Source organism: Moschus berezovskii, chromosome 5 (genome assembly GCF_049115385.1).
Source record: "Moschus berezovskii isolate FMDL1 chromosome 5, NW_MosBer_1.0, whole genome shotgun sequence".
In the NCBI taxonomy this organism is placed as follows: domain Eukaryota; kingdom Metazoa; phylum Chordata; class Mammalia; order Artiodactyla; family Moschidae; genus Moschus; species Moschus berezovskii.
The window spans coordinates 4,086,823-4,158,434 of record NC_142464.1 but is presented as its reverse complement, the minus strand read 5'-3'; the positions used below and the strand labels follow the sequence as shown (position 1 = coordinate 4,158,434).

At 48.5% G+C, this 71,612-nt stretch overlaps 1 protein-coding gene across 1 annotated transcript; it reads left to right on the top strand.

The window, feature by feature from the left end:
- Positions 1–16,110: 16,110 nt before the first annotated feature.
- On the top strand, positions 16,111–62,847 carry LOC148777776 (uncharacterized). The gene is made up of 5 exons (XM_088836650.1): positions 16,111–16,347; positions 29,553–29,657; positions 54,267–54,433; positions 61,939–61,979; positions 62,216–62,847. The coding sequence occupies exons 1-5, from the start codon at positions 16,111–16,113 to the stop codon at positions 62,845–62,847; spliced, it is 1,182 nt and encodes a 393-aa protein (XP_088692776.1).
- The last annotated feature ends 8,765 nt before the right edge of the window (positions 62,848–71,612 follow it).

Below are 71,612 nucleotides of genomic sequence, written 5' to 3'. Positions count from 1 at the left end.
CGGCGGAAAGCTAGGGGTTCCCTGCGAGTTGCGATGGGGAACTCAGGAACTCATTCGCGGTGTCCCAGGGAAGTTAGTGCTCATTTATTGTTGGAAGGGGAAACTCAGTATTCCTCTCGAGGCACGTGGGAGGAAAAGGGCCGCATCTAGTGTTGTGTATGTAAATTGTGTTCTCCGGTTCAATGTGGACGGCTATGTCTGTGAAGTCTTTGGGTCGCATAAAGGGTATCAACTACCCGTTCGAATTTCAAGCGGGAATGTGGGATTTCTCTTGAGACTCTGCAGTGGAAATATTCCTCATCTCTCCTTGAAGGCAGATTTTTATGGTTATTCTCTAGTTGTGGCAAGAAGCTTGGGCTCCCTCTCGATTTGCGACGGGGACCTCTGGAACTCAATGGTGTTGCTTCAGGGAAGTCAGGTCTCCTTTCGTGTTGAAGGGGAACCTCGGGATTCCCGTCAAGGTGCGGCAGAGAAATAGGGCCGCATCTAGGGTTGTGTACCTAAACTGTGTGCTCCTCTTCAGTGGGGACAGCTCTGTCGGGGAAGTTTTGATTTGCATAAAGGGTGTCAAGTACTTGTTCGAATTTCAAGCGGGAATGTAGGATTTCTCTTGAGACCCTGCAGCGGAAAAATTTCTCATCTCGCATTGAGGGGAAAATCTGATGGTTTTTCTCTAGTTGCAGCGGTAAGTTTGGGGTTCTTCTCCAGTTGTGACGGGGACCATATGAAATCGCTCGTGTTGCCCCAGGGAAGTCAGGTCTCCTTTCGTGTTGAAAGGGGAACCTCGGGATTTCTCTCGAGGTGCAGCAGAGGAATAGGGCCGCATCTAGCGTTGAGTCTGTCAACTCTGTGTTCTTTTCAGTGGCGACAGGAATCTCGGGGCTGCTATGAAGGTTCTACTGGGGAGTCAGGCTTCATCTCGATTTGAAGCATGGAATTCTGCTTTCCTTTCTAGTTGTAAAAGGGGAATCATTCTTCGTGTCTTGATCACGAGGTTCATTAGGGCTTTTTCTCTTGGCTGAGCATGGGTGTCAGCTTTCTCATCATGTTGTGAGGGGATAGTCGGTGTTCCATTGGAGCTTTGCTAGATCATCAGGACTTACCTCGATTGGAGGTGGAACTCAGAGTCCTCAGCAGCTTCCGCGGGAAGGCACTTGAGTTTCAATAGGAGACAGAGGCCTCCTCTTGTGGTGGGAGAAGAAGAAAGGGTATATCTAGAGTTGAAGCAGGGTTTGAATGCTCATATCGTGAGGACGTGGGGAATACAGAACTCTTCTAGAGCTGTGCACGAAAACTGGGTTTTTCTCTCAATTGAAGATGGATATTCTGGGAGCCCCTTCAATTGTAAATAGGGATTCAAGTCTCCTGTGGTATCTTGAGAGAGAACTCGGGATTGCTCTCCAGGCACTGTAGGAAAAAAGGGCTTCAAGTGACGTTGCCTGGGGCTTCTCGTGGTATATGGAGATTGAAAAGGGAAGTATGGCTTTCATTTCGAGTTATGCCAGGGAACTCAGGGAGACACTCATATTGCCTCAGGGAAGAAAAGTTGTGAGGGGAAGTTCGTGATTGATCTCGAGTCAATGCAGAGGAATCGGGCTTCAATTCACATTGAAAGTGGCTAATCCCAAAGTGTTTCTCGAATTTGGGCAGGAATCTTTCGGATCCCTCGAGTTGCAAAAGGGGCCTCACGGATCCTCTAAAGTTGCCTCTGTGAAGTCCAGAAACCTTTTGTAGTGTGGAGAGCCTTTGGGATGCCTTTCGAGACAGTGCAGGGGAATAGGGTCTCATCTGGAGTTGAGGCGCTAACCTCAGTGTGCCTCTCCAGTTCTTACATGGATCACAGTGTTCCTACGAAGTTTCAAAAGGGGAGTCATGCCAAGTCTCTTGTTGAGGCATGGAACTCCACTAACTTTTCGAGTTGTAAAAGGGGTGGTCGGCCTCCTGTTGAGTTGATTTTCTGTCCTGGGACTTTTTCTCTATGATGCACCTGGGAAATCAGGCCTCCCTGACTGGTGTTACTTGATCCTGGGAGTTCACTTTGAATTGGGACGGTGGAATCAGTCCTTATATTGAGCGGATGGTTAAATTGGTGTCTTTTTGAATTGTGGCATGACTCCCCGGGGTCCTCTCGAGTTTTAAGAGGACATAGGCCTCCTCTTCAGATTTGACAGAAACATCGGGATTAATTTCCATACAAAGCAGGGCAATCGATCCTCACCTTGAGATGACGAGTGGAAAACGGGTCTCTTCTTGAGCTGTGGCAGGAACCTAGCTGCTCCTCTTGAGTTTAGCCGGGTATCTCGGGGAAACTCTTCAGTTGCCTGTAGTGTGCAGAGTATCCTTTCGAGTTTGAAGAGGGATTGTGGGACTTCTCTTAAGACGCTGCAGCAGAAAAGGGCCTCCTGTCGCGTGGAGTGGAGAATTTCATGGTTTATCTGGAGTTGCGGCTTGAAGCTTGCAGGTATTCTCGCATTGTGACGGGAACCACTTGGACTTGCTAGTTTTGCCTCAGGGAAGTCAGGTCTCCTTTCCTGTTGAAAGTGGAACTTTGCGATTCCGTTGGAGTCACTGCAGGGCATGAGGGCCACATTTAGACTTGAGTGGGTAAACTCAGTATTCCTTTCAAGTGACCACATGGATCTTGGTGTTGCTCTGATGATTGCACTGGGGAATCAAGCCTAGTCTTTGTTGAGGAGGGAGCTCTACTTTACCCCCGAGTTGTAAAAGGACTATCAGGTCTGCTTTCTGTTTTAGCGGGAAATTTGCGCTTTTTCGAGAGTCTCAGCAGGGAATTCATGCCTCCGATCATGTTGCGAGTTGATACTCCGTGTTCCACTGGAGCTGCTGCAAACACAACACGACTCATCTCTAGTTGAGTGTGAACTCGGAGTCCTTTGAACATGCTGCAGTATCTACAGTGTTGCCCTCAAGTGTAAATAGATGTGACAGGACTCGTCCTGTGGTACGAGGTGAAATTTGGATTCCTCTTCAGTTGAACGTGGAATGCTCATTATCTTCAGCTGAGGTGTGATCACTGGCCTTTTCTTAAATTGTGGTGGGGAAAATCGGTTTTCTTCTCTCATTGGAACTGGTAGCTCTGGGAGACCCTTAAGTGTCATCAAGGAACTCAAGCCTGATCGAATTTGGAGAAGGAACTTGGGACTTTTGTCTACGTGCTGTAGGAAAAAAAAAGGGGGGGCATCATCTTGCTTTGAAAGAGGAATTTCGAGGTTATTCTCGAGTTACGGCGGGTAATGTGGATTTCCTCTCGAGTGACGATGGATATATCAGGGAGCCTCCTGTGTTGTTTCTGGGAAGTCAGAACGCCTTCCCATTTGCAAGGGGAACCTCGGGATTCCTTTGGAGTCACTGCAGAGAAGTAGGTCTGCATCTAGATTTGAGTCCGTTTAACTCAGAATTCCTCTCCAGTAGCGAAAGGGTTGCTCTCAAAACTGTCTTGGGGAGTCAGGCCTCGTCTCGTGTTCAGACATGGTACTCCACTTTCTTCTCGAGTTGTAAAAGGAGTGTTAGGCCACAATTGAGTTAAATTTTACCTGGAGATTTTTTTGAAAATCCTCAGGAGACAGGTCTCCACTCGTCTTGTGAGTTGATATTTGAGGATATATTTGAATCTGTGCAGTGGAATCAGACAATATCTCGAGTGGGTGGGGACATTGGTACCTTTTCCAATTGTGTTTTGAAACCCGGAATTCTCCCGCGTTTAAAGGTGTTACCGGTCTCCTCGTACTGTGCGACGGGAACGTCCGGATTCCATTCCAGACAAAGCGGGCAATCGACTTTCATCTGGAAAAGAGGACTGGAAAACGGGACACTTTGTCAGTTGTGGCAGGAAATTCGGTGTTCCTCTCGGTTCAGTTCAGTTCAGTCGCTCAGTCCTCTCCCACTCTTTGCGACCCCATGATTCACAGCACGCCATTCCTCTCTGTCCATCACCCTTTCCCACAGTTCATTCAATCTCATGTCCATCCAGTCGGTGATGCTATCCAGCCATCTCATTCTCCGTCGTCTAGGTCTCCTCCCACCCCCAATCTCTCCCAGCATCAGACTCTTTTCCAATGAGTCAACTCGTCGCATGAGGTGGCCAAAGTATTGGAGTTTCGGCTTTAGCATCAGTCCTTCCAATGAACACCCTGGATTGATTTCCTTTAGAATGGACTGGATGGATCTCCCTGCAGTCCAAGGGACTCTCAAGAGTCTTCTCCAGCACCACAGTTCAAAAGCATCAATTCTTCGGCGATCAGCTTTCTTCACAGTCCAACTCTCACATCCATACATGACCACGGGAAAAATCATAACCTTGACTAGACGGAACTTGGTTGCCAAAGTAATGTCTCTGCTTTTTAATATGCTATCTAGGTTGGTTATAAATTTCCTTCCGAGGAGTAAGCGTCTTTTAATTTCCTGGATGCAATCAGCATCTGCAGTTTTTTTGGAGCCCCCCAAAAATGAAAGTCTGACGGTTTCCAAGGATTCCTCATCTATTTCCCATGAAGTGATGGGACCAGATGCCATGATATTCGTTCTCTGAATGTTGAGCTTCAAGCCAAATTTTCACTCTCCTCTTTCACTTTCATCAAGAGGCCTTTGAATTCCTCTTTACTTTCTGCCATAAGGGTGGCGTCATCTGCATATCTGAGGTTATTGATATTTCTCCCAGCATTCTTGATTCCAGCTTGTGATTCTTCCAGTCCAGCGTTCCTCATGAGGTCCTCTGCATATAAACTAAATAAGCAGGGTGACAATATACAACCTTGACGTACTCCTTTTCCTATTTGGAACCAGTCTGTTGTTCCATGTCCAGTTCTAACTGTTGCTTCCTGACCTGCATAAAGGTTCCTCAAGAGGCAGGTCAGGTGGTCTGGTATTCCCATCTCTTTCAGAATGTTCCACAGTTTATTGTGATCCACACAGTCAAAGGCTTTGGCATAGTCAATGAAGCAGAAATAGATGTTTTTCTGGAACTCTCTCGCTTTTTCCATGATCCAGCGGATGTTGGCAATTTGATCTCTGGTGCCTCTGCCTTTTCTAAAACCTGCTTGAACATCTGGGAGTTCACGTTTCACATATTGCTGAAGGCTGGCTTGGAGAATTTTGAGCATGACTTTACTAGCGTGTGAGATGAGTGCGATTGTGAGGTAGTTTGAGCATTCTTTGGCATTGCCTTTGGGATTGGAATGAAGACTGACCTTTCGCAGTCCTGTGGCCACTGCTGAGTTTTCCAAATTTGCTGGCATATTGTGTGAAGCACTTTCACAGCATCATCTTTCAGGATTTGAAATAGCTCAATTGGAATTCCATCACCTCCACTAGCTTTGTTCATAGTGATGCTCTCTAAGGCCCACTTGACTTCACATTTCAACATGTCTGGTTCCAGGTGAGTGATCAAGCCATCGTGTTTATTTTTGTCCTGAAGATCATTTTTGTACAGTTCCTCTGTATATTCTTTTCACTTCTTCTTAATATCTTCTGCTTCTGTTAGGTCCATACCATTTATGTCCTTTATCGAGCCCATCTTTGCATTAAATGTTCCCTTGATATGTCTAATTTTCTGGAATGGTTATGTCAGTGTCACTTTTGAGTCGCCTAAAGGATGTTAGGTAACCTGTCGAGTTTTAAGCGGGAATGTGGGATTTCTCCTGAGAGTCGGCAACGGAAAAGTTGAACATCTCGCCTTGAGGGAAGAATCTTGTGATTTTTCTCGAGTTGTGGCGGGAAGCTTTGGGTTCCTCTTGAGCTGCGATGGGGAATTCAGGAACTCGCTCGTGTCGTTCCAGGGAAGTCAGGTCTCATTTTGTGTTGGAAGGGGAACCTCGGGATTTCTCTCGAGGTGTGGCAGAGGAATAGGGCCGCATCTAGCGTTGTGTACATAAACTGTGTGCTCCTCTTCAGTGGGGACGACTATGTCGGGGAAGTTTTGAGTTGTATAAAGGGTGTCAAGTACCCATTCAAATTTCAAGCGGGAATTTGGGATTTCTCTTGGGACTCTGCAGTGGAAATGTTCCTCATCACGTATTGCATGGAGAATCAGGTTGTTTTTCTCGAGTTGCGGCGGGAAGCTTGGTATTCTTCTCAAATTTTACGGGGACCTTATGAACTCGCTCTTGTTGCCCCACGGAAGTCAGAATTCCTCTCGTGTTGAAAGAGGAACCTCGGGATTTCCCTCGAGGCACAGTAGAGCAATAGGGCCCCATCTTGCGTTGAGTCGGTCAACTGTGTTTTCCTCTCCAGTGGCGACAGGGATCTCGGGGTTGCTATGAAGGTTCTACTGGGGAGTCAGGTTTCGTCTCGATTTGAGGCATGGAATTCTGCTTTCCTTTCGAGTTGTAAAATGGGAACCAGTACTCTTGTCGTGATCAGGCTGTTCATTAGGGCTTTTTTTCATAGGCTCAGCATGGGTGTCAGGATTCCCATCACATTGTGAGGGGATCGTCGGTTTTCCACTGGATCTTTGCTAGATCATCAGGACCTACTTTGATTGGAGGTGGAACACAGAGTCCTTTATCCTTGCATCAGGACCCTCGGGAGTGCCCTCGAGTTTCAATAGCAGACAGAGGCCTTATCTTATGGTGGGAGAGGAAGAAAGGATTCCTCTAAATTTGAAACAGAGTTTTAACGATCATATCATGAGGAGGTGGGGAATACAGAGCTCTTCTTGAACAGTGGATGGAATCTCAGGGTTTCACTCGACTGAAGATGGGTATTCTGTGAGCCACTTGAATTGTAAATAGGGATTCAAGCCTCCTATGTTATCTTGATAGTCAACTCGGGATTGCTCTCCAGACGCTGCAGGAAAAAAAGGGCCTCATGTGAAGTTGCCTGGGGCTTCTCGTGGTTTCTGGCGAGTTGTGAAGGGAAGTTTGGATTTCCTTTCGAGTTACGCCAGGAACTCAGGGAGACACTCGTGTTTCCTCAAGGAAGTCAATTTGCAAGGGGAAGGTCGTGATTGTTCTCGAGTCAATGCAGAGGAATCGGGCTTCAATTCACATTGAAAGGGGTAATGCCAGAGTGTTTCTAGGTTGGGGGCAGGAAACAGTCGGATCCCTAAAGTTGCAAAAGAGGCCTCACGGAGCATCTTAAGTTGTCTCTGAGAAGTCCGGAATTCTTTTGAGCTGTGAGAAGCCTTTGGGATGTCTTTCGATTCAGTGCAGGGGAATAGGGTCTGATCTGGAGTTGAGGCGCTAACCTCAGGGTGTCTCTCCAGTTCTGACATGGGTCTCAGTCTTCCTATGAAGTTTCAACAGGGGAGTCATGCCACGTCTCTTGTTGAGGCTTGAAACTCCGCTATCTTTTCGAGTTGTCCAAGGGGTGGGAGGCCTCCTATTGAGTTCAATTTCTGTCCTGGGGCTTTTGCTCCATGATGCACCTGCGAAGTCAGGCCTCCCTTATTGGTGTTACTTGATCCCAGGAGTTCTCTTAGAATCAGCACAGTGGAATCAGTCCTTATTCTAGCGAATGGGATAATCCCTGTCTTTTTGAATTGCGACACGACTCCCCAGGGTCCTCTCGAGTTTCAAGGGGACATAGGCCTCCTCTTCACATTCAACAGGAACATCGGGATTAATTTCCAGACAAAGAAGGGGAATCGAACCTCACCTCGACATGACAAGTGGAAAACTGGTCTCTTCTTGAGTTTTGGCAGGAACCTCGCTGCTCCTCTCGAGGTTGGTCGGGTATCTCGGGGAACTCTTTGAGTTGCATATAGGGTGCTGAGTATTCTTTCGAGTTTGAAGAGGGAACGTGGGATTTCTCTTAAGATGTTAAGCAATTAGACTATCCCTGCTGCTAGTGCTGCTGTATCCATTCAATTCTGGAAATGCAGGCTAAAAAAAACCCGCATCTTTCCGAGAAGTTCTCCAAATGGGTTTAGGAACAACACGTTTGCAAACCAGAGTTGATGACATGCATGTCCATGGAAACTTGACACCTCTCAACAAATGCACGACAAATGATTCCTAGACATACATTCCATGCAAAACGGATCACAAATCCAGAAGGAAATGGAGCAGACATTAGACATGAGCTCTGAGTCTTCACACAAAATACAGAATGGCACTACACAAAGAGTAAACAGGGAACAGTGAACTTTGTCAAATCCAAGATTTGGACTCTGGGAAAGACCTTCTGAAAAATGCAAATGAGACATCCCACGTTGGGAGACAACTGTTTGCATACACAGAACTTAGGTAGGATTTGGCTCTTAATACACAAAATACATGATCACAAACGAGCCTGAAGGAGGGGTCTGAAGGGACACCAGGCGAAGGAAGGGACACGGAGAGTACACCGAATGATGCCCAGCACTGAGGGCTTGAGAAATACGATCTAGCTGCACTTCCCGAGATGCGTGTTACCCTGGACTAGGCCTGTCCTACCTGGAGGCTCAGAGAGATGGACAGTGAGGAAGGGGAAGAGAAATCCTTGGCATTTCTATCACTCACAGCAAACACTTAGAAGGAGAAGGCAAGTATCAACCCCACCGACGGTGACATTCCCTGAAAGGCAATAGCTAGGAGTCCATCTAACCCGAGGGGGAAGCCCGTGTTCTCAGAGAACTGCAAGAGATGGATGAAAGAAGGTGAAGCCCACCAATCCAGTGGAAAATAAGCTGTGCTCACGGATCAAAAGAATTCCTCCTGGTAAGATGATGTCGGTTCCCCCTCCCCCCGACCCCCACCGAGGGGCAATCCAGAATTTCCACGCTATTCCTCTCAAAATACCAACAGCTGTTCTCAGGGTAATATAACCAAAGAATTCCAAAATGTCTATGGAAATATTAAGAGTCAAAGGAGTCAATGCAATCTGCTGCAAAGTCGTGAAATGGACATCACAGGCTGCCTGATAGCCAGTTAGACGATCACACTAGGATCATCAGCACAACATGGTACTGGGAAGAAATGAAACACGCAGAACCAGATCCATGGAATGGAATTGAGGGTCCAGAAATAAACCCAAGCTTCTATGGTCAATTCCTCGATGCCAAAGGAGAGTACACAATACGAATGGGAACAAGAGCCTCTGCAAAGAAAGACAATGGGAATTGGAGATGGTTCCATCTGAAAAATCACATTGGCTTTTGGTCTCATAACACCTCAGATTCAGTGAAACACATCAACGCAAAACTGAAGAGATGAAAGTCCTGGAAATAAACAAGGGATATTGGCTCCTTAATGTCACGGACTTCTCAACATGTGTGGGGGGTGAGGCAAAATTGGGTGTCTTCAAGTCAAGGAAACCGGAAACCAAAGGACACCAATGGGCTTGCATCCATTTGAACAGCTATGCAACAGTAAAGCTAAGCATTCACAAATCAAAATGGTAACAAACCGAACACAAAAGAATATTTGCAAGCAAAATATCGGCGAAGGGGTTCCTTCATAAAAGAGAGTGAGAAATCCCACCACTAAGTCTCCCAGAATTGACCACAGATGAATCCCTTCCCCTCACACAAACTCCAGTCCCAAATCATTACCTCACTCGAAAGGAAAAACTATAGCCTCACCCTAGGTCAATATTATACATGTGTACATGCATTCACAGTTTGTGAGCATCCACAGGAGAGACACAGAGAAGAAGAGACAGACTGAATTTGGACAGGTCATAGAAGAGATGGAACGAGGGACAGAGACTGAACAATGGAGAGAGGAAATGATTCAGTTTCACAGAATTTGCATGAATCTCTCTTGAGGATGGAAACAATGACAGTGCCTATTCCCCCTCGATGATTAGACTCAAAGACAAGGATGTGGGGAGCCACTGTTGGAACAGCCTCCCCCACCCCTCGAGGCTGAGTGGGACACTTGAGTAGGACGAGGAAGGTTGATATCAGAAGGGGCGATGTCTGAATATGACCTCCCGATCCTCCCAATGCGGGGGTCAAGAAATAGGCAGTAAGGGGACTGCCTTCGTCCAGGTCCCAGAGCCCATCCAGGCCTGATTCTGCCCCATTCTGTGCTAGGTCAGCCCTGTGTGGAATCCTTCCTTTGGGAAGTCTGTGTCCAAGCTCCTTTTGATGGAGGCCCAAAGTTTGAACAGGCACTGGAGCTCTTCGTAAGCTGACAGACCTAGGCAGGAGATGGGAGAGGGACCCCCACTCTGCACACGGAGAGACTTTGGAAACCCTGCGGGGCACATGTCTTGCCCAGGGCCACATCACTCCTGAGCAGAAGGAGTCTGGGTTGAAAGCAGCTCTGTCCTCAGAGCTCAGGCTCTGGCTGCACCAAGTTCTCCCCAAGGCTGTTGGATGGGGTGTGTAGGTGTCACTTTGCCTGCATGTGGACTAAGGGCGTTGGGGAATAGCCAGAAACCAGAGGTTCCCTTTGGGAGCTTGTGGAAGGGACCTCAGCCACGAACCCAGGAAATGATGTCACTTCCTGGCAACAGAACCCAACAGAACCCGCAACCCATGTATCCAGGCCTCCCCAGCGGAAAGGAGCCCCAAGCCAGATCACTTGCTGTCAAGATGTTCTGCTGCTTGCCCCTGCTAAGAGGCCGGTGCCTCAGGAGAGCTCACAGGCAGAGTGTGTGGGAATGGGGTCAATGCTGGCTCAGGCACCCCCTCCTCGAGAGGCCTCTGGCCCTTTGCCCGAAGGAACAGAAAGGTACCAGGGGAGCCCCAGACCGGGTCCAGTCACATCTCCCGTCCCACGCGGGGAAGACTGAGGCCTTTCGCTGTGTGTGGATTGGGGTTTCTCCGGGTGTGTCGAACTCAAGCAAGCCCAGTCACATGAGGTTCAGGAGTCCATGGGCTGCTTGTGGCCACACCCCAGGGGAGAGCAGGCTGGGTGGCATGAGGAGAGTCCGGGCAGTGCCAGCTGCCATGCTGGCCGTACACCCTCATGAGGTTCTCCGTCCTTCCGGGTGGGTATCTGAGCAGACACTTTTGTCTCTGGTCTTTCTTGGAGCAGAAGGGCAGGCAGGCAGAAGCAGCAGCCATCCTGGCCAGGCACAGCTCAGAAATATCGAAGCAGGGCTGGCTGATGGTCACTATTATTGCAGATCGTCCCAAATGAGGTGCCCCTGAGGGGCACACCTTATCCACCTCCCAGAGGGAGGGCTCAGCACACCAGCCCCCTGCCCTGGAGGCTAAGTACAGGCTCCAGGTGAGAGTGGCCTCGGAGGGCTCAGCCCAAATGGCGTTGAAGAGGAATAGGGCAAGTCCTGCTGCTCAGACACCACCCAGCACACAACCCGGGGCCCAGTCTCAGGCTGCCACGAACTCAGCACAGCTGGCTCTGACCCAGAGCTCCGAGAAGCCCTGACTCGGAGGCAGCTGGAGGACCTGGAGCCCAGCAGGGCAGAGCAGAGAGGTGAGGCGGCTGGGGCTGCTCCATGTGAGTGTGGGGAGGCGGTGCTGAGCCACAGAGAGAGGAGTCTCCCAGAGCTGGGGCTGGGCCTGGACCAAAAGCTGGCCTCACACCACCCATCTTGGAGACTGCAGAGAAGACTCCGATGGTGGGCCTTCTTAGCGAATCTCTAGGAAGCTTTCTGGCCCACTTAGGCACATGGCAAGGCTGGCCTGTGGCAAACTCTTCTTCTCCCCCAGCTCTAGCTCTGGCCGTCAAACTCAGCCAGCCTCCAAGTCCAAGACCTGTCACTAAGGAGGAGGTGAGAGGTCCAAGTGCAGGACCCAGGGATCCAGTGAAGGGAGACCGAGACCTGAGACGTCCCCTCCCAATGACACGGGGCCAGCCGGGTACTGGCCAGCACCTTCAGCACATCGGATTTCTGTGCCAGGATGACCCCCAGCCCCAGGCCCCGATGTCCCACCCGGCCTTCCAGAAACACCACCTCCACGTGCACTTGCTCCTACTCAGGCTTTGGCAGCAGAACCCCAGTCAAGGCCTGAGTGACCACATGTGCAGAGGCAGCCTGCCCTGGCTCCTGCAAAGGACGCAGACGCCCAGCACCATGACTGTCCCACCCCACAGGGAGAACAGGCCCCTGCTCTGGACAGAGACCCAGAGCCCTTCGGCAACCAAACCAACCAGGGGCACGGTTGGCGCTGGAGCCTCCACCCCTGTATGTTCTCCATGGATGCTGTCCACTCCCTCCCCACCCAGGGGAGACTGAATTTCCTTAACCTGAGCTGGTTTTCATCAGAGTCCTAGGCATTTTTCTCCTCCTCTTTATTTTCTTTTATAGCTTTCTGTATATTTTGCTCCTAAGTGTGTGTCAATAAAGCTTCCTTCGTTGATGCCAGTTGGGAATATGGAGGCCTTCACAATGCTGTGTAAGCATCACCACTGTCTACATTGGGACGCCCTCATTCTATCCACCCTCACTTCAAAAAAAAAAAAAAGCCTCAATTCATGGCAAGCAGCCCCCATCCAACTCTCCTCTGCCTGACAACATTGAGTCGTCTTCTCTCTGCATTTCTTCCCATCCTTTCAGCGTCCCCAGTCAATGCCAATCACTAAAATAAGAGGAAACTGGATTTTGCTCTGACTAAAGGTGAATGTTATAGTCTCTCAGTATTGTTAGTCTTGACATTCCCGTGAATTCTACAGTCCATGGAATTCTCTAGGTCAGAATCCTGGAGGCGGTAGCTTTTCCTTTCTCCAGGGGATTGTGCTGATTCCCCACAAATTGGAAGACCAAACTGGAGAATTCTGGTTTCTATGTCATTTGAAGGATCCTTTGGGTATCTGATAGGACCAGGTAGATCTTTTCAAGATGTCATCTGCCAAACGAAGCCCACTCGGCAAATGTGTTCAGAATCTCCAGGTAACATTGCTGTTGCAAGTGGGACACCTCAGGCACTAGAGAAAGGCTGAGTTCTTCCGCTGGCACAAACAAACTCACAGCAATAAACCAGGCAGGAGAAATGGAAAGATAAACCCACACCAACAAAGGGACAAGTGTTCCTCAGAACACAAGGCCAGAGAAAGACCCACCAACCTTGTGGCCCCCACACGCTGGAGAAAATCAGTGATCGGGAAGGAAACAGAAGAAACATGTGCAGGTCCAATGACAGGCAATGCACATGGCTAGTGTAGCTCAGAGACAGCCTGACGCTTCGCATGGACATGCGGGCAAAGGGAAACACAGTGCAAGTGTGCTGGTCATCATCTCAGAGCTAGGTGCTCAGGATGGTGACAACCAAGCTTCAGGACCACGAGAGGGAGTGGAGGGCCTAGCAGAGCCCATAGACATTTCTCTCGCTCTCTGGCAGAAGAGTGTGACAGACCCATCAAAGTCCCACAGGAGCATCTCTTGACGATAAGTGCCCACCCTCAGTGTGGATCCCACTCCACTTCTGGCACAGTTGTTCCTCTCCTCTGAAATGCTCACCTCTGGCAGTCCGAAACCGCAGGCCTGCTGGGCGCCTGTGGATTCGAAACTCACTTCAACTACTCACACAGCCAAGGACACTCAAGGATGCTTGTGGCCTCTGGCTCAAAGATGGAAGATCAGCACCCTGTCAACCCGACCTGGGGATCGGGGCTGAAAGGGAGGCCGCACCCAACTCCCTTTTCACTGGACAAAGCGTCCCTGCTGCTAGAGCTGCTGAATCCATTCATCTGCGGAAATGCAAGCTGAAAAACCCCCATCTTTCCAAGAAGGTTTAAAAAAGAGTTTATGAGCAATGCATTTGGAAACCAGAGGGGATGACATGCATGTCCATGGAAACTTGACACCTCTCAACAAATGCACTTCAAATGATTCCTAAACATACGTTCCATGCAAAATGGTTGACAAATCCAAAAGGAAATGGAGCAGACATTAGACAGGAGCTCTTAGTCTCCACACACAATACAGTAAGGCACTACTCAAAGAGTAACTAGGGAACACAGTGAACGTTGTCTAACCAAGATTGGACTCTGGGAAATACGGTCTGTAAAACACAAACGACACCTCCCATGCTGGGAGGCAACTGTTTACACAGAACTTAGGCAGGATTTGGCTCCTAATACACAAATGACATGAACACAAAGGAGCCTGAAGGAGAGGACTGTGAAGGGACACCAGGCGAAGGAAAGGACACAGAGAGTACACCGAGTGATGCCCAGCATTGAGGGCCTGAGAAACACGGTCTAGCTGCACTCCCCGAGACTCGTGGGACCCTGGACTTGGCCTGTTCTACAAAGAAGCTCAGAGAGATAGACAGTGAGGATAGGGAAGAGAAATCCTTGGCATTTCTAACACTCACTGCAAACGCTTAGAAGGACAAGGCAAGGATCCACCCCACCGAAAGTGACATTCCCTGAAAGGCAATAGCTAGGAGTCCATCTCACCCAGGAGGGAAGTCCCTCTTCTCAGAGAACTGCAAGAGATGGATGAAAGAAGGTGAAGCCCACAAATCCAATGGAAAATAAGCTGTGCTCACGGAGCAGAAGAATTCCTCCTGGTAAGATGATGTCAGTTCCCCATCCCCCCAATCCCCACAGTGGGGCATTACAGAGGTTCCACGCTATTCCTCTCAAAATACCAACTGCTGCTCTCAGGGCATTATAACCAAAGAATTCCAAAATGTCTATGGAAACACAAAGGAGACAAAAGGGTCAATGTGATCTGCCGCAAAGCCCTGAAATGGACAGAGCAGGCTGCCTGATAGCCAATTTGATTATCACACCAGGATAACAGGACAGCATGGTACTGGGAAGAAACGAAACATGCAGAACCAGATCCATGGAATGGAATTAAGGGTCCAGAACTAAACCCAATCTTCTATGGTCAATTCATTGACGCCAAAGGAGGCGAGGCGATAAGAATGGGAACAAGAGCCTCTGCAACGAAAGGACGTGGGAAATGGAGATGGTTCCATCTAAACAATCACATTGGCTTTTGGTCTCAGAACACGTCAGATTCAGTGAAACACATCAATGCAAAGCCTGAAGTATGAAACTCCTGGAAATAAGCAGGGGCCATAGGGTCCTCCTTGTCAGGGATTTCTCAACATGTGTGTGTGGGGGGGGAAGCAAAATTGGGTCTCTTCAATTCAAGGAAACAGGAAACCAAGGGACACTCACCAGCTTCCATCCACTTGAACAGCTTTGCAACAGAAAAGCTAAGCATTCACAAATCAAAATAGTAACAAAGTGAACACACAAGCATATTTGCAAGCAGAATATCGGAGAAGGGGTTATTATGTAAGAGAATGAGAACTCACACCACTAAGTCTCCCAGAACAAACCCCAGACCTAACCCTTCCCCTAACACCAACTCCAACCCCAAACCTTTACCTCACTCAAAATGAAACCCTAAAGCCTCAGCCTAGGCCAAAAATATACATGCGTACATGCCTTCACAGGCATGCGAGCATCCACAGGAGAGACACAGAGTGGAAGAGACAGACTGAATTTGGAAAGGTCAAGAAAGAGAGGAAACGAGGGAGAGAGACTGAACAATGCAGAGAGGAAATGAATCGATTTCACAGAATTTGAATGAATTTCTCTTGAATTTGGAAAAAATGACTGTGCCTATTCTCTTGCAAGTGGTGAAATGACCCACGATGATGGGACTCAAAGACAAGGATTCGGGGAGCCACTGTTGGGGAGGCCTCCCCTCCCCTCGAGGCTGAATGGGACACTTGAGTAGGACGAGGAAGATTGATATCAGAGGGGAAATGTCTGAATATGACTTTCTGATCCTCCCAATCCGGGGGTCAAGAAATAGGCAGGAAGGGAACTGCCTTTTCCCAGGTAACATAGCCCATCCAGGCCTAATTCTGCCCTTTTCTGTGTTAGGTCAGACCTGTGTTGAATCCATCCTTTGGGAAGTCTCAGTGTCCAAGCTCCATGTGAGAGCGGCCCAAAGTTTAACCAGGCGCTGGAGCTGTTCGTAGGTTGACAGACCTAAGCAGGAATTGGGAGAGTGAGCCCCACTGTGCAGATGGAGAGATATGAAATCCTGTAGGGCACATGGCTTGCCCAGGGCCACATCATTTCTGAGAAGAAGAAGCCTGGGCTGAAAGCAGCTGTGTCCTCAGAGCTCAGGCCCTGGCTGCACCCAGGTCTCCCCAAGGCTGTGGGGTGGGCTGTGTGTGTGTCACTGTGCCTTCACGTGGCCTAAGGAAGTAGGGGAACAGCCAGAAACACAGAGGTTCCCTTGGGGAGCTTTGTGGAAGGGACCTCAGCCACGAACCAGGAAATGATGTCATTTCCTGGCAACAGAACCCAACAGAACCCGCAACCCGTGTATCCAGGCCTGGCCAGCGGAGAGGAGCCCCTGGCCAGATCGCTTGCTGTCAAGATGTTTTACTGTTTGCCCCTGCCCAGAGGCCGGGTCCTCAGGCGAGCTCACAGGCCGAGTGTGTGGGAATGCAGTCGACGCTGGCTCAGGGGTCCCCCAAGAGGTCTCTGGCCCTTTGCCCGAAGGGACAGAAAGGTAACAGGGGAGGCACAGGCTGGGTCCGGCCACCTCTCCCATCCCACCCGGGGAAGCCTGAGGCCTTTCCCTGTGTGTGGATGGGGGCTTCTTGGGGTGTGTCTGCCTCAAGCATGCCCAGCCGCATGTGGGTCAGGAGCCCGTGGGATGCTTGTGTCCACACCCCAGGGGAGAGCAGGCTGGGTGGCATGGGCAGAGTCCGGGCAGAGCTGGCTGCCCAGGCTGACCTCACGCTCTCATGGGGGTCTCCGACTTCCCGGGTGGGTATCTGAGACACATGTCTCTCTGGTCTTTCTGGGAGTAGAAAGGCAGGCGGGCAAAAGCAGCAGCCATTCTGGCCTGTCTCAGCTCAGAAATATTGAAGCGGGGCTGGCTGATGGTTACTGTAATTGCAGATCGTCCGAGGGGCACACCACATCCACCTCCCAAAGGGAGGGCTCAGAGCACCAGCCCCCTGCCTGGGAGGCCCAGTGCAGGCTCCAGGTGAGCGTGGTCACGGAGGGCTCAGCCCACCTGGCGATTAGGAGAAGGCGGGCAAGACTTGCTGCCCAGACGCCACCGAGCACACACCCCGGCGCCCAGTCTCAGGCTGCCATGGAGCTCAGCACAGCCGGGTGTGACCCAGAGCTCCGAGATGCCCTGCCTCAGATGCAGCAGGAAGACCTGGAACTCAGTACGGCAGAGCACGGAGGTGAGTTGGCTGGGGCTAATGCCTGTGAGCGAGGGGACGCGGTGCTGAGCCACACAGGGAGGAGTCCCACAGAGCTGGGGCTGGGCCTGGATCAAATGCTGGTCTCACACCACCCATCTTGGAGACTTCAGAGAAGACTCCGATGCTGTGACTTCTTAGCGAATCTCTAGGAAGCTTTCGTGCCCACTTAGGCACATGGCAAGTTTGGCCTGTGGCAAATTTTTCTTTTCCCACAGCTCTAGCTCTGGACATCAAACTCAGCCAGTCTCCACGTCCAAGACCTGTCCCTAAGGAGGTGGGAGCTCAAGGAGCAGGACCCAGAAATCCACTGAGGGGAGATCGAGACCTGAGATGTCCCCTCCCAATGCCATGGGGCCAGTAGGGTACTGGCCAGCACCCTCAGCACATCCGAAATCTGTGCCTGCATGACCGCCAACCCCAGGCACTGATGTTCCACCACACCTTCCAGAAACTCCACTTCCATGTGCACTTGCACCTGCTCGGGCTTTGGTGGCAGAACCCGAGTCAGGGCCTGAGTGACTACTTTCGCTGTGGCAGCCTGACCTGCCTCCTACCAAGGACTGAGATGCCCACCATGACTGTCCCAACCTTGTAGGGAGAACAGGAACCTGCTCTGGACAGAAGCCCAGAGCACTTTGGCAACCACATCATCCAGGGGCGCGGTTTGCTCTGCAGGCTCCATCCCTGTGTGTTCCCCATGGACGCCGTCCACTCCCTCCCCACCCAGGGGAGATTTACATTCCTTACCCTGAGCTGATTTTCATCAGGGTCCTAGGCATTTTTCTCCTCATCCGAAATGCAGTACTTGGTTGCAATCTTAAAAAAGACAGAATGATTTCTGTTCGTTTCCAAGGCAAACCATTCAACATTACAGTAATCCAGGCCTATGCCCCAACCAGTAACGCTGAACAAGCCGAAGTTGAACGGTTCTATGAAGACCTACAAGACCTTTTAGAACTAACACCCAAAAAAGATGTCCTTTTCATTATAGGGGATTGGAATGCAAAAGTAGGAAGTCAAGAAACACCTGGAGTAACAGGCAAATTTGGCCTTGGAACATGGAATGAAGCAGGGCCAAGTCTAATAGAGTTTTGTCAAGAGAACGCACTGGTCATAGCAAACACCCACTTCCAACAACACAAGAGAAGACTCTACATGTGGACATCACCAGATGGTCAACACCGAAATCAGATTGATAACATTCTTTGCAGCCAAAGATGGAGAAGCTGTATACAGTTAGCAAAAACAAGACCAGGAGCTGACTGTGGCTCAGATCATGAACTCCTTATTACCAAATTCAGACTTAAATTGAAGAAAGTAGGGAAAACCACTAGACCATTCAGGTATGACTTAAATCAAATCCCTTATGATTATACAGTGGAAGTGAGAAATAGATTTAAGGGACTAGATCTGATAGATAGAGTGTCTGATGAACTCTGGACGGAGGTTCGTGACATGGTACAGGAGACAGGGACCAAGAGCATCCCCATGGAAAAGAAATGCAAAAAAGCCAAATGGCTGTCTGAGGAGGCCTTACAAATAGCTGTGAAAAGAAGAGAAACAAAAAGCAAAGGAGAAAAGGAAAGATATAAGCATCTGAATGCAGATTTCCAAAGAATAGCAAGGAGATCTAAGAAAGCCTTCCTCAGTGATCTATGCAAAGAAATAGAGGAAAAAAACAGAATAGGAAAAACAAGAGATCTCTTCAAGAAAATTAGAGATTACAAGGGAACATTTCATGCAAAGATGGGCTCGATAAAGGACAAAAATTGTAGGGACCTAGCAGAAGCAGAAGATATTAAGAAGAGGTGGCAAGAATACACAGAAGAACTGTACAAAAAAGATCTTCACGAGCAGGATAGTCGCAATAACGTGATCACTGACCTAGAGTCAGACATCTTGGAATGTGAAGTCAAGTGGGCCTTAGAAAGCATCACTACGAACAAAGTTAGTGGTGGTGATGGAATTCCAGTTGAGCTATTTCAAATCTTGAAAGATGATGTTGTGAAAGTGCTGCACTCAATATGCTAGAACATTTGGAAAACTCAGCAGTGGCCACAGGACTGGAAAATGTCAGTCTTCATTCCAATCCCAAAGAAAGGTAATGCCAAAGAATGCTCAAACTACCGCACAATTGCACTCATCTCACTCGCTACTAAAGTCATGCTCAAAAATCTCCAAGCCAGGCTTCAACAATATGTGAACTGTGAACTCCCAGATGTTCAAGCGGGTTTTAGAAAAGGCAGAGGCACCAGAGATCAAATTGCCAACATCCGCTGGATTATGGAGAAAGCAAGAGAGTTCCAGAAAAACATCTATTTCTGCTTCATTGACTATGCCAAAGCCTTTGACTGTGTGGATCATAGTAACCTGTGGAAAATTCTGAAAGAGATGGGAATACCAGACTAACTGACCTGCCTCTTGAGAAACCTGTATGCAGGTCAGGAAGCAACAGTCAGAACTGTACGTGGAACAACAGACTGGTTCCAAATAGGAAAAGGAGTACGTCCAGGCTGTATATTGTCACCTTGTTTATTTAACTTATATGCAGAGTACATCATGAGGAACGCTGGGCTGGAAGAAGCACAAGCTGGAATCAAGATTGCTGGGAGAAATATCAATAACCTCAGATATGCAGATGACACCACCCTTATGGCAGAAAGTGAAGAAGAACTCAAAAGCCTCTTGATGAAAGTGAAAGAGGAGAGTGAAAAGGTTGGCTTGAAGCTCAACATTCAGAAAACAAAGATCATGGCATCTGGTCCCATCACTTCATGGGAAATAGATGGAAAAACAGTCGAAACAGTGTCAGACTTTATTTTGGGGTCTCCAAAATCACTGCAGATGCTGATTGCAGCCATGAAATTAAAAGACGCTTATTATTTTGAAGGAAAGTTATGACCAATCTTGATAGTATACTGAAAAGCAGAGACATTACTTTGCCAACAAAGGTCCGTCTAGTCAAGGCTCTGGTTTTTCCCGTGGTCATGTATGGATGTGGGAGTTGGACTGTGAAGAAAGCTGATCGCCCAAGAATTGATGCTTTTGAACTGTGGTGTTGGGGAAGACTCTTGAGAGTCCCTTGCACCGCACGGAGATCCAACAAATCCATTCTAAGGAGATCGATCCTGGGTGTTCATTGGAAGGACTTATGCTAAAGCAGAAACTGCAATACTTTGGCCACCTCATGCGACGAGTTGACTCACTGGAAAAGACTCTGATGCTGGGAAAGGTTGGGGGCGGGAGGAGAAAGGGACGACCGAGAATGAGATGGCTGGATGGCATCACCGACTCTGTGGACATGAGTTTGAGTGTACTCCGGGAGTTGCTGATGGATAGGGAGGCCTGGCGTGCTGTGATTCATGAGGTCGCGGGGAGTTGGACAGGACTGAGCAACTGAACTGAACTGAACTGACTGATAGCTTTCTGTATGTTTTGCTCATAAGTGTGTGTCAATAAAATTTTCTTCCTTGATGCCAGTTGGGAGTATGAAGGCCTTCACAATGTGGTGTAAGCATCAACACTGGTTACATTTGGACACCCTAATTCTATCCCCCACCCCCACTTCCAGCAAAGCCTGTATTCATTGCAAGCAGTCCCCATTCCACTCTCCCCCGCCTGACAACATTGAGTCTTCTTCTCTCTGCATTTCTTCCCATTTTTGGGGGTTCAACAATCAATGCCAATCACTAAAATGAGAGGAAACTGGATTTTGCTCTGACTGAAGGTGAACGTTAGAGTCTCTCAGTATTGTTAGTCTTGGCATCCCCATGAATTTTACCATCCATGGAATTCTCTAGGCCAGAATCCGTGAGTTGGTAGCTTTTCCCTCCTCCAGGGGATTGTGCTGACTCCCCACATATTGGAAGACCAAACTGGAGAATTCTGGTTTCTATGTCATTTGAAGGATACTTTGGGTATCTGAAAGGACCGTGTAGGTCCTTTCAAAATGTCATCGGCCAAACGAAGCCCTCTCAGCAAATGTGTTCAGAATCTCCAGGTAGGCATTGCTGTTGTAAGTGGGACACCTCAGGCATTAGAAAAAGGCTGAGTTTTTCCGCCGGCACAAACTAGCTCACAGCAATAAACCACACAGGAGAAATGGAAAGATAAACCCACACCAACAAAGGGACAAGTGTTCCTCAGAACACAAGGCCAGAGAAAGACCCACCATCCTTGTGGCCCCCACATGCTCAAGAAAATCAGTGCTTGGGAAGGAAACAGAAGAAACATGCACAAGTCCAATGAGAGGCAATGCACATGGCTAGTGTAGCTCAGAGACAGCCTGACGCTTCGCATGTATACACGGGCAAAGGGAAACACAGTGCGGGTGGCGGTGGTCATCATCTCAGAGCTAGGTGCTCAGGATGGTGATAACCAGCCTTTGGGACCCAAAGAGGGAGCGGAGGGCCTAGCAGATCCCACAGACATCTCTCTCACTCTCTAGCAGAAGAGTGTGCCAGACCCATCAAAGTCCCACAGAAGCATCTCTTGATGATCAGTGCCCAACCTCAGGGTGGATCCCACTCCACTTCTGGCACGGTTTTTCCTCTCCTTTGAGATGATCACCTCTGTCCTTCTGAAGCTGCAGGCAAGCTGGGCGCCTGTGGGGACGAAACTCCCTTCAGCTGCTCACACAGACAAGGGCACACAAGGATGCCTGTGGCCTCTGGCTCACGGATGGAAGATCAGTGCCCTGTCAACCGGAAATGGGGATCGGTGCTGAAAGGGAGGCCGCGCCAGACTCCCCTTTCACTGGACACAGCGTCCCTGCTGCTAGAGCTGCTGAATCCAATCATCTGTGGAAATGCAAAAATGAAAAACACCCATCTTTCGAGAAGGTCTCCAAAAGAGTTTAGGAACAATGCATTTGGAAACCAGAGGGGATGACATGCATGTCCATGGAAACTTGACACCTCTCAACAAATGCACTTCAAATGATTCCTAGACATATGTTCCATTCCAAATGGTTCACAAATCCAGAAGGAAATGGAGCAGACTTTAGACATGAGCTCTTAGTTTACACACACAATACAGAAAGGCACTACACAAAGAGTAACCGGGGAACACAGTGAAAATTTTAAAATCCAAGATTTGGCCCATTTTTTGATTGGGTCACTTATTCTGGAATTGAGCTGCAGGAGATGATTGTATATTTTGGAGATTAATCCTTTATCAGTTGCTTCATTTGCTATTATTTTCTCCCATTTTGAAGGCTGTCTTTTCAACTTGCTTATAGTTTCCTTTGATGTACAGAAACTTTTGATTTTATTTAAGTCCCATTTGTTTATTTTTGCTTTTATTTCCAATATTCTGGGAGGTGGGTCATGGAGGATCCTGCTGTGATTTATGTCGGAGATTGTTTTGCCTACATTCTCTTCTAAGAGTTTTATAGAATCTGGTCTTACATTTAGCTCTCTAATCTATTTTGAGTTTATTTTGTTGTGTGGTGTTAGGAAGGGTTTTAGTTTAATTCTTTTACAAGTGGCTGACCTGTTTTCCCAGCACCACTTGTTAAAGAGACTGTCTTTTCTCCATTTTATATTCTTGCCTCCTTTGTCAAAGATAAGGTGTCCATAGGTGCGTGGATTTATCTCTGGGCTTTCTATTTTATTCCATTGATCAATGTTTCTGTCTTTATGCCAGTACCATACTGTCTTGATGACTGTGGCTTTGTAGTAGAGCCTGAAGTCCAGCAGGCTAATTTCTCCAGTTCCATTCTTCTTCTTCAAGATTGCTTTGGCTATTCGAGGTTTTTGTATTGCCATACAAATTGTGAGATTATTTGTTCTAGTTCTGTGAAAAATATCATTGGTAGCTTGAAAGGGATTGCATTGAAAGTATAAATTACTTTGGATATTATACTTATTTTCACAATATCTATTCTTCCAATCCACGAACATGGTATATTTCTCCATCTATTTGTGTCCTCTTTGGTTACTTTCACTATTGTTTTATAGTTTTCTATGTACAAGTGTTTTGTATCCTTAGGTAGATATATACCTAAATATTTAATTCTTTTCATTGCAACAGTGAATGGAATAGTTTCCTTAATTTCTCTTTCTATTTTCTCATTATTAGTGTATAGGAATGCAATGGATTTCTGTGTGTTGATTTTATATCCTGCAACGTTAGTGTATTCATTGATTAGCTCTAGTAGTTTTCTGGTAGAGTCTTTAGGGTTTTCTGTGTAGAGGATCATGTCATCAGCGAACAGTGAAAGTTTCACTTCTTCTTTTCCAATTTGTATTCCTTTTATGTCTTTTTCTGCTCTGATTGCTGTAGCCAAAACTTCCAGAACTATGTTGAATAATAGTGGTGAGAGTGGGCACCCTTGTCTTGTTCCTGACTTTAGGGGAAATGTTTTCTGTTTTTCACCGTTGAAGATAATGTTTGCTGTACGTTTGTCATACATAGCTTTTATTATGCTGAGATATGTCCATTCTATTCCCACTTTCTGGAGTGTTTTTATCATAAATGGATGTTGTATTTTGTCAAAGGCTTTCTCTGCATCTATTGAGATAATCATATGATTTTTATTTTTCAGTTTGCTAATGTGGTGTATTAGGTTGATTGATTTGCGGATATTGAAGAATCCTTGCATTCCTGGGATAAAGCCCACTTGGTCATGATGTAGGATCTTCTTAATGTATTGCTGGATTCTGATTGTTAGAATTTTGTTAAGGATTTTTGCATCTATGTTCATCAGTGATATTGGCCTGTAGTTTTCTTTTTTTGTGGGATCTTTAGCAGGTTTTGGGATTAGGGTGATGGTGGCCTCATAGAATGAGTTTGGAAGTTTCCCTTCCTCAGCAATTTTCTGGAAGAGTTTGAGTAGAATAGGTGTTAGCTCTTCTCCAAATTTTTGGTAGAATTCAGCTGTGAAGCCGTCTGGACCTGGGCTTTTGTTTGCTGGAAGATTTCCGATTACTTCTTCTAGATCCGTGCTTGTGATGGGTCTGTTCAGATTTGCTATTTCTTCCTGGTTCAGTTTTGGCAAGGTGTACTTTTCTAGGAATTTGTCCGTTACTTACAGGTTACTCATTTTATTGCCATATAATTGCTAATAGTATTCTCTAATAATCCTTTGTATTTCTGTGTTGTCAGTTGTGATCTCTTCATTTTCATTTCTAATTTTATTGATTTGGTTCTTCCTCCTTTGTTTCTTGATGAGTCTGGCTAGTGGTTTGTCAATTTTATTTACCTTCTCAAAGAACCAGCTTTTGGCTTTGTTGATTTTTGCTATGGTCTCTTTTGTTTCTTTTGCATTTATCTCTGCCCTAATTTTTACGATTTCTTTTCTTGTACTAACCCTGGGGTTCTTCATTTCTTCCTTTTCTAGTTGCTTTAGATGTAGAGTTAGGTTATTTAGTTGACTTTTTTCTTGTTTCTTAACGTGTGCCTCTATTACTCTGAACTTCCCCCTTAGCACTGCTTTTGCAGTGTCCCAGAGGTTTGGAGTTGTTGTGTTTTCATTTTCATTCATTCCTATGCATATTTTGATCTCTCTTTTGATTTCTTCTATTAATTGTTCATTATTCAGCAGCGTGTTGTTCAGTCTCCATATGTTGGCATTTTTAATAGTTTTTCTCCCGTAATCGAGATCTAATCTTACTGCATTGTGGTCAGAAAAGATGCTTGGAATGATTTCAATTTTCTTGAATTTACCAAGGATAAATTTATGGTCCAGGATGTGATCTATCCTGGAAAAGGTTCCGTGTGTGCTTGAGAAAATGATGAAACTCATTGTTTTGGGGTGAAATGTCCTATAGAGACCTATTAGGTCTAACTGGTCTATTGTATCATTTAAAGTTTGTGTTTCCTTGTTAATTTTCTGTTTAGTTGATCTATCCATAGATGTAAGTGGGGTATTAAAGTCTCCCACTATTATTGTGTTATTGTTAATTTCCCCTTTCATACTTGTTAGTAATTGTCTTACATATTGTGGTGCTCCTATGTTGGGTGCATAAATATTTATAATTGTTATATCTTCTTTTTGGATTGATCATTTGATCATTATGTAGTTTCCTTCTTTGTCTCTTTTCACAGTCTTTGTTTTAAAATCTATTTTATCTGATGTGAGTATTGCAACTCCTGCTTTCTTTTGGTCTCTATTTGTGTGGAATATCTTCCTCCAGCCCTTCACTTTCAGTCTGTATGTGTCCCTCGTTTTGAGGTGGGTCTCTTGTAGACAACATATATGGGGGTCTTGTTTTTGTATCCATTCAGCCAACCTTTGTCTTTTGGTTGGGGCATTGAACCCATTTATGTTTAAGGTGATTATTGATAAGTATGATCCCGTTGCCATTTTCTTTATTGTTTTGGATTCTAGTTCGTATACCCTTTCTTTGTTTCCTGTCTAGAGAAGATCCTTTAGTATTTGTTGGAGAGCTGGTTTGGTGATGCTGAATTCTCTCAGCTTTTGCTTGTCTGTAAAGCTTTTGATTTCTCCTTCATATTTGAATGAGATCCTTGCTGGGTATAGTAATCTGGGCTGTAAGTTACTTTCTTTCATCACTTTAAGTATGTCTTGCCATTCCCTCCTGTCCTGAAGGGTTTCTGCTGAGAGATCAGCGGTTATCCTTATGGGGATCAACTTGTGTTTTATTTGTTGTTTTTCCCTTGCTGCTTTTAATATTTGTTCAAAGACATAAAGATGGCTAACAAACACATGAAAAAATGCTCAACATCCCTCATAATCAGAGAAATGCAAATCAAAACCACAATGAGATACCATTTCACAACAGTCAGAATGGCTGCTTTCCAAAAGTCTACATGCAATAAATGCTGGTGAGGGTGCGGAGAAAAGGGAACCCTCTTACACTGTTGGTGGGAATGCAAACTAGTACAGCCACTATGGAGAACAGTGTGGAGATTCCTCAAAAAACTGTAAATAGAACTACCATATGATCCAGCAATTGCACTCCTGGGCATACACATGGAGGAAACCAGAATTGAAAGAAACACATGTACTCCAATTTTCATCAATGCACTGTTTATAATAGCCAGGACATGGAAGCAACCTAGATGTCCATCTGCAGATGAATGGATAAGAATGTTTTGGTACATATACACAATGGAATATTTTTCAGCCATCAAAAAGAATGCATTTGAATCAGTTTTAATGAGGTGGATGAAATTGGAGCCTATTATACAGAGTGAAGTAAGCCAGAAAGAAAAACACCAATACAGTATACTAACACATATATATGGAATTTAGAAAGATGGTAACATTAACCCTGTATACGACACTGGAAAAGCGACATAGGTATATAAAAGAGTCTTTGGGACTCTATGGGAGAGGGTGAGGTGGGATATTGGAGAGAACGACATTGCAGGACATATATTATCATATGTGAAATGAATCACCAGTCCAGATTCGACACATGATACAGGATGCTTGGGGCTGGTGCATGGGGATGACCTGGAGGGAGGATATGGGGAAGAGGGAAGTGGGAGGGGCTTTCAAGAAAGGGAACACATGTACACCCGGAGCAGATTCGTCTCAATATATGGTAAAACCAACCAATATATTAATGTAAGGTAATTTGCCTCCATTAAAATAAATTAAAAAAAAAATAAAATCCAAGATTTGGACTCTGGGAAAGACCTTCTGAAAAACGCAAATAACACATCCCTAGCTGGGAGACAACAGTTTACAGACACAGAGCTTTGGCAGGATTTGGCTCCTAATACACAAACGACAGGAACAGAAACGAGCCTGAAGGAGAGGTCTGAACGGACACCAAGCGAAGGTAGGGACACGGAGAGTACACTGAATGATGCCCAGCACTGAGGGCCTTAGAAACACGGTCTAGCTGCACTCCCCGAGCCCCATGGGTCCCTAAACTAGGCCTGTTCTACCTGGAGGCTCAGAGAGATGGACAGTGAGGAAGGGGAAGAGAAATCTTTGGCATTTCTAACACTCAGAACAAATGCTTTGAAGGAGAAGTCAAGGAACAACCCCACCGACAGTGACATACCCAGAAAGAAAATAGCTAGGAGTCCATCTAACCCAGGAAGGAAGTCCCTCGTCTCAGAGAACTGCAAGAGATGGATGAAAGAAAGTGAAGCCCACAAATCCAATGGAAAATAAGCTGTGCTCACGGAGCAGAAGAATTCTTCCTGGTAAGATGATGTCAGTTCCCCATCCCCCCTATCCCCACTGTGGGTCAATCCAGAGGTTCCACGCTATTCCTCTCAAAATACCAACTGGTGCTCTCAGGGCATTATAACCAAAGAAATCCAAAATGTCTATGGAAACACAAAGGAGACAAAAGGATCAATGCAATCTGCCGCAAAGCCCTGAAATGGACATAGCAGGCTGCCTGATAGCCAATTTGATTATCACACCAGGATAACAGGACAGCATGGTACTGGGAAGAAATCAAACATGCAGAACCAGATCCATGGAATGGAATTGAGGGTCCAGAACTAAACCCAAGCTTCTATGGTCAATTCATTGACGCCAAAGGAGGGGAGGCGATAAGAATGGGAACAAGAGCCTCTGCAACGAAAGGACGTGGGAAATGGAGATGGTTCCATCTAAACAATCACATTGGCTTTTGGTCTCAGAACACGTCAGATTCAGTGAAACATATCAACGCAAAGCCTGAAGTGATGAAAATCCTGGAGATAAGCAGGGGCCATAGGGTCCTCCTTGTCAGGGATTTCTCAACATGTGTGTTTGTGGGAGAAGCAAAATTGGGTCTCTTCAATTCAAGGAAACAGGAAACCAAGGGACACCCACCAGCTTCCATCCACTTGAACAGCTTTGCAACAGAAAAGCTAAGCATTCACAAATCAAAATAGTAACAAAGTGAACACACAAGCATATTTGCAAGCAGAATATCGGAGAAGGGGTTATTATGTAAGAGAATGAGAACTCACACCACTAAGTCTCCCAGAACAAACCCCAGACCTAACCCTTCCCCTAACACCAACTCCAACCCCAAACCTTTACCTCACTCAAAATGAAACCCTAAAGCCTCAGCCTAGGCCAAAAATATACATGCGTACATGCCTTCACAGGCATGCGAGCATCCACAGGAGAGACACAGAGTGGAAGAGACAGACTGAATTTGGAAAGTTCAAGAAAGAGAGGAAACGAGGGAGAGAGACTGAACAATGCAGAGAGGAAATGAGTCGATTTCACAGAATCTGCATGAATCTCTCTTGAGGTTGGAAACAGTGACAGTGAATATTCCCCTGCCAGGGGGTAAATGACCCACGATGATGAGACTCAAAGACAAGATTGCGGGGAGCCACTGTTGGGGCAGCCTCCCCCAACCCTCGAGGCTGAGTGGGACATTTGAGTAGGACAAGGAAGGTTGATATTAGAGGGGGGGATGTGTGAATATGACCTTCTGGTCCTCCCAAATCAGGGGCCATAAATTGGCAGGAAGGGGACTGCCTTTTCCCAGGTCCCAGAGCAAATCCAGGCCTGATTCTGCCCATTGTGTGCTAGGTCAGCCCTGTGTGGAATCCATCCTTTGGGAAGTCTGTGTCCAAGCTCCAAGTGAAAGCGACCCAAATTTTGAACAGGCACTGGAGCTCCTCGTAGGCTGACAGACCTAGTCAGGAGACGGGAGATTGTGACCCACTCTGCAGATGGAGAGACGGGAAACCCTGTGGGGCACATGGCTTGCCCAGGGCCACAACACTTCTGAGAAGAAGGAACCTGTTCTGAAAGGAGCTGTGTCCTCAGAACTCAGGCCCTGGCTGCACCCAGATCTCCCCAAGGCTGTGGCATGGGCTCTGTGGGTGTCACACGTGGCCTAAGGGCATGGGGAAACAGCAAGAAAACCAGAAGTTCCGTTTGGGAGCTTTGTGGAAGGGACCTCAGCCACAAACCAGGAAATGATGTCACTTCCTGGCAACAGAACCCAACAGAACCCGCAACCTGTGTATCCAGGCCTGGCCAGCAGAGAGGAGACCCTGGCCAGATCGCTAGCTGTGAAGATATTCTGCTGTTTGCCCCTGCCCAGAGGACGGGGTCTCAGGCTAGCTAACAGGCAGAATGCGTGGGAACGCGGTCGACACTGGCTCAGGGCCCCCGCTGAGAGGCCTCTGGCCCTTTGCTGAAGGAAAAGAAAGGTAACAGGGGGACCCAGACTCTGTCCGGCCGCCTCTCCTGTCCCACACGGGGAAGCTTGAGGCCTTTCCCTGTGTGTAGATGGGGGTTTTTTGGGGTGTGTCTGCCTCAAGCAAGCCCAGCCGCATTTCAGTCAGGAGCCCATGTGCTTCTTGTGTCCACACCCCAGGGGAGAGCAGGCTGTGTGGCATGGGGAGTGTCCGGGAAGAGCCAGATGCCCAGGCTGACCTCATGCCCTCAGGGGATTCTCCATCCTCCTGGGTGGGTATCTGAGCACACACTCGTGTCTCTGGTCTTTCTTGGAGAAGAAGGACAGGCAGGCAGAAGCAGCAGCCATCCTTGCCAAGCTAACCTCAGAAATATCGAAGCAGGGCAGGCTGATGGTCACTGACATTGCAGACCGTCCCACCCGTGGTGGCCTCTGAGGGGCACACCCCATCCACCTCCCAAAGGGAGAGTTCAGAGCACCAGCCCCCTGCTAGGGAGGCCCAGTGCAGGCTCCAGGTGAGGGTGGCCACGGAGGGCTCAGCCCAACTGGCGATGAAGAGGAAGTGGGCAAGGTCTGCTGTCCAGACTCCACCCAGCACACACCCTGGGACCCAGTCTCAGGCTGCCACGTAGCTCAGCACAGCCGGCTCTGATGCAGAACTCTGAGAAGCCCTGCCTCGGAGGCAGCAGGAAGACCTGGAGCCCAGCACGGAAGAGCACAGAGGTGAGTTGGCTGGGGCTACTGCCTGTGAGTGTGGGGAGGCGGTGCTGAGGCACACAGGGAGGTGTCCCCCAGAGCTGGGGCTGGGCCTGGAAGGAAGCCTAGCCTCACACCACCCATCTTGCAGACTGCAGAGAAGACTCTGATGCTGGGCCTTCTTAGAAAATCTCTAGGAAGCTTTCGTGCCCACTTAGGCACATGGCAAGGCTGGCCTGTGGCAAACTTTTCTTCTCCCACAGCTCTAGCTCTGGCCGTCAAACTCAGCCAGCCTCCATGTCTAAGACCTGTCCCTACGGAGGTGGGAGCTCCTGGTGCAGGACTCACGGATTCACTGAGGGGAGATCAAGACCTGAGACGTCCCCTCCCAATGACACGGGGCCAGCCGGGTATTGGCCACCACCCTCAGCACATCAGATCTCTGTGCCTGAACAACACCCAGCACCAGGCCAAGATGTCCTGCCACACTTTCGAGAAACTCCACCTCCATGTGCACTTGCACCTGCTCAGGCTTTGGCGGCAGAAAAAGAGTCAGGGCCTGAGTGACCAACTTTGGAGCAGCAGCCTGCCCTGCCTCTTACCAAGGACTCAGACGCCCACCATGACTATCCAACACTTGAAGGGAGAACAGGACCCTGCTCTGGATAGAAGCCCAGAACCCTTTGGCAACCACATCATCCAGGGGCGCAGTTGGGTCTGCAGCCTCCATCCCTGTGTGTTCCCCGTGGACACCATCTAATCCCTCCACACCCAGGGGAGATTGACTTTCCTTCCCTAGAGCTCATTTTCATCAGGCTCCTAGGCATCTTTCTTCTCATCTTTTATGTCTTTTATGGCTTTCTGTATATTTTGCTCGCAAGTGTGTGTCAATAAATTTTCCTTCCTTGGGAATATGGAGGCCTTTACAATGCTGTGTAAGCGTCACCGCTGTCTACATTCAGACACCCTCATTCTATCCCCCCCACTTCGCAGCAATGCCTGGATTCATGGCAAGCATTCCCCGTTCCTCTCTCCCCCGCCTCTCAACATTGAGTCCACTTCTCTCTGCATTTCTTCCCATCCTTTTGGGGTTCCCAATCAATGCTATTCACTGAAATGATAGGAAACTGGATTTTGCTCTTATTGAAGGCGAAAGTTATAGTCTCTAAGTATCTTTAGAGTCTTGGCATCCCTATGAATTCTACAGTCCATGGAATTCTCTAGGCCAGAATCTTGGGTGGGTAGCTTTTCCCTTCTCCAGAGGATTGTTCTGACTTCCCACATATTGGAAGACCAAAGTGTGAAGTAGCCTTCGGGGATCTGAAAGGAATTGTAGGTCCTTTTATAATGTTATCTTCCAAATGAACCCCTCTCGGCTAATATGCTCAGAATCTCCAGGTAGGCAGTGCTGTTGTAAGTGGGACACCTCAGGCACAAGGGAAAGTCTGAGTTTTTCCGCCGGCACAAACAAACTCACAAGAATAAACCAGGCAGGAGAAATGGAAAGATATACCCACACCAACAAAGGAACAAGTGTTCCTCAGAACACAAGGCCAGAGAAAGACCCACCATCCTTGTGGCCCCCACATGCTTGAGAAAATCAGTGATCAGGAATTAAAAAGAAGAAACATGTGCAGGTCCAATGAGAGGCAATGCACATGGCTAGTGTAGCTCAGAGATGTCCTGACTCTTCGCATGGTCACATGGGCAAAGGGAAACACAGTGCAGGTGGCGGTGGTCATCATCTCACAGCTAGGTGTACAGGATGATGACAACCAGCCTTTGGGATCCAAAGAGGGAGCGGAGGGCCTAGCAGAGCCCATTGACATCTCTCTCGCTCTCTGGCAGAAGAGATTGCCGGACCAATGAAAGTCCCACAGTAGCATCACTTAATGATCAATGCTAACCCTCAAGGTGAATTCCACTTACTTCTGGCACGGTTGCTCCTGTCCTCTTAGATGTTCACCTGTAGCGATCCAAAGCTGCAGACCTGCTGGGCGCCTGTGGAATAGAACCTCACTTCAGCTGCTCACACAGACAAGGACACACAAGGATACCTGTGGCCTCTGGCTCACAGATGGAAGATCAAAGCCCTGTCAACCTGAACTGGGGACCAGTGTTGAAAGGGAGGACGCACCCAACTCCCCTTTCACTGGACACAGCGTCCCTGATGCTTGGGCTGCGGAATCCATTCAACTGTGGAAATTCATGCTGAAAAACACCCATCTTTCCGACAAGGTCTCTAAAAGGGTTTACGAGCAACGCATTTGGAAACCAGAGGGGATGACATGCATGTCCATGAAAATTGACACCTCTCAACAAATGCACTTCAAATGATTCCTAGACATATGTATCATGCAAAACGGTTCATAAATCCAGAAGTAAATGGAGCATACATTAGACATGAACTCTGAGTCTTTACACACAATACAGAAAGGCACTACACAAAGAGTAACCAGAGAACACAGTGAACTTTGTCAAATCCAAGATTAAGACTCTGGGAAATACCGTCTGAAAAACGCATAAGACACCTCCCACAATGGGAGACAACTCTTTGCATACACAGAGTTTAGGCAAGATTTGGCTCCTAATATGCAAACGACATGAACACAAACTAGCCTGAAGGAGAGGTCTGAAGGGACACCAGGCGAAGGAAGGGACACAGAGAGTATACCGAATGATGCCCAGCACTGAGGCCCTGAGAAACACGGTCTAGCTGCACTCCCCGAGCCCCGTGGGACCCTGGACTAGGCTTCTTCCACCTGGAGGCTCAGAGAGATGGACAGTGAGGAAGGGGAAGAGAAATCCTTGGCATTTCTAACACTCACAGCAAACGCTTAGAAGGAGAAGGCAAGTATCAACCCCACCGACAGTAAATTCCCTGAAAGGCAATAACTAAGAATCCATCTAACCCAGGAGGGGTGCCCCTCTTCTCAGAGAACGGCAAGAGATGGATGAAAGAAGGTGAAGCCCACCAATCCAATGGAAAATAAGCTGTGCTCATGGATCAGAAGAATTACTCATGATAAGATGATGTTACTTCCCCCTCCACTGGACCCACACCGTGGGGCAATCCAGAGGTTCCATGCTATTCCTCTCAAAATTAAAACGGCTGCTCTCAGGGCATAAAAACCAAAGAATTCCTAAATGTCTTTGGAAACACTACGGTGTCAAAAGAGTCAATGCAATCGGCCGCAAAAACCTGAAATGTATATAGCAGGCTGCTGATAGCCAATTAGATTATCACACTAGGATCATCAGGACAGCATGGTACTGGGAAGAAATCAAACATGCAGAACCAGATCCATGGAATGGAATTGAGGGTCCAGACATAAACCCAAGCTTCTACGGTCAATTCCTCGACGCCAAAGGAGGGGAGGCGATAAGAATGGGAACAAGAGTCTGTGCAACGAAAGACCGTGGGAATTGCAGATGGTTCCACCTGAACAATCAAGTTGGCTTTTGGTCTCAGAACACGTCAGATTCAGTGAAACACATCAAAGCAAAGCCTGAAGTGAAGAAACTCCTGGAAAAAAGCAGAGGACATAGGCTTTTAATGTCAGGGACTTCTCAACATATGAGGGTCGAAAAGCAAAGTAGGGTCTCTTCAAGTCAAGGAAACAGGAAACAAAAGGACACCCACGAGTTTCCGTCCACTTGAACAGCTTTGCAACAGAAAACCTAAGCATTCACAAATCAAAATGGTAACAAACTGAACACAAAAGGATATTTGCAAACAGAATATCGGAGAAGGGGTTCCTACGTAAAAGAGACTGAGAACTCACACAACTAAGTCTCCAGAAAAAAACCCAGACCTATCCCTTCCCCTAACACCAAATCCTACCCGATACCATTATCTCACTCGACACAAAACCAAAAAGCCTCACCCTAGGTCAACACTATACATGTTTACATGCATTCACAGACATGCGAGCATCCACAGGAGAGACACAGAAAGGAAGATACAGAATGAATTTGGAAAGATCAAGAAAGAGACGGAACGAGGGAGAGAGACTGAACAATAGAGAGAAGAAATGAGTCAATTTCACAGAACTTGCATGAATCTCTCTTGAGGATGGAAACAATGACAGTGCCTCTTCCCCCTGCAAGGGGGAAAATGACCCAAGTTGATGAGTCTCAAAGACAAGGATTCGGGAAACCACTGTTGGGGCAGCCTCCCCCAGGCCTCGAGGCTGAGTGGGACACTTGAAGAGGAAGAGGAAGGTTGATATCAGAGGTCGAGATGTGTGAATATGATTTTCCGGTCCTCCCAATGCAGGGGTCAAGAAATAGGCAGAAAGGAGACTGACTTTTCCCAGGTCCCAGAGCCCATCCAGGCCTGATTCTGCCCATTCTGTGCTAGGTCAGCCCTGTGTTGAATCCGTCCTTTGGGAAGTCTCAGTGTCTAAGTTCCATGTGATAGCAGCCTGAACAGTCTGAACAGGCACTGGAGCTGTTTGTAGGATGACAGACCTAGGGAGGAGATGGAAGAGTGACCCCCACTCTGCAGATGGAGAGACTGGGGAAACCAAGGGGGTCACATGGCTTGCCCAGGACCACATCACTTCTGAGAAGAGGGAACCTGGGCTGAAAGCAGCTGTGTCCTCAGAGCTCAGGCCCTGGCTGCACCCAGGTCTCCCAAAGGCTGTGGGGTGGGCTGAATGTGTGTCACTGTGCCTGCACGTGGCATAAGGGCATGGGAGAACAGCCAGAAACCCAGAGGTTCCCTTGGGGAACTTTGTGGAAGGGACCTAGGCCACGAACCAGGAAATGATGTCATTTCCTGGCAACAGAACCCAACAGAACCCACAACCCGTGTATCTAGGCCTCCCCAGCCGAGAGGAGCCCCCAGCCAGATCGCTTGCTGTCAAGATGTTCTGCTGTTTGCCCCTGCCCAGAGGCCGGGTCCTCAGGCGAGCTCACAGGCAGAGAGTGTGGGAAGGCCGTCGACGCTGGCCCAGGGCCCCTCCGAGAGTCCTCTGGCCCTTTGCCCGAAGGAACAGAAAGGTAACAGGGGAGCCCCAGGCCGGGTCCGCCCACCTCTCTCGTCCCACCCGTGGAAGCCTGAGGCCTTTCGCTGTGTGTGGATGGGGGTTTCTCAGGCTGTGTCTGCCTCGAGCAAGCCCAGCCACAGGTGGGTCAGGAGCCCGTGGACCGCTTGTGTCCACACCCCAGGGGAGAGCACGCTTGGTGGCATGGTGAGCGTCCAGGCAGAGCCGTGTGCCCAGGCTGACCTCAAGCCCTCGGCGGGGTTCTCCATCCTCCCTGGTGGGTATCTGAGCAGGCATTCATCTCTGTTCTTTCTGGGAGCAGAATGGCAGACGGGCAGAAACATTAGACATCCTGGCCAGGCTCAGCTCAGAAATATCGAGGCAGGGCTGGCTGATGGTCACTATCATTGCATAGCGTCGCACCCGAGGTGGTCTCTGAGGGGCACACCCCATGCACCTCCCAGAGGTAGGGTTCAGAGCACCACCCCGTGACCAGGAGGCCCAGTGCAGGTTCTAGGTGAGCATGGCCACGGAGAGCTCAGCCCAACTGGCAATGAAGAGGAGGTGGGCAAGTCCTGCTGTGAGACACCACCCAGCTCACAAACCGGGGCCCAGTCTAAGGCTGTCACGGAGCTCAGCACAGCTGGCTCTGACACAGAGCTCCAAGAAGCCCTGCCTCAGAGGCAACAGTAGGACCTGGAGCCCAGCACGGCAGAGCTCAGAGGTGAGGCGGCTGGGCTTCTGCATGTGAGTGTGGGGAGGCGGTGCTGAGCCACACAGGGAAGAGTCCTACAGAGCTGGGGCTGGACCTGGACAAAAGGCAGGCCTCAAACTACCCATCTTGGAGACTGCAGAGAAGACTCCGATGCTGGGCCTTCTTAGCGAATCTCTAGGAAGCTTTCGTGCCCACTTAGGCACATGGCAAGGCTTGCCTGTGGCAAACTTTTCTTCTCCCCCAGCTCTAGCTCTGGCCGTCAAACTCAGCCAGCCTCCATGTCTAAGACTTGTCGGTGCAGAGGTGGGAACTCCAAGGGCAGGACCCAGGGATCCACTGAGGGGAGATCGAGACCTGAGACGTCCCCACCCAAAGATATGGGGCCAGCCATGTACTGGCTAACACCCTCAGCACATCGGATCTCTGCATGCATGACGCCCAGCCCCAGGCCCTGATGTCGCACCAGGCCTTCCAGAGGCTCTACTTCCACCGGCACTTGCACCTGCTCGGGCTTGGGCGGCAGGACTAAAGTCAGGGCCTGATTGACCACCTGCACAGAGGGAGCCTGTCCTGGCTCCTGCCCAGGACTCAGATGCCCACCATGACTGTCCAACCCCTGCAGGGAGAACAGGCCCCTGCTCTGGACAGAGGCCCAGAGCCCGTTCGGCAAATACCTTATCCAGGGGTGAAGTTGGCTCTGCAGCCACCATCCCTGTGTGTTCCCCATGGACACCGTCCACTCCCTCCCCACCCAGGGGAGATTGACTTCCCTTCCCCTGAGCTCATTTTCATCAGGCTTCTAAGAATCTTTCTTCTCAACTTTTATGTCTTTTATGGCTTTGTGTATATTTTGCTCACAAGTGTGTGTCAATAAATTTTCCTTCCTTGATGCCATTGGGAATATGGAGGCCTTCAATGCTGTGTAAGTATCACCACTGTCTACATTCGGACACCCTCATTCTCCCCCCTCCCCAACTTCACAGCAAAGCCTGGATTCATAGCAAGCACTGCCCGTTCCTCTCTCCCCCAGCTGACAACATTGAGTCTATTTCTTTCTGCATTTCTTCCCATTCTTTCGGGGTCCCCAATCAATGCCAATCACTGAAAAGATAGGAAACTTTATTTTGGTCTGACTGAAGGTGAAAGTTAAAGTCTCTCAGTATCGTTCGAGTCTTTGCATTCCCATGAATTCTACAGTCCATGGAATTCTCTAGGCCAGAATCCTGGAGTGGGTAGCTTTTCCCTTCTCCAGGCAATTGTTCTGACTCCCCATATGTTGGAAGACCAAACTGGATTATTCTGGTTTCTATTTCATTTGAAGTAGCCTTTGGGTATCTGAAAGGACCGTGTAGGTCCTTTCAAGAAGTCATCTGCCAAACGAAGCCCTCTCGGCAAATGTGCTCAGAATCTCCAGGTGGGCAGTGCTGTTTCAGTGGGAAACTGCAGGCATAAGGGAAAGTCTGAGTTCTTCCGCCGGCACAAACAAGTGCTGACCTAGCACAGAATGGGGCAGAATCAGACCTAGATGGGCTCTGGGACCTGGGAAAAGGCAGTCCCCTTCCTGCCTATTTCTTGACCCCCTCATTGGGAGGACCGGAAGGTCACATTCAGCCATCGCTCCCTCTGATATCAACTTTCATCCTCCTGCTCAAGTGTCTCACTCATCTTCGAGGGGTGGGGGAGGCTGCCGCAAAAGTGTCTCCCCGCATCCTTGTCTTTGAACCTCATCAACTTGGGTCATTTTCCCCTTTGCAGGGGGAATAGGCATTGTCATTGTTTCAAAACTCAAGAGAAATTCATGCACATTTTGTGGAATCGACTCATTTCCTCTCTCCATTGTTCAGTCTCTCTCCCTCCTTCTGTCTTTCTTGAACTTTCCAAATTCAGTCTGTCTCTTCCTTTCTGTGTCTCTGCTGTGGATGCTCGCGTGCCTGTGAATGAATGTAAGCATGTATATTGTTGACCTAGAGTGAGGCTTCAAGGTTTCCTTTCCAGTGAGGTAAAGGTTTGGGGATGGAGTTGAGGTTAGGGGAAAGGATAGGTCTGGGGTTTGTTCTGTGAGACTTAGTCGTGTGAGTTCTTGTCTTTTTTACTTAGGAACCCTTCTTCTATATTCTGCTTGAAAATATTCCTTTGTGTTCAGTTTGTTACCATTTTGATTTGTGAATGCTAATCTTTTCTGTTTCAAAGCTGTTCAAGTGGATGGAAGCTAGTTGATGTTGTTTGGTTTCCTGTTTCCTTGACTTGAAGAGACGCAATTTTGCTTCCGCCACCACACACATGTCGTGAAGTCCCTGACATTAAGGAACCTATGGCCCCTGCTTATTTCCAGGAGTTTCATCACTTCAGGCTTTGCGTTGATGTGTTTCACTGAATCTGACGTGTTATGAGACCAAAAGCCAATGTGATTATTCAGATGCAACCATCTCCAATACCCACAGCTTTTCGTTGCAGAGGCTCTTGTTCCCATTCATATCTCCTCCCCTCCTTTGGCGTCAATGAAGTGACTATAGAAGTTTGGGGTTATATATGGACCCTCAATTCCATTCCATGGATCTGGTTCTGCATGTTTTTACCATGCTGTCCTGATGATCCTAGTGTGATAGTCTAATTGGCTATCAGGCAGCCTGCTATGTACATTTCAGGGCTTTGTGGCAGATTGCGTTGACTATTTTGACTCCTTTCTGTTTCCATAGACATTTTGGAATTCTTTGGTTATAATGCCCTGAGAACAGCCTTTGGTATTTTGAGAGAAATAGCATGCAACCTCTGGATTGCCCCACGGTGGGGGTTCGGGGGAGGGGGAAGTGACATCATCTTACCAGGAGGAATTCTTCTGATCCGGGAGCACAGCTTATTTTCCATTGGATTGGTGGGCTTCACCTTCGTTCATCCATCTCTTGCAGTTCTCTGAGAAGAGGGGCTTCCCTCCTGTGTTAGATGGACTCCAAGCTATTGCCTTTCAGGAAATGTCACTGTCGGTGGGGTGGATCCTTGCCTTCTCCTTCTAAGCGTTTGCTCTAAATGTTAGAAATGCCAAGGATTTCTCTTCCCCTTCCTCATTGTCCATCTCTCTGAGCCTCCAGGTAGAACAGGCCTAGTCCAGGGTCCCCAGGGTCCCGGGGAGTGCAGCTAGATCATGTTTCTCAGGTGCTCAGTGCTGGGCATCATTCGGTGTACTCTCCAGGTCCCTTCCTTCACCTGGTGTCCCTTCAGACCTCTCCCTCAGGCTCCTTTGTGTTCATCTCACTTGTGTATTAGAAGCTAAATCTGCCTAAGCTCTGTGTATGCAAACAGTTGTCTCTCAGCTTGGGATGTGTCATTTGCATTTTACAGACCATTTTTCCCAGAGTCCAATTCTTGGTTAGACAAGTTCACTGTGTTCCCTGGTTACTCTTTGTGTAGTGTCTTTCTGTATTGTGTGTGAAGACACAGAGCTCATGTCTAATGTCTGCTTCATTTCCTTCTGGTTTTGTGAACCATTTTCCATGGAACGTATGTCTAGGAATCATTTGAAGTGCATTTGTTGAGAGGTGTCAAGTTTCCATGGACAGGCATCTCATCCCCTCTGGGTTCCAAATGCGTTGCTCCTAAACTTTTTAGGAGAACTTCTTGGAAAGATGGGTATTTTTCAGCTTGCCTTTTCACAGTTGAATGGATTCAGCAGCTCTAGCAGAAGGGGTGCTGACTCCAATGAAGGGAGTCGGGTGCGGCCTCCCTTTCAGCACAAATACCCAGGTCGGATTGTCAGGGGGAAGATCTTCCATCTGTGAGCCACAGGCCACTGGCATCCTTGTGTGCCCTTGGCTGTGTGAGCAGCTGAAGGGAGTTTCGTCTCAGCAGGCGCCCAGCAGGCCTGTGGCTTTGGACCGCCAGAGGTAAGCATCTCAGAAGACAGTAGCCACTGTGCCAGAAGTGGAGTGGGTTCCACCCTGAGGGTGGGCACTGATTGTCAATAGATGCTCCTATGGGACTTTAATGGGTCCGGCACACTCTTCTCCCAGATAGCGAGAGAGATGTCTATGGGCTCTGTTAGGCCCTCCACTCCCTCTTGTGGTCCCAAAGACTGGTTGACACCATGATGAGCACCTAGCTCTAGATGATGACCACTGACACCTGCCCTGTGTTTCCTTTTGACCGCATGTCCACACAAAGCGTCAGGCTGTCTCTGAGCTACACTAGCCATGTCCATTGTTTCTCATTGGACCTGCATATGTTTCTTCTGTTTCCTTCCCAATCATACATTTTCTCCAGCATGTGGGGACCACAAGGATGGTGGGTCTTTTTCTGGCCTTGTGTTCTGAGGAAGAGTTTTCCCTTTGTTGGTGTGGATTTATCTTTCCATTTCTCCTGCCTGGTTTATTGTTGTGAGTTTGTTTGAGCCGGGAGAAGAACTCAGCATTTCCTTGTGTCTGAGGTGTCCCACTTACAACTGCACTGCCTACCTGGAGATTCTGAGCAGTTATCGAGAGGGCTTCGATGGGCAGATGACATCTTGAAAGGACCTACACTGTCCTTTCATATACCCAAAGGCTCCTTCAAATGACATAGAAACCAGAATTCTCCAGTTTGGTCTTCCAATATGTGGGGACTCAGAACAATCCCCTGGAGAAGGGAAAAGCTACCCACTCCAGGATTCTGGCCTAGAGAATTCCATGCACTGTAGAATTCATGGGCATGTCAAGACTCTAACAATACTCAGAGACTATAACGTTCACCTTCAGCCACAGGAAAATCCAGTTTCCTTTCATTTCAGTGATTGCATTGATTGGGGACCCCAAAAGGATGGGAAGAAATGCAGAAAGAAGTAGACTCAATGTTGTCAGGCGAGGGAGAGAGGAATGGGCAGTGCTTGCCTTGAATCCAGGCTTTGCTGGGAAGTGTGTGGGGGGATAGAGTGAGGGTGTCCGAATGTAGACAGTGGTGATGATTACACAGCATTGTGAAGGCCTATATATTCCCAAATGGCATCAAGGAAGGAAAATTTATTGACACACACTTGTGAGCAAAATGTACATAAAGCCATAAAAGACATAAAAGATGAGAAGAAAGATGCCTAGGAGCCTGATGAAAATCAGCTCAGGGGAAAGGAAGTCAGTCTCCCCTGGGTTGGGAGGGAGTGGATGGCATCCACAGGGAACACACAGGGATGGAGCCTGCAGAGCCAAACGCGCCCCTGGACGAGGTGTTTGCTGAACGGGCTCTGGGTCTCTGTCCAGAGCAGGGGCCTTTTCTCGCTGCAGGTGTGGGACCATCATGGTGGGTGTCTGAGTCCTTGGCAGGAGCCAGGGCAGGCTGCCCTTGTGCAGGTGGTCACTCAGACCTTGACTCAGGTTCTGCCACCAATGCCCGAGCAGGTGTAAGTGCACGTTGAGGTGGAGGATCTGGAAACGGGGTGGGACGTCGGGTCCTGGGGCTGTGGGTCGTGCAGACACAGAGATCCGATGTGCTGAGTGTGCCTGCCAATACCCGGTTGGAAACATGTCTTTGGGAGGGTACGTCTCAGGTCTCGAACCCCCCTCAGTGGATCCCTGGGTCCTGCACCTGGAGCTCCCACCTCCGTAGGGACAGGTGTTGGAGGTGGAGGCTCGCTGAGTTTGACGGCCGGAGCTAGAGCTGGGGGAGAAGAAAAGTTTGCCCCAGGCCAGCCTTGCCATGTGCCTAAGTGGGCACGAAAGCTTCCTAGAGATTCGCTAAGAAGGCCCAGCATCGGAGTCTTCTCTGCAGTCTCCAAGATGGGTGGTGTGAGGCTAGCCTTTGGTCCAGGCCCAGCCCCAGCTCTGGGGCACTCCTACCTGTGTGGCTCAGCACTGAATCCCTACACTCATGTTCAGCAGTCCCAGCCGCCTCACGTCTGTGCTATGCCGTTCTGGGTTTCAGGTCCTCCTGCTACCTCAGGTGCAGGGCTTCTCAGAGCTCTGGGTCAGGGCCGGCTCTGCGGAGCTCTGTGGCAGCCTGCGACTGGGCCCCGGGGTGCATGCTGGGTGGTGTCAGGGTAGCAGGCCTTGCCCGCTCCGTCTTCATCTTCAGTTGGGCTGAGCCCTCCTTGGCCACGCTCACTTGGAGCCTGCACTGGTCCTCCCGGGCAGGGGGCTAGTGCTCTGAGCCCTCATTCTGGGAGCTGGATGGGGTGTGCCCCTCAGGGGCCAACTCGGGTGGGACGCTCTGCAATGATAGTGAACATCAGCCAGCCCTGCTTCGATATTTCTGGGCTGAGGCTGGCCAGGATGGCTGCTGCCTCTGCCTGTCTGCCCTTCTGCTCACAGAAAGAGCAAAGACAAAGATACGCTCAGCTACCCACCCGGGAGGACAGAGACACCCCTGAGGGTGTGAGGTCAGCCTGGGCACGCGGATCTGCCTGGACACTCCCCATGCCACCCAGCCTTCTCTCTCCTGGGGTGTGGATACAAGCGATCCATGGTCTCCTGACCCACATGCGGTTGGGCTTGCTTGAGGCAGACACACCCCGAAAAACCACCATCCACACACAGCGAAATGCCTCAGGCTTCCCCAGGTGGGACAGGAGAGGTGGCCGGACCTGGCCTGGGGCTTCCCTGTTACCTTTCTGTTCCTTTGGGCAAAGGGCCAGAGGACTCTCGGGGGGGCGGGGTGCTGAGCCAGTGTCAACCGCGTGCCCACACAGTCTGCCTGAGGTCCCGGCATCATCTGGGCAAGGGCAAGCAGCAGAACATCTTGACAGCAAACGATCTGGCTGGGGGCTCCTCTCCACTGGGGAGGACTGGATACCCGGTTTGTGGGTTCTGTTGGGTTCTGTTGCCAGGAAGTGACATCATTTCCTGGTTCGTGGCCGAGGTCCCTTCCACAAAGTTCCCCAAGGGAACCTCTGGGTTTCTGGCTGTTCCCCCACGTCCTTTTACCACATGAAGGCACAGTGAAACCACACAGCCTACCCCACAGCATGGGGAGACCTGGGTGCAGCCAGGGCCTGAGCTCTGAGGACACAGATATTTTCAGCCCAGGATCCTTCTTCTCAGAAATGATGTGGCCCTGGGCAAGGCATGTGCTCCGCAGGGTAACCCAGTCTCTTGATCTTCAGAGTGGGGAACACTCTCCCATCTGCTGCCTAGGTTTGTCAGCCTATGAACAACTCCAGTTCCTGTTTATACTTTGGGCCTCTATCACATGGAGCTTGGACACTAAGACTTTCCAAAGGAAAGATTTCACACAGGGCTGACCTAGCACAGAATGGGGCAGAATCAGGCCTGGATGGGCTCTGGGACCTGGGAAAAGGCAGTCCGCTTCCTGCCTATTTCTTGACGCCCGCATTGGGAGGACCAGAAGGTCATATTCAGACATCGCCCCCTCTGATATCAACCTTCCTTGTCCTACTCAAGTGTCCCACTCAGCCTCGAGGAGTGGGGGAGTCTACCCAAACAGTGGCTCCCCGCATCCTTTTCTTTGAATCTCATCATCTTGTGTCATTTTACCACTTGCAGCGGGAATACGCACTGTCAATGTTTCCAAACTCAAGAGAGATTCATGCAAATTCTGTGAAATCGACTCATTTCCTCTCTCCCTGGTTCAGTCTCTCTTCCGCGTTCCGTTTCTTTCTTGACCTTTCCAAATTCAGTCTGTCTTCCTCTCTGTGTCTCTCCTGTGGATGCTTGAATGCATGTGAATGTATGTAAGCATGTAAACTGTTGACCTAGGGTGAGGCTTTAGTGTTTCGTGTAGAGTGAGTTAAAGGTTTGGGATTGGAATTGGTGTTAGGGGAAGGGCTAGATCTGGGGTTTGTTCTGGGAGATTAGTGGTGTGAGTTCTCAGTCTCTTACATAATAACCCCTTCTCCGATATTCCGCTTGCAAATATGCTTGTGTGTTCACTTTTTTACCATTTTGATTAACAAATACTTAGCTTTTCTGTTGCAAAGCTGTTCAAGTGGATGGAAGCTGGTGGGTGTCCTTTGGTTTACTGTTTCCTTGACTTGAAGAGACCCAATTTTCTTCCAACCCCACACAAATTTTGAGAAGTCCCTGACATTAAGGTGCCTATGGCCCTTGCTTATTTCCAAGAGTTTCATCACTTCAGGGTTTACATTGATGTGTTTCACTGAATCTGACGTGTTATGAGACCAAAAGCCAATATGATTGTTCAGATGGAACCATCTCCAATTCCCACGACCTTTCCTTGCAGAGGTTCTTTTTCCCATTCGTATCACCTCTCCTCCTTTGGCGTCGAGGAATTGACCGTAGAAGCTTCGGTTTACGTCTGGAACCTCAAATCCATTCCATGGATCTGGTTCTGCGTGTTTGATTTCTTCCCAGTACTATGCTGTCCTGATGATCCTAGTCTGAGAGTCTAATTGGGTATCAGTCAGCCTGCTATGTCCATTTCAGAGCTTTACGGCAGATTGCATTGACTCTTTTGAGTCCTTTGTGTTTCCATAGACATTTTGGATTCTTTGGTTATAATGCCCTGAGAAAAGCCGTTGGTATTTTGAGAGAAATAGAGTGGATCCTCTGGATTGCCCCACGGTGGGGGTCCAGGGGAGGGGGAATTGATATCATCTTACCAGGAGGAATTCTTCTGATCCTTGAGCACAGCTATTTTCCATTGGATTTGTGGGATTCACCTTCTTTTATCCATCTCTTGCAGTTCTCAGAGAAGAGGGGCTCCCCTCCTGGTTTAGATGGACTCCTAGCTATTGCCTTTCAAGGAATGTAACTGTCGGTGGGGTTGATAATTGCCTTCTTCTAAGCGTTTGCTGTGAGTGTTAGAAATGCCAAGTATTTCTCTTCCCCTTCCTCACTATCCATCTCTCTGAGCCTCCAGGTAGAACAGGCCTAGTCCAGGGTCCCACGGGCCTCGGGGAGTGCACCTAGACCCTGTGGATCAGACCCTCAGTTCTGGGCATCATTTGGTGTACTCTCCGCATCCCTTTCTTCGCCTGGTGTCCCTTCAGATGTCTCCTTCAGGCTCCTTTGTGTTCATGTCATTTGTGTATTAACAGCCAAATCCTGCCTAAGCTCAGTGTATGCATACAGGGTCCTGCCACCTCTCCCATCCCACCCGGGGAAGCCTGAGGCCTTTCCCTGTGTGTGGAAGGGGTTTTCTCGGCGTGTGTCTGACTCAAGCAAGCCCAGCTGCATGTGGGTTTGGAGCCCTTTGACTGCTTGTTTCCACACCCCAGCGGAGAACAGGCTGCCTGTCATGGGGAGCGTCCAGTCAGAGCTGGTGGACCAGGCTGACCTCACGCACTCGGGTGTGTCTCCGTCCTCCTGGGTGGGTATCTCAGCATATCTTTGTCGCTGCTCCTTCTGGGAGCAGAAGGGCAGACGGGCAGAAGCAGCAGCCATACTGGCCAGTCTCAGCTCACAAATATCAAAGCAGGGCTGGCTGATGGTCTCTATCATTGCAGAACATCCCACCCGAGGTGGCCCCTGAGAGGTACACCCCATCCACCTCCCAGAGGGAGGGCTCAGAACACTAGCCCCCTGCCCGGGAGGCCCAGTCCAGGCTGCAGGTGAGCGTGGCCACGGAAGGCTCAGCCCAACTGGCAATGAAGATGGAGCAGGCCAGGCCTGCTACACAGACACCACCCAGCATGCACCCAGGGGCCCAGTCTCAGGCTGCCACGGAACTCAGCAGAGCCTGCCCTGACCGAGAGCTCTGAGAAGCCCTGCCTTGGAGGTAGCAGTAGGACCTGGAACCCAGGAGGGCAGAGCAAATAGATGAGGTGTTTGTGGCTGCTGCATGTGAGTGTGGGAGGTAGTGCTGAGCCACACAGGGAGGTGTCCCCCAGAGCTGGGGCTGGTCCGGGAACAATGGCTGGCCTCACACCACACATTTTGGAGACTGCAGAGAAGACCCCGATGCTAGGCCTTCTTATAGAATCTCTAGGAAGCTTTCGTACCCACTTAGGCACATGGCAAGGCTGTCCTGTGGCAAACTCTTCTTCTCCACCAGCTCTAGCTCTGACCGTCAAACTCAGCTAGCCTCCAAGTCCAAAACGAGTCCCTACAGAGGTTGGAGCTCCAGGTGCAGCACCCAGGGATCCACTGAGGGGAGATTGAGACCTGAGACGTCCCCTCAGAAAGAAATGGGGCGAGCCGGGTACTGGCTAGCACCGTCAGCACATCCGAACTCTGTGCCTGCACGAACCAGAGCCCCAGGCTCTGATGTCCCACCCCATTTTCCAGAACCTCCAACTCCACGTGAACTTACACCTGCTAGTGCTTTGGTGGCAGAACCCGAGTCAGGGCCTGAATGACCACCTGCAGAGGGACAGCCTGCCGTGTCTCCTGCCAAGGACTCAGACGCCCAACATGCCTGTCCCACCCCAGCAGGGAGAACAGACCCATGCTCTGGACAGAGACCCAGAGCCCATTCATCAAAAACCTCGTCCAGGGACGCGGTTGACTCTGCAGCCTCCATCCCTGCGTGTTGTCCGTGGCAGCCGTCCACTGTCTCCCCACCCAGGTGAGATTGACTTCCATTCCACTGAGCTGATTTTCATCAGGCTCCTAGGCATCTTTCTTTTCATCTTTTATGTCTTTTATGGCTTTCTGTATATTTTGCTCGCAACTGTGTGTCAATAAATTTTCCTTCCTTGATGCCATTTGGGAATATGGAGGCCTTGACAATGCTGTGTAAACATCACCACTGTCTACATTTGGACACCCTCATTCTATCCCCCCCACTTCCCAGCAAAGCCTGGATTCATGGCAAGCACTCCCCATTCTTCTCTCCCCACCTGACAACATTGAGCCTACTTCTCTGTGCATTTCTTCCCATCCTTTCGAGGTCCCCAATCAATGCCAATCACTGAAATAAAAGGAAACTGGATTTTGCTCTGACTGAAGGCGAAAGTTATAGTCTCTCGGCATTGTTAGAGTCTTGGCATCCCCATGAATTCTACAATCCATGCAATTCTCTAGGTCAGAATCCTGGAGTCGGTAGCTTTTCCCTTCTCAGTGGGTTGTTCTGACTCCCCACATATTGGAAATCCAAACTGGAGAATTCTGGTCCCTATGTCATTTGACGTAGCCTTTGGGTATCTGAAAGGACCAAGTAGGTCTTTTCAAGATGTTATCTGCCAAACGTAGCCCTCTCGGCAAATGTGCTCAGAATATGCAGGTAGGCAATGCTGTTGTAAGTGGGACACCTCAGGCACAAGGGAAATGCTGAGTTCTTCCGCTGGCACAAACAAACTCACAACAATAAACCAGGCAGGAGAAATGGAATGATAAACCCAAACCAACAAAGGGAGAGGTGTTCCACAGAACACAAGGCCAGATCCACCATCCTCGTAGCCCCCACATGCTCGAGAAAATCAGTGATTGGGAAAGAAACAGAAGAAACATGTGCAAGTCCAATGTGAGGCAATGCACATGGCTAGTGTAGCTCAGAGATGGCCTGATGCTTCGCATGGACACGTGGGCAAAGGGAAACACAGTGCAGGTGGCGGTTCTCATAATCTCAGAGCTCGGTGCTCAGGTTGGTGTCAACCAGCCTTCGGGACCACAAGAGGGAATGGAGGGCCAGCAGAGCCCATAGACTTCTGTCTAGCTCTCTGTCAGCAGAATGTGCTGGACCCATCAAAGTCCCACTGGAACATCTCTTGGCGATCAGTGCCCACCCTCAAGGTGGATCCCATTCCACTTCTTGCACGGTTGATCCTGTCTTCTGAGATGCTCACCTCTGGTGGTCCAAAGTCGCAGGCTTGCTTGGTGCCTGTGCAGACGAAACTCCCTTAAGCCGCTCACACGTCCAAGGGCACACAAGGATGCCTGTGGCTTCTGGCTCAGTGATGGAAGATCAGAGCCCTCTCAACCAGACTTGGGGATCGGTGCTGAAAGGGAGGCCGCACCTGACTCCCCCTTTCATTGGACAAAGTGTCCTTGCTTCTAGAGCTGCTGAATCCATTCAACTGTGGAAATGCAAGCTGAAAAACACCCATCTTTCCGAGAAGGTCTCCAAAAGAGTTTAGGAGTGACACATTGGAAACCAGAGGGGATGACATGCATGTCCATGGAAAATTAACACCTCTCAACAAATGCACTTCAAATGAATCCTAGACATACGTTCCATGCAAAATGGTTCACAAATCCAGAAGGAAATGGAGCAGACATTAGACATGAGCACTGAGTTTTCACACACAATAGCAAAAGGCACTACACAAAGAGTAACCAGGGAACACAGTGAACTTTGTCAAATCCAAGATATGGGCTCTGGGAAAGACCATCTGAAAAACACAAACAACATATCCCAAGCAGGAAGACAACTGTTTGCATACACGGAACGTAGGCAGAATTTGGCTCCTAATACACAAACGACATGAACAAAAGCTTGAAGGAGAGGTCTGCAGGGAAACCAGGCGAAGGAAGGGACATGGAGAGTATACCGAATGATGCCCAACAATGAAGGCCTGAGAAACACGGTCTAGCTGCACTCCCCAATAGCCGTGGGACCCTGGACTAGGCCTGTTCAACCTGGAGGCTCAGAGAGATGGACAGTGAGGAAGGGGAAGAGAAATCGTTGGCATTTCTAATACTAACAGCAAATGCTTAGAAGGAGACGGCAAGTATCAACCCCAATCGACAGTGACATTTCCTGAAAGGCAATAGCTAGGGGTTCATCTAACCCAGGAGGGAAGCCCCTCTTATAAGAGAACTGCAAGAGATGGATGAAAGAAGGTGAAGCCCACCAATCCAATGGAAAATAAACTGTGCTCCAATATCAGAAGAATTTCTCCTGGAAAGAAAATGTCACTTCCCCCTCCCCCCAACCCCCAAATTGGGGCAGTCCAGAGGTCGCACGCTATTCCTCTCAAAATACCAACAGCTACACAAATACAAAGGATTATTAGAGAATACTATCAGCAATTATATGGCAATAAAATGAATAACCTGGAAGAAATCGACAAATTCCAAGAAAAGTACAACTTTACAAAACTGAACCAGGAAGAAATAGAAAATCTGAATAGACCCATCACAAGCTCGGAACTAGAGGCTATAATAAAAAATCTTCCAGCAAACAAAAGCCCTGGTCCAGACGGCTTCACGGCTGAGTTCTACCAAAAATTTAGAGAAGAGCTAACACCTATTCTACTCAAACTCTTCCAGAAAATTGCTGAGGAAGGTAAACTTCCAAACTCATTCTATGAGGCCACCATCACAATAATCCAAAATCCTCGTAAAGATCCCACAAAAAAAGAAAACTACAGCCAATATCACTGATGAACATAGATGCAAAAATCCTTAACAAAATTCTAGCAATCAGAATCCAACAACACATTCAGAAGATCATACATCATGACCAAGTGGGCTTATCCCAGGAATGCAAGGATTCTTCAATATCCACAAATCAATCAACGTAATACACCACATTAACAAACTGAAAACTAAAAATTATATGATTATTTCAATTGATGCAGAGAAAGCCTTTGACAAAATACAGCATCCATTTATGATAAAAACCCTCCAGAAAGTGGGAATAGAAAGGACATATCTCAATATAATAATAGCTATATATGACAAACCCACAGTAAACGTTATCCTCAACGGTGAAAAACTGAAAGCATTTCCCCTAATGTCAGGAAAAGACAAGGGTGCCCATTAACACCACTACTATTCAATATAGTTCTGGAAGTTTTGGCTACAGCAATCAGAGCAGAAAAAGACATAAAAGGAATACAAATTGGAAAAGAAGAAGTAAAACTTTCACTGTTCACTGAGGATGTGATCCTCTACACAGAAAACCCTAAAGAATCTACCAGAAAACTACTAGAGCTAATCAATGAATACAGTAAAGTTGCAGAATATAAAGTCAACACACAGAAATCACTTGCATTCCTTTACACTAATAATGAGAAAATAGAATGAGAAATTAAGGAAACTCTTCCATTCTCTGTTGCAACGAAAAGATTTAAATACTTAAGAATGTATTTACCTAAGGAAACAAAAGACTTGTACACAGAAAACTATAAAACACTAGTGAACATAATCAAAGAGTACACTAATAGATGGAGAAATATACCATGTTCGTGTATTGGAAGAATAAATATTGTTAAAATGTGTATAATATCTAAAGTAACTTATACATTCAATGCAATCCCTGTCCAGCTACCAATGATATTTTTCATAGAACTAGAACAAATAATCTCACAATTTGTATGGAAATACAAAAAACCTCGAATAGCCAAAGCAATCTTGAGGAAGAAAAATGTCACTGGGGGAATTAGCCTGCCGGACTTCAGGCTCTACTACAAAGCCACAGTCATCAAGACAGTATGGTATGGGCATAAATACAGAAACATAGATCAATGGAACAAAATAGAAAGCCCAGCGATAAATCCACGCACCTATGGATACCTTATGTTTGACAAAGGAGGCAAGAATAAAAAATGGAGAAAAGACAGTCTCTTTAACAAGTGGTTCTGGGAAAACTGGCCAGCCACTTGTAAAAGAATAAAACTAGAATACTTCCTAACACCGTATACCAAAATAAACTCAAAATAGACTAGAGAGATAAACATAAAACCAAAAACTATAAAACTCCTAGAGGAGAATGTAGGCGAAACACTCTCTGACATAAATCACAGCAGGATCCTCCAAGACCCACCTCCCAGAATATTGGAAATAAAAGCAAAAATAAACAAATGGGACCTAATTAAAATCAAAAGCTCTGCACAGCAAAGGAAACTATAAGCAAGGGGAAAAGGCAGCCTTCAGAATGGGGGGAAATAATAAGAAATGAAACAACTGATAAAGGATTAATCTCCAAAATATACAAGCAGCTCCTGCAGCTCAATTCCAGAAAAATAAATGAGCCAATCAAAAAATGGGCCAAAGAACTAAACAGACATTTCTCTAAAGAATTCATAAAGATGGCTAACAAACACATGAAAAAATGCTCAACATCTCTCATAATCAGAGAAATGCAAATCAAAACCACAATGATATACCATTTCACACCAGTCAGAATGGCTGCTATCCAAAAGTCTACATGCAATAAATGCTAGAGAGGTTGTGGAAAAATGGGAACCTTCTTACACTGTTGGTGGGAATGCAAACTAGTACAGCCACTATGGAGAACAGTGTGGAGATTCCTCAAAAAACTGGAAATAGAAATGCCATATGATCCAGCAATCACACTCCTGGGCATACACACCGAGGAAACCAGAATTGAAAGAGACACATGTACTCCAATGTTCATCGCAGCACTGTTTACAATAGCCAGGACATGGAAGCAACCTAGATGTCCATCTGCAGACGAATGGATAATAAAGCTTTGGTACATATACACAATGGAGTATTACTCAGCCGTTAAAAAGAATGCATTTGAATCAGTTCTAATGAGGTGGATGAAATTGGAGCCTATTATACAGAGTGAAGTAAGCCAGAAACAAAAACACCAATACAATATACTAACGCATATATATGGAATTTAGAAAGATGCAAATGATAACCCCGTATACGAGACAGCAAAAGAGAAACAGATGTATAAAAGAGTCGTACGGATTCTGTGGGAGAGGGTGAGGATGGGATGGTTTGGGAGAATGGCATTGAAACATGTATATTATCATATGTGAAACGAATCACCAGTTCAGGGTCGAGGCATGATACAGGATGTTCAGGGCTGGTATGACCCAGAGGGAAAATAAAGGAAGAAGGGAAGTGGGAGGGGGGTTCGGGAGAGGGACCTCATGTACACCCGAGGCGGATTCATGTCAATGTATGGCAAAACCAACCAATATAATATTGTAAAATAATTCAGTTCAGTTCAGTTCAGTTCAGTCGCTCAGTCATGTCCGACTCTCCGCGACCCCATGAATCACAGCACGCAAGGCTTCCCTATCCATCACCAACTCCCGGAGTACACTCAAACTCATGTCCACAGAGTCAGTGATGCCATCCAGCCATCTAATTCTCTGTCGTCCCCTTCTCCTCCCGCCCCCAACCTTTCCCAGCATCAGAGTCTTTTCCAGTGAGTCAACTCGTCGCATGAGGTGGCCAAAGTATTGCAGTTTCAGCTTTAACATCAGTCCCTCCAATGAACATCCAGGATTGATCTCCTCTGGAATGGACTGGTTGGATCTCCTGGCAGTATAAGGGACTCTCAAGAGTCTTCTCCAACACCACAGTTCAAAAGCATCGATTCTTTGGCGATCAGCCTTCTTCACAGTCCAACTCTCACATTCATACATGACCACGGGAAAAACCATTGCCTTGACTAGACGGACCTTGGTTGGCAAAGTAATGTCTCTACTTTTTAATATACTATCAAGGTTGGTCATAACTTTCCTTCCAAGGAGCAAGCGTCTTTTAATTTCATGGCTGCAATCAGCATCTGCAGTGATTTTGATTAGCTTTCAATAAAAATAAAATAAAAAAACCAAAGGCTGTTCTCAGGGCATTATAACCAATGAATTCCAAAATGTCTATGGAAATACAAAGGACTCAAAAGAGTCAATGCAATCTGCCACAAAACCCTGAAATGGACATAGCAGGCTGCTTGATAGCCAATTAGACTATCACACTAGGATCATCAGGACAGCATGGTACTGGGAAGAAATCAAACACACAGAACCAGATCGGTGGAATGGAATTGAGGGTCCAGACATAAACCCAAGCTTCTACGGTCAATTCCTTGATGCCAAAGGAGGGGAGTTGATACGAATGAGAACAAAAGCCTCTGCAATGAAAGGCCGTGGGAATTGGAGATGGTTCCATCTGAACAATCACATTGGCTTCTGGTCTCACAACACGTCAGATTCAGTGAAACACATCAACGCAAAGCCTGAAGTGATGAAACTCCTGGAAATAAGCACGGGCCATAGGCTCCTTCATGTCATGGACTTCTCAACATGTGTGTGTGGGGGGGGAAGAAAATTGGGACCCTTCAAGTCAAGGAAACAGTACACTAAAGTACACCCACGGGTTTCCATCCACTTGAACATATTTGCATCAGAAATGCTGAGCATTCACAAATCAAAAAAGTAACAAATGAACAAAAAAGAATATTAGCAAGCAGAATATCGGAGAAGGGGTTCCTACGCGTCTCCCAGAACAAACCCCAGACCTATCCCTTCCCCTAACACGAAATCCAACGACAAAACTTTAACTCACTAGACACGAAACCCTAAAGCCTCAAACAAGTTCAACAACATACATGCGTCCATGCATTCACATGCATATGAGCATCCAGAGGAGAGACACAGAGAGGAAGAGACAGACTGATTTTGGAAAGGTCAAGAAAGATAGGGAACGAGGGAGAGAGACTGAACAATGGAGAGACGAAATGATTCGATTTCATTAAATTTGCATGAATCTCTCTTGTGGTTGGAAACAATGACTGTGCTTTTCCCCCAAGGGGGAAAATGACTCAAGATGATGAGACTCAAGGACAAGGATGCAGGGAGCCACTGTTGGGGCAGACTCCCCCAGCCTTCGAGGCCGAGTGGGGCAATTGAGGAGGATGGGGAAGGTTGATATCAGAGGGGGTGATGTCTGAATATGACTTTCCGGTCCTCCAAATGCAGGGGTCAAAAAATAGGCCGAAAGGGGACTGCCTTTTCCCAGGTTCCAAAGCCCATCCAGGCCTGATTCTGCCCCATTCTGTGCTAGGTCAGCCCTGTGTGGAATCCATCCTTTGGGAAGTCTCAGTGTCCAAGCTCCATGTAATAGCGGCCCAATGTTTGAACAGGCACTGGAGCTGTTCGTAGGCTGACAGACCTAGGCAGGAAATGGGAGAGTGACCCCCACTCTGCAGATGGAGAGAGTGGGGAAAACCTTCAGGGCACATGCCTTGCCCAGGGCCACTTCACATCTGAGAAGGAGCCTGGGCTGAAAGCAGCTGTGTCCTCAGAGCTCAGGCCCTGGCTGCACTCAGGTCTCCCCAATGCTGTGGGGTGGGCTGTGTGTGTCACTTTGCCTGCACGTGGCCTAATGGCGTGGGGAAACAGCTAGAAACCCAGAGGTTCCCTTGGGGAGCTTTGTGGAAGGGACCTCGGCCATGAACCAGGAAATGATGTCACTTCCTGGCAACAGAACCCAACAGAACCGGCAACCCTGGTATCCAGGCCTCCTCAGTGGAGAGGAGTCCCCAGCCAGATCACTTGTTTTCAAGATGTTCTGTTGTTTGCCCCTGCCCAAAGGCCGGGGCCTCAGGCGAACTCACAGGCAGAGAATGTGGGAACGTGGATGACGCTGGCTCAGGGACCCCGGAGAGGCCTCTGGCCCTTTGCCCTAAGGAACAGAAAGGTAACAGGGAGGCCCAGGCCGGGTCCGGCCACCTCTCCCGTCCCACATGGGGAAGCCTGAGGTCTTTGAAGGTGTGTTGATGGGGGTTTCTCGGGGTGTGTCTGCCTTAAGCAAGCCCAGCCGCATATTGGTCAGGAGCTCGTGGGTGGCTTTTGTCCACACCACAGGGGAGAGCAGGCTGGTGGCATGGGAAGCATCCGGGCAGAGCTGGCTTCCCAGGCTGACCTCACTCCCTCAGGGGTATCTCTGTCCTCCCGATTGCGTATCTGAGCAGACACTCGTCTCTGAGCTTTCTGGGAGCAGAAGGGCAGATGGGCAGAGGCAGCAGCCATCCTGGTCAGGCACAGCTCAGAAATATCGAAGGAGTGCTGCTGATGGTCACTGTCATTGTAGAGCATCCCACCCAAAGTGGCCCCTGAAGGGAACACCCCTACCACAACCCTGAGGGAGGGTCCAGAGCACCAGCCCCCTGCCCAAGAAGACCAGTACAGGCTCCAGGTGAGCGTGGCCACGGAGGGCTCAGCCAAACTGGCGAAGAAGATGAAGCAGGCAAGACCTGCTGCACAGACACCACCAAGCACACACTCCGGGGCCCAGTCTCAGGCTGCCACGGAGCTCAGCACACCCGGCTCTGACCCAGAGCTCCGACAAGCCCTTCCTTGGAGGCAGCAGGAGAGCCTGGAGCCCAACAGTGCAGAGCACAGAGTTGAGGCTCCTGGGGCTGCTGCATGTGAGTGTGGGGAGGCGGTGCTTAGCCACACAGCGAGGAGTCCCCCAGAGTGGGGCTGGGCCTGGACTAAAGGCTGGCCTCACACCACCCATCGTGGAGACTGCAGAGAAGACTCCGAAGCAGGGCCTTCTTAGCGAATCTCTAGGAAGCCTTCATGTCCCCTTAGGCTCATGGCAAGGCTGGCATTTGGCAAACTCTTCTTCTCTCCCAGCTCTAGCTCTGGCCATGAAACTCAGCCAGCCTCCACGTACAAGACCCGTCCCTACAGAGGTGGGAGCTCCAGGTACAGGACGCAGGGATCCAATGAGGGGAGATCGAGACCTAAGACAACCCTCCCAAAGCTACGGGGCGAACCGGGTACTTGACAGTCCCTTGAGCACATCGGAACTCTGTACCTGCACGACTCCCAGCCCCAGGCCCCGATGTCTCACCATGCCTTCCAGAACCTCCACCTTCACGTGTACATGCACCTGCTTGGGCTTTGGAGGAAGAACCCGAGTCAGGGGCTGAGTGACCACCTGCACAAGGGCAGCCTGCCCTGGCTGCTGCCAAAGACTCAGACGCCCACCATGACTGTCCCACCCCTGCAGGGAGAACAGGTCCCTGCTCTGGACAGACTTCCAGAGCCCTTTCAGCAAACACATCGTCCAGGGGTGTGGTTGGCTCTGCAGCCTCCATCCCTGTGTGTTCCCCGTGGATGCCTTCCCACTCCCTCCCCACCCAGGGGAGATTGACTTCCCTTCCCCTGAGCTGATTTTCATCAGGCTTCTAGGCATCTTTCTTCTCATTTTTATGTCTTTTATGTCTTTCTGTATATTTTGCTCACAAGTGTATGCCAATAAATTTTCCTTCTTTGATGCCATTTGGGAAGATGGAGGCCTTCAAAATGCTTTGTAAGCATCACCACTCTCTACATTCTGAAACACTCATTCTATCCCCTTCCCACTTCCCAGCAAAGCCTGGATTCATGGCAAGCACTCCCCGTTCCTCTCTCCCCCACCTGAAATCATTGAGTCTACTTCTCTCTGCATTTCTTCCCATCGTTTCGGGGTCCCCAATCAATGCCAATCACTAAAATGAGAGGAAACTGGATTTTGGTCTGACTGAAGGTGAAAGTTATAGTCTCTCAGTTTTGTTAGATTCTTGGCATCCCCATGAATTCTACAGTCCATGGAATTCTCTAGGCCAGAATCCTGGAGTTGGTAGCTTTTCCCTTCTCCAGGGGATTGTTCTGACTCCCCACATATTGGAAGACCAAACTGGAGAATTCTGGTTTCTGTGTCATTTGAAGGAGCCTTTGGATATCTGAATGGACTGTGTAGATCCTTTCAAGATATCATCTGCCAAATGAAGTCATCACGGCAAATGTGCTCAGAATCTCCAGGTAGGTCGTCCTGTTGTAAGTGGGACGCATCAGGCACAAGTGAAAGGCTGAGTTCTTCCGCTGATACAAACAAACTCACAACAATAAACCATGCAGGATAAATGGAAAGATAAACCCACACCAACAAAGGGAGAAGTGTTCCTCAGAACACAAGGCCAGAGAAAGACTAACCATCCTTGTGGCACCCACATGCTCGAGAAAATCACTTATCAGGAAGAAAACAGAAGAAACATGTGCAGGTCCAATGACAGGCAAAGCACATGGCTAGTGTAGCTCAGAGATGGCCTGACACTTTGCATGGACACGTGGGAAAAGGGACATACATTGTAGGGGGAGGTGGCCATCATCTCAGAGCTAGGTGCTCAGGATGGTGACAACCAGCCTTCGGGACCACAAGAGGGAGTGGAGGTCCTAGCAGATCCCATAGACATCTCTCTCGCTATGTGGGAGAAGAGTGTGGCAGACCCATCATAGTCCCAGTGGAACATCACTTGACGATCATTGCCCAACCTCAGGGTGGATCCCACTCCACTTCTGGCACGGTGGCTCCTGTCCTCTGAGATGCTCACCTCTCACAGTCTGAACCTGCAGGCCTGCTGGGCGCCTTCGGAGACGAAACTCCCTTCAGCTGCTCACACAACCAAGGGTACACAAGGATGCCTGTGGAATCTGGATCACAGATGGAAGTTCAGAGCCCTGTCAACCTGAACTTGGGATTGGTGCTGAAAGGGAGGCCGCACCCAACTCCCTTTTCACTGGACACAGCGTCCCTGAGCTAGAACTGCTGAATCCATTCTTCTGTGGAAATGCAAGCTGAAAAACACCCATCTTTCCGAGAAGATATCCAAAAGAGTTTAGGAGCAACACATTTGGAAACCAGAGGGGTTGACATGCATGTCCATGGAAACTTGGTACCTCTCAACAAATGCACTTGAAATGATTCCTAGACTTATGTTCCATGCAAAACGGTTCACAAATCCAGAAGGAAATGGAGCAGAGATTAGCATGAGTTCTGTGTCTTCACACACAATACAGAAAGGCACTACACAAAGAGTAACAAGGGAACACAGTGAACTTTGTCAAATCCAAGATTTGGACTCTGGGAAAAACCGTCTGAAAAGTGCAAATGACACATCCCAAGCTGGGAGACAACTGTTTGCATACACAGAGCTTAGGCAGGATTTGGCTCTTAATACACAAATGACATGAACACAAATGGGCCTGAAGGAGCCACCAGGAAAATGAAGGGACAGGGAGAGTACACCGGATGATGCCCAGCACTGAGGCCTGGGAAATACGGTCTAACTGCATTCCCCGAGCCCCATGCGACCCTGGAATAGGTCGTTCTACCTGGAGGCTCAGAGAAATGGACAGTGAGGAAGGGGAAGAAAAATCCTTGGCATTTCTAACACTTCCAACAAACGCTTAGAAGAAGTCAATTATCAACCCCACCGACAGTGACATTCCCGGAAAGGCAATAGCTAGGAGTCCATCTAACCCAGGAGGGAAGCCCTTCTTCTCAGAGAACTGCAAGAGATGGATGAAAGAAGGTGAAGCCCAACAATCCAATGGAAAATAAGCTGTGCTCCCGGATCAGAAGAATTCCTCCTGGTAAGATGATGTCACTTCCCCCTGCCCCCAACACCCACCGTGGGGCAATCCAGAGTTTCCACGCTATTCCTCTCAAAATACCAACGGCTGTTCTCAGGTCATTATAACCAAAGAATTCCAAAATGTCTATGGAAACAGAAAGGAGTCAAAATAGTCAATGCAATCTGCCACAAAGCCCTGAAATGTACATAGCAGGCTGCCTGATAGCCAATTAGAGTATCACACTAGGATCATCAGGACAGCATGTTACTGGGAAGAAATCAAACACGCAGAACCAGATACATGGAATGGAATTGAGGGTCCAGAAATCAACCCAAGCATCAACGGTCAATTCCTCAATGCCAAAGGAGGGGAGGCGATACAAATGGGAACTAGAGCCTCTGCAACGAAAGGCCGTGGGAATTGGAGTTGGTTCCATCTGAACAATCACATTAGCTATTGTTCTCATAACATTTCAGGTTTAGGGAAACACGTCAATACAAACCTGAAGTGATGAAACTCCTGGAAAGAAACAAGGGCCATTGGCTCCTTAATGTCAGGGACTTCTCAACACGTGTGTGGGAGGCGTAATAAAATTGGGTCTCTTCAAGTCAAGGAAACAGGAAACCAAAAGACACCAACTTGCTTCCATCCACTGAACAGCTTTGCATCAGAAAAGATAAGCATTCACTTATCAAAATGTTAACAATCTGAACACAAAAGAATATTTGAGAGCAGAATATCGGAGAAGGGGTTCGTTCATAAAAGAGACTGAGAACTCACACCAGTAAGTCTCCCAGAACAAACCCCAGACATATCCTCTCCCCTAACATGAACTCCCACCCAAAACCTTTACCTCACTTGAAATGAAACCCTACAGGCTCACCCTAGGTCAACAATTCCCCAGCGATCAATGCAAAGAAATAGAGGAAAACAACAGAATATGAAAAACAAGAGATCTTTTCAAGAAAATTAGAGATATCAAGGGAACATTTCATGCAAAGATGGGCTCTATAAAGGACAGAAATGTTATGGACTTAACAGAAGCAGAAGATATTAAGAAGAGGTGGCAAGAATACACAGAAGAACTGTACAAAAAAGATCTTCAAGACCAAGATAATCACAATGGCGTGATCACTCACCTGGAGCCAGACATCTTGGAATGTGAAGTCAAGTGGGCCTTAGAGAGCATCACTACAAACAAAGCTAGTGGAGGTGATGGAATTCCAATTGAGCTATTTCAAATCCTAAAAGATGATGCTGTGAAAGTGCTGCACTCAATATGCCAGCAAATATGGAAAATTCAGCAATGGCCACAGGACTGGAAAAGATCAGTCTTCATTCCAATCACAAAGAAAGGCAATGCCAAAGAATGCTCAAACTACAGCACAATTGCACTCATCTCACACACTAGTAAAGTCATGCTCAAAATTCTCCAAGCTAGGCTTCAGCAATATGTGAATCAAGAACTTCCAGATGTTCAAGCAGGTTTTAGAAAAGGCAGAGGCACCAGAGATCAAATTGCCAACATCCGCTGGATTATGGAGAAAGCAAGAGAGTTCCAGAAAAACATCTATATTTGCTTCATTGACTATGCCAAGGCCTTTGACTGTGTGGATCACAATAAACTGTGGAAAATTCTGAAAGAGATGGGAATCCCAGACCACCTGACCTGCCTCTTGAGAAACCTGTATGCAGGTCAGGAAGCAACAGTCAGAACTGGACATGGAACAACAGACTGGTTCCAAATAGGAAAAAGAGTACGTCAATGTTGTATATTGTCACCCTGCTTATTTAACTTCTATGCAGAGTACATCATGAGGAACGCTGGGCTGGAAGAAGCAAAAGCTGGAATCAAGATTGCTGGGAGAAATATCAATAACTTCAGATATGCAGATGACACCACACTTATGGCAGAAAGTGAAGAGGAACTCAAAGGCTTATTGATGAAAGTGAAAGAAGAGAGTGAAAAGGTTGTCTTGAAGCTCAACATTCAGAAAACGAAGATCATGGCATCCGGTCCCATCACTTCTTGGGAAATAGACGAGAAACAGTCGAAACAGTGTCAGACTTTATTTTTTGGGGCTCCAAAAACACTGCGGATGCTGATTGCAGCCATGAAATTAAAAGACGCTTGCTCCTTGGAAGGAAAGTTATGACCAGCCTAGATAGCATATTAAAAAGCAGAGACATTACTTTGCCAACCAAGGTCCGATTAGTCAATCCTATGGTTTTTCCCGTGATCATGTATGGATGTGAGAGTTGGACTGTGAAGAAAGCTGATCGCCAAAGAATTGATGCTTTTGAACCGTGGTGCTGGAGAAGACTCTTGAGAGTCCCTTGGACTGCAGGGAGATCCAACCAGTCCATTCTAGAGGAGATCAAACCTGGGTGTTCATTGGAAGGACTTATGCTAAAGCTGAAACTCCAACATTTTGACCACCTCATGTGACGAGTTGACTCACTGGAAAAGACTGATGCTGGGAGCGATTGGGGGTAGGAGGAGACGGGGACGACAGAGAATGAGGTGGCTGGATGGCATTACTGACTCGATGGACATGAGTTTGAGTGAACTCCGTGAGTTGGTGATGGACAGGGAGGCCTGGCGTGCTGTGGTTCATGGGGTTGCTAAGAGTCGGACACGACTAAGCGACTGAACTGAACTGAACTGAACTGAACTGAAGGTCAACAATATATATGTGTACATGCATTTCTCAGGCATGCAAGCATCCAGAGGAGAAACACAGAGAGGAAGCGACAGACTGAATTTGGAAAGATCAAGAAAGAGAGGGAACGAGGGAGAGAGACTGAACAATGGAGAGAGTAAATGAATCGATTTCACAGTATTTGCATGCATCTCACTTGAGTTTGGGAAAATAACAGTGCCAATTCCCCCTGAAAGGGGGAAAATGACCCAAGATGATGAGACTCAAAAACAAGTATGCGGGGAGCCACTGTTGAGGCAGGCTCCACAACTCCTCGAGGCAGAGTTCGACATTTGAGTAGGACAAGGAATGTTGATATCAGAGGCGGCGATGTCTGAATATTACCTTCCGGTCCTCCCAATGCTGGGGTCAAGAAATAGGCAGGAAGTGGACTTCATCTTCGAAGGTCCCAGAGCCCATCTAGGCCTGATTCTGCCCCATTCTGTGCTAGGTCAGCCCTGTGTGGAATCCGTCCATTGGGAAGTCTCAGTGTCCTAGCTCCATGTGAGAGCGGCCCAAAGTTTGAACAGGCACTGGAGCTGTTCGTAGGTTGACAGACCTAGGCAGGAAATGGGAAAGTGATCCCCACTCTGCAGATGGAGAGAGTGTGGAAACCCTGCGGGGCACATGGCTTGCCCAGGGCCACATCACTTCTGAGAAGAAGGAGCCTGGGCTGAAAGCAGCTGTGTCCTCAGAACTCAGGCCCTGGCTGCACCCTGGTCTCCTCAAGGCTGTGGGTTGTGCTGTGTGGGTGTCAATTTGCCTGCACGTGTCCTGAGGGCATGGGGGAACAACCAGAAACACAGAGGTTCCCTTGGGGAACTTTGTGGAATGGACCTTGGCCACGAAAACAGGAAATGATAACACTTCCTGGAAACAGAACCCAACAGAACACGAAACCCGGGTTTCCAGGCCTCCCCAGCAGAGAGGAGCCCCCAGCCAGATCGCTTGCTTTCAAGATGTTCTGCTGTTTGCCCCTGCCCAGAGGCCAGGGCCTCAGGCAAGCTCACAGGCAGAGTGTGTGGGAACACGGTCGACGCTGGCTCAGGGCCCCCAGAGAAGCCTCTGATCCTTTGCCCGAAGGAACCGAAAAGTAACAGGGGAGACCCAGGCCAGGTCAGGCCACCTCTCCCGTCCCATATGGGGAAGCCTGAGGCCTTTCCTTGTGTGTGGATGGGGGTTTCTAAGGGTGTGTCTGCCTCAGGCAAGCCCAGCCGCATATGGGTCAGGAGCCCGTGGGTCACTTGTGTCCACACCCCAGGGGAGAGCATGCTGGGTGGCATGGGGAGCGTCCGGGCTGAGCCGTGTGCCCAGGCTGACCTCACACACTCATGGGGGTGTCTCCGTCCTACCCGGTGGGTACTGAGCAGACACCTGTATCTGTTCTTTTTGGGAGCAGAAAGGCAGACGGGCAGAAACTTTAGACATCTTGTCCAGGCTCAGCTCAGAAATATTGAAGCAGGGCTGGCTGGTGGTCACTATCATTGCATAGCGTACCACCCGAGGTGGCCCCTGAGGTGCACACCACATCAGCCTCCAAGAGGGAGGTTTCAGAGCACCACCCCCTGCCCTGGAGGCCCAGTGCAGGCTCCAGGTGAGCGTGACCACAGAGGGCTCAGGCGAACTGGCGATGAAGAGGAAGCGGGCAAGGCCTGCTGCTCAGACACCACCCAGCACACACCCGGGTACCCAGTCTTAGGCTGCCACTGAGCTCAGCACAGCCTGCTCTAAAGCAGAGCGCTGAGAAACCCTGCCTCAGAGGCAGCAGGAGGACCTGGAACCCAACACAGCAGAGCACAGAGGTGAGGCGGCTTGGGATGCTGCATGTGAGTGTGGGGAGGTGGTGCTGAGCCACACAGGGATGAGTCCTCAAGAGCTGAGGCTGGGCCTGGAACAAAGGCTGGACTCAAACCACCCATCTTGGAGACTGCAGAGAAGACACCAATGCTGGGCCTTCTTAGTGCATCTCTAGGAAGCTTTCATGCCCACTTAGGCACATGGCAAGGCTGGCCTGTGGCAAACTCTTCTTTTCCCCAAGCTCTAGCTCTGGCCGTCAAACTCATCCAGCCTCCACGAACAAGACCTGTCCCTACAGAGGTGGGAGCTCCAGGTGCAGGACCCAGGGATCCAATGATGGGAGACCGAGACCTGAGACGTCCCCACCCAAAGACACGGGGCAAGCCGGGTACTGGCCAGCACCCTCAGCACATTGGATCTCTGTGCCTGCAGGACCCCCAGCCCCAGGCCCTGATGTCCTACCCCACTTTCCAGAACCTCCACCGCCACGTGCACTTGCACCTGCTTGGGCTTTGGCGGCAGAACGCTAGTCAGGGCCTGAGTGACCACCTGGGCAGGTGCAGCCTGCCCTGGTTCCTGCCAAGGACTCAGACGCACACCATTTCTGTCCCTCCCCTGCAGGGAGAACAGGCCCCAGTTCTGGACATAGATTCAGAGTCCTTTTGGCAAATACCTGGTCCAAGGGTGCGGTTGGCTCTGCAACCTCCATCCCTGTGTGTTCCCCGTGGACGCCGTCCACTCTCTCCACACCCAGGGGAGATTGAATTCCCTTCCCCTGAGCTGATTTTCATCAGGCTCCTAGGCATCTTTCTTCTCATCTTTTACGTTTTTTGTGGCTTTATGTATATTTTGCTCATAAGTGTGTATCAATAAACTTTCCTCCCTTGAAGCCATCTGGGAATATGGAGGCCTTCACAATGCTCTGTAAGCATCACCACTGTCTACATTCAGACACCCTCATTCTATTCCCCCCACTTCCCAGCAAAGCCTAGATTCATGGCAAGCACTCCCCGTTCCTCTCTCCCCCTCCTGACAACATTGAGTCTACTTTTCTCTGCATTTCTTCCCATCCTTTTGAGGCCACAATCAATGCCAATCACTGAAATGAAAGGAAACTGGATTTTCCTCTGACTGAAGTTGAAAGTTGCAGTCTCTCAGTATTGTTAGAATCTTGGCATCCCCATGAATTCTACAGTCCGTGGAATTCTCTAGAGCAGAATCCTGGAGTGGGTAGCTTTTCCCTTCTCCAGGGGAGTTTCTGACTCCCCACATATTGGAAGACCAAACTTTAGAATTCTCGTTTCTATGTCATTTGAAGTAGCCTTTGGGTATCTGAAAGGACAGTGTAGGTCCTTTCAAGATGTCACCTGCCAAACAAAGCCTCTTGGCAAATGTGCTCAAAATCTCCAGGTAGGCAGTGCTGTGGTAGTTGGGACTCCTCAGGCACAAGGGAAATGCTGAGTTCTTCTGCCGGAACAAACAAACTCACAACAATAAACCAGGCAGGAGAAATGGAAAGATAAACCCACACCAACAAAGAGAGAAGTGTTCCTCAGAGCACAAAGCCAGAGAAAGACCCACCATCCTTTTGACCCCCATTTCCTCGAGAAAATCAGTGATCGGGAAGGAAAGAGAAGAAACATATGCAGGTCCAATGAGAGGAAATGCACATGTCTCGTGTATGTCAGAGATGGCCTGACACTTCGCATGGACACGCGGGCAAAGGGAAACACTCTGCAGGTGGCAGTGGTCATCATCTCAGAGCTAGGTGCTCCAGATGGTGACAACCAGCCTTCGGGACCACAAGAGGGAGCCGAGGGCCTAGCAGAGCCCATAGACATCTCTCTCGCTCTCTGGGAGAAGAGTGTGCAGGACCCATCAAAGTCCCACAGGAGCATCTCTTGACGATCAGTGCCCAACCTCAGGGTGGATCCCACTCCACTTCTGGCACGGTTGTTTCTGTCTGCTGAGATGCTCACCTCTGGCGGTCCGAAGCCACAGGCCTGCTGGGTGCCTGCCGAGACTAAACTCCCTTCAGCTGCTCACACAGCCAAGGCCAAACGTGGATACCTGTGGCCTGCGGCTCACAGATGGAAGATCAGAACCCTGTCAACCCGACCTGGGGATCGGTGCTGAAAGGGAGGCTGCACCCGAGTCCCTTTTCACTGGAAACAGAGAAAGTCTGATTGGCTATTGTTCATCGGGAACATCCAGAAAGTTTAATTAGCGGATAGGGGCGACCTGCACGTGGAGTGCAGAATTTCATGGTTTTTCTCGAATTGAGGCTTGAAGCTTGGGGGTCTCCTCGAGTTACGATGGGAACCACTGTGACTCGCTAGTTTTGCCTCATGGAAGTCAGGTCTCCTGTCGTGTTGTAAGTGGAACTTTGTGATTCCTTTCGAGTCGTTGCAGGGCATGAGGGCCACATTTAGACTTGAGAGGGTAAACTCAGTTTTCCTCTCCAGTGGCCACAGGGATCTTGGGGTTGCTATGAAAGTTCCCCTGGGGAGTCAGGCCTAGTCTTCGTTGAGGAGGGAACTAAGATTTCCCCCCAAGTTGTAAAAGGATTATCAGGCCCGCTATCTGTTTGAGCGGGAAATTTGGGCTTTTTCGAGAGGCTCAGCGGGGGATTAATGCCTCCGATCACGTTAGGAGTTGATACTCCGTGTTCCACTGGAGCTGCTGCAAACACAACATGACTCATCTCTAGTTGAGTGTGAACTCGGAGTCCTTTGACCTTGCTGCAGTATCTATTGGGTTGCCCTCGAGTGTCAATAGATGTGACAGGACTCATCAAGTGGTGTGAGTGGAAGTTGGGATTCCTCTTCATTTGAAAGTGGAATGTCCCATTATCTTCAGCTGAGGTGTGATCACAGGCCTTCTCTTAAATTGTGGTGGGGAAATTCAGTTTTCTTCTCTCATCGGGATGGGTATCTCTGGGTGACCCTTAAGTTGCATCAAGGAAGTCAAGCCTCATATCGAATTTGGAAAAGGAACTCGGGACTTCTGTCTATGTGTTTCAGGAAAAAAAGATTACCTCATCTTGCTTTGAAAGAGGAATCTCGAGGTTTTGCTCTAGTTGCTATGGGAAGTTTGGTGATCCACTCGAGTAACGAGGGGAATATCAGGAAGCCTCCCGTGTTGTCTCTGGGAAGTCAGAACTCCTTTCCATTTGCAAGAGGAAACTTAGGATTCCTTGGCGTTGCTGCAAAGAAAGAGGTCTGCATCTAGATTCGCGTCGGTTTAACTCAGCATTCCTCTCCAGTAGCAACAGAGTTCTTAGGATTGCTCTCAAATTTCACCTGGGGACTCAGGCCTCCTCTCGTTTTCAGACTTGGAACTCCGCTTCCTTCTCGATTTGTAAAAAGGGTGTTAGGCCACAGTCGATTTGAATTTGTACCTGGAGATTGTATTGAGAATGCTCGGGGAGTCAGGTCTCCACTCGTCTTGTGAGTTGATCCTCGAGGATACATTTGAATCTGTTCAGTGGAATCAGACAGTATCTCGAGTGGGTGGGGACACCAGTACCTTTTCCAATTGTGTTTTGAAACCCTATGGATATTCCCGAGTTTCAAGGTGGTACTGGCCTCCTTGTACTGTGCAACGGGAATGTCCAGATTCCATTCCAGACATAGCAGTGGGATCGACTGTCATCTGGAAAAGAGAACTGGAAACAGGGTACTTTGTCAGTTGTGGCAGGAAACTCGGTGTTCTTCTTGATTGGGATGGGGTAGATCGGTGTAATTTTTCAGTCACATAAAGGATGGTAAGAACCTTCTGGAGTTTCCAATGGGAACGTGGGACTGCCCTTGAGAATCTGAAACGGAAATGCTCCTTATCTTGCCTTTAGGGCAAAATCTTGTTGTTTCTCTCGAGTTGCGGAGGGAAGCTTCGTATCTCTCTCCAGTTGTGAAGGGAACCTAGGAAATCGTTCGTGTTGCTTCAGGGAATTCAGGTCTCCTGTCATCTTGGAAGGGGTACTTCGGGATTACTCTTGAGACGTGGAATGGGAATAGGGCCTCCTCTGCTGCTGAGTCGGAAAAACGTGTGCTCCTCTCCAGTGGGGACAGCTATGTCGGGTAGTTTTTTAGTTGCTTAAAGGGTGTCAAGTACCCATTCGAATTTCAAACGGGAATGTGGGATTTCTCTTGAGACTCTGCAATGAAAAATTTCCTCATCTGGCATTGAAGGGATAATCTTGTGGTTTTTCTCGAGTTGCGGCTGGAAGCTTGGGGTTCTTCTCGAGTTGTGACGGAGACCTCAGGAATTCTCTCGTGTTGTCCCATGGAAGTCAGGTCTCCTATCATGTTGGAAAGGAAACCTCGGGATTCCTCTCTAGGCACAGCAGAGGAATAGGGCCGCATCTAGCGTTGAGTCGGTCAACTGTGTGTTCCTCTCCAGTGGCGACAGGGATCTCGGAGTTGCTACGAAGGTTTTACTGGGGGGTCAGGTTTTGTTTCGATTTGAGGCATGGAATTCTGTTTTCCTTTCGAGTTATAAAACAGGAATCTGTCCTCCTGTCGTGATCAGGCCATTCATTAGGGCTTTTTTCTATAGCCTCATCATGGGTGTCAGGTATCCTATCCTGTCGTGATATCATCGTCGGTTTTACCTTGGAGCTTTGTTAGATCCTCAGGACCTACCTCGCTTGGAGGGGGAACTCATAGCAGCGGATAGCTTGTAGTCTCTCTCGAGTTATGACAGGGACCTCAGGAACTCGCTCGTTTTGCTTCTTAGAAGTGAGGTCTCCTTTCGTGTTGCAAGGAAAGCTTCGGGATTACCCTCGAGGTGTGGAATGGGAATAGGGCCTCATCTAAGAATGAGTCTGTATATTGTGTTCTCCTCTCCTGGGGGACTGCTATGTCAGAGAATTTTTGTGTCGCATAAAGGGTGTCAAGTACCCCTACGAGTTTCAAGCGGGAATGTGGGATTTCTCTTGAGACTCTGCAGCAGAAAATTTCCTCATCTCGCATTGATGGGCGAATTTTTTGGTTTTAGTCCAGCTCAGGCTGGTAGCTTGTAGTTTCTCTTGAGTTGCGACGGGGATCTCAGGATATTGCCAGTGTTGTCCCAGGAATGTCTGGCCTGCTTTCGTGTTGGAACAGAAACCACAGTATTCTTCCCGTGGCGCACCAGAGGAATAGGGCCGAATCTAGCGTTGTGTAGGTAAATTGTGTGCTCTTCCTCAGTGGGGCCGGTTATGTTGTGAAAGTTTTGAGTCGCATAAAGGGTGTCAAGTACCCTTTCGAGTTTCAAGCGGGAATCTGGAATTTTAATGAGACTCTGCATTGGAAAATTTCCTCATCTCACCTTGAGGGCTGAATCTTTTGGTTTGTGTCGAGTTGTGGCGGGAAGACTGTGGTCCCACTCGAGTTTCGACAGGGACCTCAGGAACTCACTCGTGGTCTTCAGGGACATCAGTTCTCCTTTTGTGTTGCAAGGACAGCTTTGGGATTACTGTTGAGGAGTGGAATGGGAACAGGGCATGACCTAAGTTTGAGTCCGGAAATTGTGTGCTCCTCAGTACTGGGGACAGCTATGTCAGGGAACGTTTTGGGGCGCATAAAGAGTGTCAAGTACCCGTACGAGTTTCAAGCGGAAATGTGGGATTTCTCTTGAGACTGTGCAGCAGAAAATTCCCTCATCATGCCTTGAGGGCAGAATGTTGTGGTTTTTCTTGAGTTGCGGCGGGAACCTTGGAGTCCCTCTCGAATTGGGACGGGGACCTCAGGAACTCGCTCCCATGGACCCTGGAAAGTCAGGTCTCCTTTCGTGTTGGAAGGGCAACTTAGAGATTCCTATTGAGTTGTGGAATGGGAATTGGGCCTCATCCAGAGATGAGTCCGTTAATTGTGTGCTCCTCTCCTGTGCGGACGGCTTAATCAGTGAGCTTTTTGTGTAGCAGAAAGGGTGTCAACTATCAGTTCAAATTTAAACCGGGAATGTGGGGTTTCTCTTGAGACTCTGCAGCAGAAATATTCCTCATCTCGCATTGATGGGGAATCTTTTGATTTTTCTCGCTTTGCAGCTGGAAGCATGTGGTCTCTCTCGAGTTACGTCGGGGACCTCAGGAACTCGCTCATGTTGCTTCAGGGAGGTCAGGTCTTCTTTTGTGTTGCAAGAGAGCTTCTGGAATTCTCTGGAGGCGTGGAATGAGAATAGGGCCTCATCTAAGAATGAGTCTGTAAATTATGTTCTCCTCTCCATGCGGGCAGCTTTATCATGGAACGTTTTGAGTCGCATAAAGGGTGTCAAGTACCCATAAGAGTTTCAAGCGGAAATGTGGGATTTCTCTTGAGACTCTGCAGCGGAAAATTTTCTCATCTCACATTGAGGGTAGAATCTTGTGGTTTCTCTCGAGTTGTGCCGGGAAGCTTGGGGTCCCTCTCTAGTTGCGCCGGGGACCTCAGGAATTCGCTTTTGTTGCTTCAGCGAAGTCAGGTCTCCTTTCTTTTTGCAAGAAGAGCTTCGGGATTACTCTCGAAGCGTGGAATGAGAATAGGGCCTCATATATCATTGAGTCCGTAAATTGTGTGCTCCACAGCACTGGAGACTGCTCTGTCAGGGAACTTTTTGAGTCACCTAAACGGTGTCAAGTACCCATTCGAGTTTCAAGCGGGAATGTGCGATTTCTCCTGAGACTCTGCAGCAGAAAATTTCCTCATGTCACATTGATGAGGTTGTCTTGTGGCTTTTCTCGAGTTGCGGCAGGAAGCTTGGGGTTCTTCCCGAGTTGTCACGGGGACCTCAGGAAATCACTCTTGTTGCCCCAGTGAAGGAAGGTCTCCTATAATGTTGGAAAGGGAACCTCGGGATTCCTCTCCAAAGGCAGCAGATGAATAGGGCCATATCTACTGTTGATTTTGTCAACTATGTGTTCCTCTCCAGTGGGGATATGCATCTTGGAGTTGCTCTCAACATTCACCTGGGGCTCTTCTCGTGTTCAGGCATGGAACTCCACTTTCTTCTCGATTTGTAAAAGGGGTGTTAGACCACAGTCGAGTTGAATTTGTAACTGGAGACTGTATCGAGAATTCTCGGGGAGTCAGGTCTCCATTCTTCTTGTGAGTTGATACTCGAGGATACATTTGTATCTGTGCCGTGGAATCATACAATATCTCTAGTGGGTGGGCATATCGGTTCCTTTTCCAATTGTGTTTTGAAACCCTGTGGATCCTCCCTAGATTCAAGGTGGTCCTGGCCTCCTCCTAGGGTGTGATGGAAACGTCTGGATTCCATTCCAGACAAAGCAGGTGAATCGACTGTCATCTGGAAAACAAGACTGTATAACGGGGCACTTTGTCAGTTGTGGCAAGAACCTCAGTGTTCCTCTCAACTGAGGCGGGGTATGTCGGTGTAATTTTTAACTCGCATAAAGGATGTAAAGTTACCTGTCATGTTGGAAGCTGGAATATGGGATTTCTTTTGAGAATCTGCAAGGGAAATGTTCCTCATCACTCTTTGAGGGCAGAATTTTCTGGTTTTCCTCGAGTTGTGGCGGGAAGCTTCGGGTCCCTCTCGAATTGTGATGGGGAACTGAGGAACTCGCTTGTGTTTCCCCAGGAAAGCCAGGTCTCCTTTCGTGTTGGAAGAGGAATTTCAGGATTCCTCTGGAGGCGTGGAATGGGAATTGGGCTTCATATAGAGATGAGTTCGTTATTGTATGCTATTCCCCTGTGGGTTCGGCTTAATTAGGAAGCTTTTTGTGTCACAGAAAGGGTGTCAAGTAGCAGTTCGAGTTTCAGGCGAGAATGTGGGATTTCTCTTGAGACTCTGCAGCAGAAAAGTTCCTCATGTCACATTGATGGGGGAATCTTGTGATTTCTCTCAAGTTGTGGTGGGAAGCTTGTAGTCTATCACGAGTTATGACCAGGACCTCAGGAACTCGCTCATATTGCTTCAGGGAAGTCAGGTCTCCTTTTGTGTTGCTAGGAGAGCTTCGGGATTACTCTCCAGGCGTGGAATGGGAATAGGGCCTCATCTAAGAATGAGTCTGTATATTGTGTTCTCCTCTCCAGTGGGGAAAGCTAAGTCTGGGAACTTTTTGAGTCGCATAAAGGGTGTCAGGTACTCCTACGAGTTTCAAGCGGCATTGTGGGATTTCTCTTGAGACTCTGCAACAGAACACTTCCTTATCTCTCATTGATGGGGAATCCTGTGGTTTATTTCGAGTTACGGCGGGAAGCTCCGGGTTCCTCTGGAGTTGCTGCGGGGACCTCAGGAATTCACTCGTGTGCTTCAGAGAAGTTATGTCTCCTTTCGTTTTGCAAGAAGAGCTTCGGGATTACTCTCGAAGCGTGGAATGGGAATAGGGCCTCATCAAATGTTGAGTCCGCTAATTGTGTGCTCCTCTCCAGTGGGGCGGCATAGTCAGGGAACTTTTTGTGTCACAGAAAGTGTTTCAAGTACCCTTTCGAGTTTCAAGTGGGAATGTGTGATTTCTCTTGAGACTCTGCAAGAGAAATGTCCCTCATCTCGCATTGAGGAGAGAATCTTGTGGTTTTTCTCGAGTTGCAGCTGAAAGCTTGGGATCCCTTTCGGTTTGAGACGGGGATCTCAGGAACTGCCTAGTGTAGCCCAGGGGAAGTTAGGTCTCCTTTCTTCTGATAGGGGAACTTCGAGATTACTCTTTAGGCGTGGAATGGGAATAGGGCATCATCTAAAGTTGTGTCCATAAATTGTGTTCTCCTCTTACGTGGGGAGAGCTATGTCAGGGAATGTCTTGAGTCACATAAAGGGTGTCATGTATCCATTTGAGTTTCAAGTGGGAATGTGGGATTTCTCTTGAGACTCTGCAGGGGAAATTTTCCTCATCTCACCTTGAGTGCAGAATCTTGTGGTTTTTCTGTGGTGTGGCATGAAGCTTGGGGTCCTTCTCGAGTTGCGACGGGGCCCTCAGATATTCGCTGGTCATGCCCCAGGGAAGTCAGGTCTCCTTGCGTGTTGGAAGGGAAACTTCGGGTTTGTTCTGGAGGCGTGGAATGGCAAATGGAAGTCATCTAGAAATGAGTCCTTAAATTGTGTGCTCCTCTCCGGTAGGGACGGCTTAGTCAGAGAACTTTTATGGTTGCCGAAAGGGTGTCAACTACCCGTTCGAATTTCAAGAAGGAATGTGGGTTTTCCCTTGAGACTCTGCAGCAGAAAATTCCTCATCTCGCATTGCTGGGGGAATCTCGTGATTTTTATCGAGTTGCAGCGGGAAGCTTGTAGACCCTCTCGAGTTGTGACAGTGACCTCAGAACCTAGCTCTTTTTACTTCAAGGAGGTCAGGTCACTGTTCTTTTTGCAAGGGGAGCTTCGGGATTACACTTGAGGCGTAGAATGGGAATACGGCCTTATCTAAAATTGTGTCCATAAATTGTGTTTTCCTCTTCAGTGGGGACAGCTATGTCAGCGAATGTCTTGAGTCGCATAAAACGTGTCAAGTACCCGTTCGAGTTTCAAGCGGAAATGTGTGATTTCTGTTTAGACTCTGCAGCAGAAATATTCCGCATCTCGCATTGAGGGGAGAATCTTGTGGTTCTTCTCGAGTTGCAGCTGAAAGCTTGGGTTCCCTTTCGCGTTAAGACGGGGATCTCAGGAAATCACTCCTGTAGCCCCAGGGAAGTCAGGTCTGATTTCCTGTTGTAAAGGGTACT

Excerpts from the sequence above, each read along its gene's own strand:
- LOC148777776 (XM_088836650.1), top strand. The coding sequence starts at position 16,111 with ATGATGTCATTTCCTGGCAACAGAACCCAACAGAACCCGCAACCCGTG. Across the intron at positions 16,348-29,552 it reads TTGCCCGAAGGGACAGAAAG|ACCGTCCCACCCGTGGTGGC; the intron begins GTAACAGGGGAG and ends CTGACATTGCAG. Across the intron at positions 54,434-61,938 it reads CGACAAGCCCTTCCTTGGAG|GCAGCAGGAGGACCTGGAAC; the intron begins GCAGCAGGAGAG and ends CCTGCCTCAGAG.